Below are 72,089 nucleotides of genomic sequence, written 5' to 3'. Positions count from 1 at the left end.
TTTGAACATTCTGTCAGGCAAAAGAAATTGTCACTCTGTGCACTTACAAATGGTTTAAGTCCTTGATACTGGTCAAACAACTTAACATCATCAGTCTTTGTGTCTTTCTTTTATATGTTAAAATAAAATAATACAATTCGTCAAACGGAGGAAAGTGAAGAAGCATCCTAAACTGTATACATTGGAAACAAGAAAATTCTTCTAAAGGTGTTGTCTATTTCTCTAAATAATACAAACAGTTGACTATTAAAACTGACTCTTTCAAAAATGCCGGACATTTTTAAATGTCTGCAGGGCAGGAGCACAAGGCCAAAAAAAGGGATATATCCTCCAAACTGTCACCCTGCTACAGGCAGAAGAAAGAATAGTATGCCCAAGGATGGATGAGTTCAGACTAGAAAAATCAGTGTAACCGGAAGAGGCGCAATTGGCCTAAACTGTGCTGATAATGACGTTGATAAGGTTAAGGGTTAAGTGGGTTTCCGCAAGAAAGATGATCTCTACGAGAAATAGCGTAATAAGGCGACTGTTGCATCTTCTTTCCCTGTGGCTTGGGATCAATATCGAGAAGATACAACAAGCCCGGCTATCGCCTGCAGCGAGATTTCGAAACGGCAACTGGAAATGCTACGTAGCGAATGGGTTCCTTCCGTTGCATGTACACGGCAAGGGTGTCCACTCCAACGTAATAATTCACCTTTAACTGCGCAGAAGATCTTCCGTGTTTTACTTCATTAACTGTTATTTCTTTTTCCTCTCTAAGTAATGTAAAACGCTATATCAACTGCGAGATAAGCTAGCTTCAGTGTAGTTAGTGTCAGCGAAAAGATGTTTAGGTGAGATGACACTGAGAATATGTCTACGCAATGAGATTACTTGACATTCGTCTTAGAGTTGCAGAAAATCTTGGATTCGAATCCAGAACAAAGTTGGAGAAAATCTTGGATTCGAACCCAGGCCCAAGTGCAGCATCGGATCACGAGTCAAGCTCGTTACTTCTATGCTACATCTGTAGTCGGCTGTTACATCATCATCATCATCATCATCATCATCATCATTATCATTGTCATTGTCTTCAATGTTCACTAATAGACGATAGGTAGTATAACATGCTCGCTATTTGTTAACAGTTTTAGTAGAAGTGAGAGAGTTATAGTCTGTGCACACAGCGTAATATTGAAAGTGCAGTGAGTTACAGTGTGTGTACAGAGAGTAATATTGAAAGTGCAGAGAGTTATAGTGTGTGTATAGAGCGTAATATTGAAAGTGCAGTGAGTTATAGTGTGTGTACAGAGCGTAATATTGAAAGTGCAGAGAGTTATAGTGTGTGTATAGAGCGTAATATTGAAAGTGCAGTGAGTTATAGTGTGTGTACAGAGCGTAATATTGAAAGTGCAGTGAGTTATAGTGTGTGTACAGAGCGTAATATTGAAAGTGCAGTGAGTTATAGTGTGTGTACAGAGCGTAATATTGAAAGTGCAGTGAGTTACAGTGTGTGTACAGAGAGTAATATTGAAAGTGCAGAGAGTTATAGTGTGTGTATAGAGCGTAATATTGAAAGTGCAGTGAGTTATAGTGTGTGTACAGAGAGTAATATTGAAAGTGCAGAGAGTTATAGTGTGTGTATAGAGCGTAATATTGAAAGTGCAGTGAGTTATAGTGTGTGTACAGAGCGTAATATTGAAAGTGCAGAGAGTTATAGTGTGTGTATAGAGCGTAATATTGAAAGTGCAGTGAGTTATAGTGTGTGTACAGAGCGTAATATTGAAAGTGCAGTGAGTTATAGTGTGTGTACAGAGCGTAATATTGAAAGTGCAGTGAGTTATAGTGTGTGTATAGAGCGTAATATTGAAAGTGCAGTTAGTTATAGTGTGTGTACAGAGCGTAATATTGAAAGTGCAGAGAGTTATAGTGTGTGTATAGAGCGTAATATTGAAAGTGCAGTGAGTTATAGTGTGTGTACAGAGCGTAATATTGAAAGTGCAGTGAGTTACAGTGTGTGTATAGAGCGTAATATTGAAAGTGCAGTGAGTTATAGTGTGTGTACAGAGCGTAATATTGAAAGTGCAGTGAGTTATAGTGTGTGTATAGAGCGTAATATTGAAAGTGCAGTGAGTTATAGTGTGTGTACAGAGCGTAATATTGAAAGTGCAGTGAGTTATAGTGTGTGTATAGAGCGTAATATTGAAAGTGCAGTGAGTTATAGTGTGTGTATAGAGCGTAATATTGAAAGTGCAGTGAGTTATAGTGTGTGTATAGAGCGTAATATTGAAAGTGCAGTGAGTTATAGTGTGTGTACAGAGCGTAATATTGAAAGTGCAGTGAGTTATAATGTGTGTACAGAGCGTAATATTGAAAGTGTAGTTAGTTATAGCGTGTGTACAGAGCGTAATATTGAAAGTGCTGTGAGTTAGTGTGTGTACAGAGCGTAATATTGAAAGTGCAGTGAGTTATAGTGTGTGTATAGAGCGTAATATTGAAAGTGCAGTGAGTTATAGTGTGTGTATAGAGCGTAATATTGAAAGTGCTGTGAGTTACAGTGTCTGTACAGAGCGTAATATTGAAAGTGCAGTGAGTTATAGTGTGTGTATAGAGCGTAATACTGAAAGTGCAGTGAGTTATAGTGTGTGTATAGAGCGTAATACTGAAAGTGCAGTGAGTTATAGTGTGTGTACAGAGCGTAATATTGAAAGTGCAGTGAGTTATAATGTGTGTACAGAGCGTAATATTGAAAGTGTAGTTAGTTATAGCGTGTGTACAGAGCGTAATATTGAAAGTGCAGAGAGTTATAGTGTGTGTATAGAGCGTAATATTGAAAGTGCAGTGAGTTATAGTGTGTGTATAGAGCGTAATATTGAAAGTGCAGTGAGTTATAGTGTGTGTATAGAGCGTAATACTGAAAGTGCAGTGAGTTATAGTGTGTGTATAGAGCGTAATACTGAAAGTGCAGTGAGTTATAGTGTGTGTACAGAGCGTAATATTGAAAGTGCAGTGAGTTATAATGTGTGTACAGAGCGTAATATTGAAAGTGTAGTTAGTTATAGCGTGTGTACAGAGCGTAATATTGAAAGTGCAGAGAGTTATAGTGTGTGTACAGAGCGTAATATTGAAAGTGCAGTGAGTTATAATGTGTGTACAGAGCGTAATATTGAAAGTGTAGTTAGTTATAGCGTGTGTACAGAGCGTAATATTGAAAGTGCTGTGAGTTATAGTGTGTGTACAGAGCGTAATATTGAAAGTGCAGTGAGTTATAGTGTGTGTACAGAGCGTAATATTGAAAGTGCAGTGAGTTATAATGTGTGTACAGAGCGTAATATTGAAAGTGTAGTTAGTTATAGCGTGTGTACAGAGCGTAATATTGAAAGTGCTGTGAGTTATAGTGTGTGTACAGAGCGTAATATTGAAAGTGCAGTGAGTTATAGTGTGTGTACAGAGCGTAATATTGAAAGTGCAGTGAGTTATAATGTGTGTACAGAGCGTAATATTGAAAGTGTAGTTAGTTATAGCGTGTGTACAGAGCGTAATATTGAAAGTGCTGTGAGTTATAGTGTGTGTACAGAGCGTAATATTGAAAGTGCTGTGAGTTATAGTGTGTGTACAGAGCGTAATATTGAAAGTGCTGTGAGTTATAGTGTGTGTACAGAGCGTAATATTGAAAGTGCTGTGAGTTATAGTGTGTGTACAGAGCGTAATATTGAAAGTGCTGTGAGTTATAGTGTGTGTACAGAGCGTAATATTGAAAGCGCAGTGATTTATAGCGTGTGTACAGAGCGTAATATTGAAAGTGCTGTGAGTTACAGTGTGTGTACAGAGCGTAATATTGAAAGTGCTGTGAGTTATAGTGTGTGTACAGAGCGTAATATTGAAAGTGCTGTGAGTTATAGTGTGTGTACAGAGCGTAATATTGAAAGCGCAGTGATTTATAGCGTGTGTACAGAGCGTAATATTGAAAGTGCTGTGAGTTACAGTGTGTGTACAGAGCGTAATGTACAATGAATATTAACTACACAAAGAGCTCTTTAGACAATCGGAATATTCAAATGTATTCAAATGCTAACAATAGAACTTAGGCCTAATAGCTATTAATCTTTCTTTCTTTCTTTCTTTTTCTCTCTCTCTCTCTTTCTACTTTTGTTTAACCGATAGACTAATACATTAGAAGATCTCGAACGCAATGTGTACGTTCAAGAGGCTTTTAAAATTATAAGCCATTGGTGGCAAAATTCGGAATTAGGTACATTTTATTATTATATACAAGTTATTATTATTATTATTATTATTATTATTATTATTATTATTATTATTGTTATTATTGTTATTATTATTATGGACCGTATTTTGCCCCACGAGGCTGCAAGATTAAGTACTACGGGAGTTTTTAAGTGGACTACGCACGTGCATATACAAGCGAAGTACTGTACTAGACTGGCAGCTCACGCGACTCCCATTTCATCAAGTTGGATAGAGCAAAAAATGGACTGCTTTAACAATTACACTAATATTTACAATTTAAATTATTTAAACTATATACACAAGAATACGTTATTTTTATTATTTACACTATCATAAAGAATATAGGCTTACATTGATCACACATTATTTACACTTTTATGTACAATGTCGTGTATTGTAAAGCAAGGTTATTTTCTTTAATAATACTGAGCAATTCCATTTGTGATTGACTGACATTTACAATTTATTTTAGCAGCAAAATGTCTGTCTAAATTGTGCAATAGGTTGAAATTAGAATATGTCACCGCATGATCTGATACAGAAAATTGCACAATTAAAGATATACAGGGTGCCACAAAATTATCTTTACAACTTTGATGTTAATAATTTGGAAATGGAAAGCGACAGAAAGGTAGTAATAAAAATACGATCCCTGATACCCCTGCCGTGATTGAGTTGTGAGTGGTCAGATCTTCGATCTTTCCCATAAAAATTTCAAGGTCAGACGGGGATTCGATCCCGGACCGCCTGCCTGAAAGTGTTTATTAGAGTCTATTTTTAAGTGTTTATTAATAATAATTTGTGGGGAAAGCTGTAGGTATATTTACTGCGGACTTTCTGACATCCGTTCATCGCGGTTATCGGCTTGATTCGCACAAGACCCGTAAGCAGTGAAAGCGGGCGCACGGAGGATTGTTCACCCAGTAGTTCGCAGAGCAGTATATTAGGGTCTTACTGTGTATCTCCGCAGTATAATCGAGACAGCAAATCTCTCCTAGACCCCATCACCTTAGTTACTGCTCAAAGTTAAACTTATGCATTAGCCCTTCCTCTACATCAAGATTGTCTTGTGTTATAAACAAAGGAGATAGTAAACTGTATATTTTTCTTGCAGGCCTTTATAAGATTTAAAGAGAGAGCAATATAATAGCCTCTTTTCCTAAAATGTTGTATGTTAAATAATCGATAGGCTACATTGTTTGCAAAGTTAACATTTTATATCGAGCTCTGGTTCAATAAAAACAAGTTGAAAGAACAAAAGAAGAAACAATTCCCTTTGTTTCGAAGAAGTTCTATCAAGAGACTATGTAGTTAAAACCGGAATTTACCAGAGTAGAGAGTTAAATTGTCTGCAAGTTCCTGTGTGTAACCTACGCTGCGCTTTGCTAAAGGATTTCGAGCAGGTCTCGTAGTCTGTTGTCGTTCCGGCATGGCTTAGGAATTAAAAACAAAGAAAGAGCAACATCTCTCTCTCTGAAGTCTGAGTTTTATATCAGACCTATGTTACATTTTACAACACATATTTTACCAAACATTTAACTGAAAAAAAAAAAAAAAAATATATATATATATATATATATATATCCTAACTCGCAGCATATACAATTAAAAAAAAGTAGAGGAGTAAGTTCATAAAACATAAGTTTCATTACGTTGCGTAAAATAGTTTTCGAGTAAATGGGTCGTGAAGTTAGCAAATTTAACATTTGTGACATAGTTCATTCATACTCCCATTAATGATAACGAATCATCACAAGACTGAAAGCTAGTAATGGCATCTTAAACCAGTACATAGTAAATTAGTAATTACTTCTGATGAAATGAAGTAGTTAAAAATCATCATCCTGTCTCAATAACGGGCAAGGAAAACTAAAATCAATTGTTTCACCATTTGCAATTGAATGACATTTTTATTTTATTGGGTTATTTTACGACGCTGTATCAACATCTAGGTTATTTAGCGTCTGAATGAAATGAAGGTGATAATGCCGGTGAAATGAGTCCGGGGTCCAGCACCGAAAGTTACCCAGCATTTGCTCGTATTGGGTTGAGGGAAAACCCCGGAAAAAACCTCAACCAGGTAACTTGCCCCAACCGGGATTCGAACCCGGGCCACCTGGTTTCGCAGCCAGACGTGCTGACCGTTACTCCACAGGTGTGGACTTGAATGACATAAATCTAGTGCGATAGTTATATAGGGACATCATTTTATTTTTACCAACATTTTTAACATTAACCTGGCTATACTCGGAAACACTGTTGCCCCCTTCCATTACAGGAGTTTGATGTTACTAGTGCAATATGTAAACAAATCATTTTACTAGGTACAGGAGGAGAGAAAAGTAGTGAATCCATTTATGTTGTAGGGAAATACGACATTACGATTTTCAGTTTGATCATCACTTTTACGGAATTTATCAAAATATAGTAGAGTAGTAACATTTTTTTTTTCAAAAACTCAACTTTTCAGGCGGCTATGTTCGTTATGTAATGTCTACTTTATTTAGCATATTAATTATTGATGTTAACATACAATACAGAGAGTGCATTTAAATTGAGGGGGTCATAAGTAAAGGGCTGTAAGTGCACTTAAGTTACTTTTGAGAAAATGGGGTTTAAATATTTAAGCTTTCGTAAAATCGGTGAAATTTTTATTTAAATTTTAATGTGTGATGCGATTAAAATATCCCTTTGCCACTAAAATTTTAGATACTTTTGCTTACACTGGATGCACTTAACTCATGTTATTACAAATGTCACTAGCATTCCTTTGCTTCTAGCCACCTCAATTCAAAATAAGCTAATCTGAATTTTTAAACAAGTTGCTGAAAATAGTTGCCGTTCATTACAATGCAGGCTTCAATTCTTTACGCATATTATTAAAAACATTTTGAAGCATATTTTCTGAAATTGAATTTATCGTTTCTTGAATATAATTTTTTAGTACGATATTATTAATATAGGTTCTTTCTTCTATAGAAAACGCAACCATATTTATGAAACACACTATACACTGCAGTGTTTACTTCACTGCTTGAAGACTTCGAATACAACAGCGGCCGTAAGTTTGTGTGTCTGACGGGAGCAAGGAAGGGGTGGGAGTGAAGTACATTCAGAAATGCAGGTACAATAAAAATGCAAGTAAAAATAAAATGATGTCCCTGTACTTTATTTACTTTTAATTTACCAGCCAGACGCCATTATCCTAAAGTTTTCTTTTGTTTCGTGGTTCTGAAAAATTTTTTGATCACAAAAGATCACTCTACTTAAAATTAATTGTAAGGAGCTTGATTTCTTTAATCATTATCCTACTAAGAAATATAATTAAACTACAAGAAATCTTAATTGTGTTTTTCTAATGAGTTATGTTGCAAATTTAGTAGCAGTAGCAGTAGTAGTAGTAGTAGTAGTAGCAGTAGTAGTAGTAGTAGTAGTAGTAGTAGTAGTAGTAGTAGTAGTAGTAGTAGTAGTAGTAGTAATAGTAGTAGTACTGTTTATCTCAGTGATGTCAACGAGAGCGCAAGCGTGCCTCATCGCCCATATACGCTGTGGAGAGCATATACGGCACACAGGTACAAGTCACTGATGAACTAAAGGGTTGTACATTACACATTGAGGAAGAAGTCGTTCAGTAAATTTTAGGCTGACTGGACTCCTGACTTTTTATGAGTGAAAGAGGCGAAAATGTTCTTTGTCTGATATATGGAAAACATTTAGTTACGAAGAGAAGCAATGTGAAACGCCTGAAATTATTAATTGATGTACATAATGATGTATTGAAATTTCGTTGTTTTATTGACATTAAATAGTAATAAATATATGTTTAGATATACTGTAGAGGTTCTTCCTCGCTGCACTGCAATTAAGTTTACAGAATAAAGTACAAAAGTATGGATGCTAATAGCGTAGACTCGTTATGAATTCTGTCTAAAAAAAATTGTGAAGATATGTCGTCTATAGATTTTCAGTTTGACAATAGTCCTTACCATTGTAATGTCCTTTGGTTAAGCCAAGGAAAAGTTCTCTTCAAGTTCTCTGAAATGCGTGAACAGAGCCAAGTTGGAAGTTCGCTTTGCCTGGAAATAGGCCTATATCCAGGGTACGAATATTTGCGGCACAAATTATTTATAAATTCGGCAGTAAGCACGTATGTGAGCAATTTTCCTCACTTGTGAACCTCACAAAACCAAGAATAATACCAAGATTATCTAAGATAATATGCGTGCTATGCTACGTCATGCTGCAGGAAACATAATTTCGCCGGACATAAGAAGGTTGGTGTCGGGTAAAACAAGAAGAAACACTTCTGTATCATTCAAGACGTCAGGAATTAAATTTTTTTTCTGGAAATGTGCTGTTCTTATTCTCTGTTGCTGCCAGCATTGCAACTAGTGAGCGCTTGATAGCACGCAGAACTGTCCACGTGCTCTTGACCTTGGCATCGCTGGTTTATTTAGTCAACTGTCCGAAGACAGGATTGAATCTCGAAAGTGACAACTCATGAGGCAAGTAAGCTAGGAAATAATGAGGTAGGACGGCCAGTTTCTTCCCCCCCCTCCGTTGCATAAACCGCTGACTAGTAACATATAACACTAATCATTAGAGCAGTGCAAAGGGAGCAGTTTTTCGACACAACGGCAACAGGGCAAGGGTTGTAAATTCACCTTGTGTACCCGCAGAGGTCTGACTCTGCGGTACACAGGATAGCTGCAAGCAGTGGGTACAGCTTAGTAAAGCAAACGTCAATACTGAAGGAACATGAGAACAGTTCGGTTCTAGTATTACGATGCCTAAGGGGGAGAAAACTCGTTCGGCGAAGTTTAAGAGACTTATTTCCGAATATGGTGATATTTTTTGTTGCAGCGAAGATAAACTATTCTGCAAATTGTGTAAAATATCAGTTTCAGTAAATAGAGCATGTAATATTCTAAGACATGTAAATAGGGATGTACACAAACGTGCCCTCATGAAATTGAAAAAAAAAAAAAAAAAAAGGCGAAAAATGTGAGCAGGGTCATAGTTCTTCATCCGTGTTCCATGAAGAAATGTGTGATGCGTTTTGTTAAGCATTCAAGAAGATATGTCCTGGTGTATATCTTCCTCCTTCTCCTATACTTACTCGATGGGGTTCCTGATTGAAGGCCTGCATTTATTACAGTAAATATTTCTACCAGGTCCAGAATGTTATTCAATCATTTGATGTGAAAGATGCATTTGCAATACCACAAGCCCAACGTCTGTTGGCTGATTCAAGCATAAATCAGTTTTTCCTATTGCGAAATATCTGGAAGAAAGTGACTCAAGTAGACGATAAAATTGCTAAAATAATATCTGCGAAAATAACAAATATGTTGAAAAAAATGGTGGATATTATAAACTTTGCAAGATTAGTGAGAGATTTTCTGGAGATAAGGATTCCTTTGAAGAACTAACAGAAGTTGAAAAAAATGTTGTACAGGATTTTACGTATGCCCCAGTTGTTTCAACAGATGTAGAAAGAAGCTTCTCCACATATAAGGCCATGCTATCAGATAGATGATAATCGTTTTCTGTTAATAACTTTCAAATGTAATTTTCTGTGCATTGTAACAATATTTGGAAGAAAAGTGATAACGTATAACATGTGCATTAATAACTCACACTCATTGTAAGGAAAAGAAAAAGACAAAAAAACAATAGTTCAAGTGCTTTTGCGAATAGAATATCATGAACCCGTTACAAATAAACAGTGATTTTGTTTGCGTTCTGTATGAAATCATACATCTAAAGTATATATTATTTGTTTAGAATGAAATGGTTAATTAGTTTTGCAATTTTGATATCTTACTAAAGTATCTGTAGAAAATTAATTGCAGAAACGTTAGGGAACTGTGTCATTTCAATTGTGTCGTCTGTACGTCAACACATCGTGTACATGACCGTCGCTTGTACACAGGAAACACGCCGAGTAACGTCGGAACCCTTGCTATGATGCCATTCTGTCTGTCATGTGCTCCGTCTGCACCGCTCTACTAATCATACTTCAGATTACACTTTTGTTCTTCCTCTGACACATCCATATGAGCGAAGTTACTCCACAGATTCCTGGGACGGATCATAGTAGTTGATGTTGCGTCGTTAAATAAGGGCCTAAAATAGAATAAGTCCGTCTTTACTAAGAGTAGTGACTACCTTGGTTGACCTGTGGCTATTGAACTCTGATAAAATTCGCAACGAAAAGTATAACAAGAGTTTTTTCATGACAGGTTCCACCTGTATTCGCCTCAACTTTAATCTAGATCTTCGGCACGGAGAGACGCCTAGCTGTATTGTGTCGTGTTTGGACACTCCTCTAACAGATTCGTTAGGAATTCAATAATGTCTTCCGCGCGAACTTCCCTCCAACTGATTTCCGATAAGATCAGTTAATGCTACAAACACAGCTCTGTACAGAAGTTTTGGACGGAAAGTTTCTGTAGCCAAACCACACCAATCGACCAGCGGATACAAAGGATAGAACAGTTTAATACGTGCCTCATCGTTTGTGAGAGATTCGTGAAGTTGGAGTACGTTTGTCTCAGAGAAAATGTTCTCTCGTAATCATCTCTATGTCTGGCGAAAAATTACAGTAACCTACTATTTATTAAAAAGCTGGAGAATGTATTAAAGTATCCTTTTATATCATCCAATTTTCAATTAAATTTCTGAATAACAATATAAAATAAACATTATCATAAAATGCGACATTTATGTTCTCATATACGCCTCGAAATGTTTCGCTAAAACTTAAATTGTTAACGCGCAATTATGTATGTATATATGTATGTATGTATGTATGTATGTATGTATGTATGTATGTATGTATGTATGTATGTATGTATGTTTGTATGTATGTATTTATGTATGTATTTATTAACACTACAATTGGGTATACACCCGGTGGTAGTGATATATAATATACAATAATTACAATTACTTGAAATAAAATAAAATAAACGTAAATGAAATAAAATAAAATAAACGTAAATCTATTAATAGTAGATGCAATTAACCTAGGACTATAAATAAAAACTATTCCATAATAATGCCTACGATAAGCAAAAGTATATCTAACTTATAAGTACTTCTATTTCACCCAACTATTGCCAATTTAAGTAATTACATATCATCTTAATTAATTACATATCACCTTAATTTATTTACGTATCAACTAAATTACATATCATCTTAATTAATTACATATAAACTTAATTAATTATATATCAACTCAATTAATTACATGACACAACTTAAATAATTACACTGCACCTCCAATTACATTTTCAGTCCAATCTTCTCAACCTTTCCTTAAATGTATTGATTTTAAGAGGACCACCCTGAAAGATTGCCGCAGGTAAGCTGTTCCAGTCTACTATTGTGCGGTTAACAAAGGAAAATTTTTCCACGTCCGTTCTTTGTTTTCTACATTTAAACTTCCTAATATGATCAGTCCTTCCTAAGTATGATGGTGTTGCTAATCTAGCATTGATATCGGTCCATGCTTAATAACATTCTTCGTCATATTTCACTCTATTTACCCACCACTTACGTACAAGCGGGGAGATCAACTTCCCCTTCCTCAGTGCTTTCAATTCAATTTTTACGGTTTATGAATAGTACGCATTTAATTTCGCACAAATTGGTCAGAAATAACTGTTCAAAATATGCTTCGTACGAGAGATGCAATTGGACTGCTACGGGCAATCGACGAAATGAACTTACGTGTCGGTAGATTCGTATAATATTAACCATCATGAAACAAACCCTCTTTCTGATAGCTCATTCTTTCCCTTCTCGCACGCTCCTTAACAGGTCTCGCCTCCACATCTGTACGAATACACAGAGCACTCTGAATAGCAGCGTTCCGTCCCTTACACTACAGCATGGTTGCTAGACTTCCTAATGATGGAAATAAGATACATGTTTATCTTTTTAATTTGCAAGAAAATCGTTCATTTTATTAAAAGACTGTAAATGGATAAATTATTTCCTACCAGTTTCTAAAATTATAAGTTTAAAAGGCAAAGCCGTACGGATAGTACATATCGAGTAAAAGAGTGTTAACATTCATTAAAGTATTCATTTGTGACTTATATGGTATTAGATTATTTTGTTGTAGTCAATCAAAGGAAAAAACTGTTAAAATCTGCATAGTTATATTACATCCACCCTGTATACTACATGCAAGTATGCATGTTTGCATGTGTGCATGTGCGGTATGTATGTATGTATGTATGTATGTATGTATGTATGTATGTATGTATGTATGTATGTATGTATGTATGTATGTATTTTATTTTAGTATTTATTTTATGACGCTTTATCAACATCTTAAGTTATTTAGCGTCTGAATGAGAGGAAGGTGATAATGCCGGTGAAATGAGTCCGTGTTCCAGCACCGAAAGTTACCCAGCATTTGCTCATATTGGGTTGAGGGAGAACCCCGGAAAGAACCTCAACCAGATAACTTGCCCCGACCGGGAATCGAACCCGGGCCACCTGGTTTCGCGGCCAGACGCGCTAACCGTTACTATACAGGTGTGGACTGTATGTATGTATGTATGTATGTATTATGTATGTAAATTAAATTATGGTTTATTTAATGACGCTCGGAACTGCAGAGGTTATATCAGCGTCGCCGGTGTGCCGTTTTTGTCCCGCAGGAGTTCTTTTACATGCCAGTAAATCTACTGACATGAGCCTGTCGCATTTAAACACACTTAAATGCTATCGACCTCGGCCGGGATCGAACCCGCAACCTCGAGCATAGAAGGCCAGCGCTATACTAACTACGCTACCAAGGGCGACTATGTATGTATGTATGTATGTATGTATGTATGACTATCAAATTTCATTTTAATTGGAATGCCATACCGAACTACAGTAAACTACAAGCGAAAAGCTCAGCACTGTGTTCAACGGCGATTCATGTAGTTGAAATTCGAGTGTGGAAGTGGGAAAAATGATCTTTTTCTGATAAAATTGTTTATTTGGGACTATTACGGCAATGTAATTTTTTTTATTCTATTCTATCCAAGAAGTAAGCTGTTAAAATCTACACGGTTATATTAGTTCCACCCTATATATTCGAAAATAATTTATAGTAAACCTATTAATACTTCTAAGAATACGTTGCGAAACTCTTAATATCCTCATGGGCATGGGTGAGCAACTCGTGCTCTCAAAGTGTCAACACAATCTCAATGCAGGTAGAACGGACTCTGTACTTCTGTGTGCGGTTCTTTCAAGACACAAGTTCGATCGCGTCTGCAGTCAGTGGCGGCTCGTTTTAAGTGAAAAAATATATAATTCCCAGATCATTTCCCTTTAGTTACGAGTAAAAAGAGAATATTTTTTTTATTAAGGAAAGAGGTAAAGCTTGTATTGTATTACACTTTCTTACACATGACATTTTATGTTACAAATAAACAGTGAAGGTTTTAGTAAAGAAATACTGTCTGCATCTGCTTTAGAACAGCTAAAGATAAAAATGAGATATCAACAAGGTGAGACTGATATCAAATATCATTAGCACGTTGTGCGTGCGAGTTACAGAATTGCACGACATATAATCGACTAGCTAAGAACATTTATGGATAAATTTGAAATGTGGTAGTATCATGTAGAACATAGACAACTTCACTTTCTTTGACTATAAACTATTTTGAAGAGTGATAAGAAAATCTTATCAAATATAAGACCATACTTCAAGACCTACAGCAGAATTCACTGCTAAGTTTGGAGAAATAGTGACAATTGACAAGGAATCGAAATTTTTCTGAAATCTTTTTGGCTTACGCCAATAGAAAATAGTGAAAATTTATAGCTTGAAATAATAAATCTACAGAACAGCACGCCACTCAGATTCCAGCAAAATCAGGAATCGAACTGTTCGTAATGTTGCCTAAGTAGAATTTCCAAATATACTCTTTGCTTCCATATATACTGTATGTGCTTGAGGCAGAGTTTAATACAAGAAAGAAGTGTAAAGCTCTCAAAGTAAAGAAAGAGATCAGAAGTAAGCTTATTTCATCTACCGTGACATGTAAAAAATACTTCCTTGAATTTGTTATTGTTTGCGAATACAGACTATTACCTTTCTGAGAACAGAGAAATACTCTTTAATGTATAAAGACTTGTAAATTCTAGCGTTCTACGTTTCAAATAAGACATATAATAAGAAATATTAACAAATAGTGTAATAATAAATGTGTTAAGCTATATTTGTTGTATCTTGAAAAGGTTGTATTCAGTTTGTGTTTCCAGTGCTAAACTAATTTACAAAGCTAGAAAATAATATACTTTTGTTATGTGTTCAGGTACAGTCTGTCTAAAATTAGTATAATTACTGTACCATGCGTCATTCTGAAATTCAAATCATGGAATAGATATGACGATCACCTGCATGAACCGCCAGAGCGCACCTTGGCTTTTGCAGCGAAACAACAAACAACTTGTAACTGCTGAGGCTGGCTCCGTCTGCCTTTCTCTTTTTCAAGGGTTTTTTCAGCACTTTGGGAGCACGAGTTGCCCATCCATGCTCATGGGGGAGGAATTAGACCACGACGCTACGGTCACGAAGGTAACAGGAGAAAGCCACTCAATTTAGAAGAGCTCTTGTGTGATAACAGATAGGAGATTGTTTCTGTTTCTCAACGGGAACTTTTTTACTTAGTTATTTAACGACGCTGTATTAAGTACTAGGTTATTTAGCGTCGATGGGTTTTGTGATAGCGAGTTGGTATTTGACGAGATGAGGCCGAGGATTTACTGTATATTACGAGATTTATTTATTTATTTTTTTAGTTATATCTATTTAATTAAATTTATTTATTTATTTATTTATTTAGGTTAGTTAATTTATTAGGTTATTTAGGTTTATTTATTTATTTACTTATTTACTTATTTATTTATCTATTTATTTATTTATTGAACTAGCTAGCTAGTGAATACAAATTAAATTTATAAAACAAAAATGTTTCTAATCACTACCGTACGGTATGGTCTTAGCCAATAATATAACATAAAATTTACAAGGTCACTTTACTAAATACAGTAAATAACTTAATTCAAACCAATAAATAACACACGAGCAAAAAAAAGAAAGAGAAAAAAAGAGAAACATACACATTTAATATAAATTGACAATAAGACAGAAGCCAGTGATATTCAATAAAAACATGAATATAGTCGACAGAAATAAAAGGTAAAAAAATACATTTGTTAATATTATATATCATAAATAATTTTATAAATTTCTTTTTTTTAAAGCTTCAATTTTAAAATATTTCAAATTGGGAAAATGGCTTGTAATTTTATTACAAAGTCTTGGGCCGAAACTAGCACCATGTTTAAGAGCTGCACTTGTATGATATTTAGGCTCAATTAATGCCTTATGGTTGGGGAAAACTTCGGAAAAACTCAACCAGGTAATCAGCCTAAACGGGAATCGCACTTACGCCCTAGCGAAATTCTACATCGGCAGGCAAGCGTCTCAGCCGACTGAGCTACGCCGGTGGCTCAACGGGAACTTGAGGGACTGATAAAATAAACATATTTAGTAGGTGCCAAAATGTATAGAGAAGGACTGCGGAAAGTTTCAGCATGCTCTCGTATAAATTTGATGAGTAGTAATATATTCTTAGTAGCTCAATTCAGAGCGCAGCGTGGCCATTATGTGTACCGTAGCCAAACATATAGGCCTACGTAGGAAGAAAGACGCTGCGTGGGCGGCCCATATGAAACTGAGACACTCTGAATATAACCATTAGGAAACTATTTTTACGGGATCAGGGTTTCTGGGAACAAGCATTTCCGTAAAAATCTTAAGATATAGTTTTACGGATCATAATACTTTTTTATAGTTTATAAAATGAGAAAGTAAAAAGAACGTAAAGCAGATTCAAATCTTTCATCGCTTCAGGAATTTAAAAGCCAGACTATCTTGAGTTTAGATGACGGCAGTTAAATTTGAAAACACTGAGACCATTTTCTTCATCATCATCAATTCCACTCTGTTTAGTCAGAATTTGAATTTAGATATCCTGCTTGTAAAGAAAGAGCTCTAGCTCAACTTCTAAGCCTGTGTCACATGTTCTGCCACTGAACATACAATTCTGAAGTCAAATTTTAACCTTCCACCTTTTAGTAGCTATATGAACTATTATCTTCTCTCTTTCTAACACCTTCACGATATCTTTCGCATGATATCTTTACCTTTATTACGACGCCGATGAAAATTTCCGTTCAGAAGATTGGAGTAACAGTTCTGGATCGCACACAAAGCACCACATTTCGTCTCAAGAGATTTTATTCTTTAGGAAACTGTCTTTATCAGGCATTCAATATGATCGCCATCCCGCAACATTACTGTTGCAGATAGAGAGAAAGCACTCAAGGGGCGAAGTTTTAACAAACAGGCCGAATATTAAAATCGTTTTGGAGAACTTCCAACTGAAATACCAACTTCTAATGCAATTCTCTCTACACTTTTTTCATCTCACATTCCTCACAATATTTCGTATACAACTTTCTACTTGTGTTACTTGTTTATTGAAGTTAATGGACAAGCATTTACAGATCAACTGCTTAGAGACAGCACTAAAAATGAAGATTCGTCTATAAACCAGTCCTCTTTCGTTGTAATGTTACCATAGAAATTTAAAATGATAAAAAATATTGCTACAAATATTATAGCGTTTTATAGGCTACATTAATTTAACGGTAGGATAGCTCAGTTGGTAAAGAAACTAGCTGTGAACTGGAAGGTCCCAGGTTCAATCGCGGGTGTTGACGAAATTTTTCTCGTCACCAAAACTTTTAGAACTATCACGAGGTACACTTACCCTCCTATCAAATTAAGTACCGGGTCTTTCTAGGGGGTTAAAAGACGATCGGAACGTGTTGCTGACTACACCACCTCATTCTAGTGCCAAACTCAACCTCCACGCCTCTCAAGCGCCTTCACGACCTTACTAGGACACATAGGAATGATGTTCACGGTTACAACACCAGAAATCGTGACCTTTTTGATATACCTAAGTGTAGGCTAACCAAAACAATAAATAATTATTTTATGATGTCTTTAAAAATTGCAAATAAATTTCCGACACATGTTTTCAATCTGGAAAGGAAGTCTTACCCTAGGATGCATGAGCTACTTTTCCTACACATTTACATAACATGGGTCCATTGGACCCGTATGCTATTTAACGAGGAATTACACATAAAAATGGAATAATATTAATCTATTATTTTATTTAATTTGAATTTAGGAGTTTTAATTGTGGAAAATACTATAAAATTTTATAACTAAGTTACATGTGAATATACAAATATATAATTATATATATTTATTTGTACAAGTTAATAATTTAAGTTCCTAATATTTTTCTTTGGGCAAAGAAAATAATACAATTTTATAATTAAGTAGCGATTGAAAATAAATTCTTCTTATTAAAACACATAATAATAATAATAATAATAATAATAATAATAATGCGTGGCTCTGCAGCCCACGAAGGGCCAAGACCGACCAGCCGGCTGCTGGCCTCACGGCCACATGTCGAAGCAGAGATGGACGATCATCCAACCAGAATTGATGTATCGTGTGGTTAGCACGATGAGCCCCCCAGCCGTTATAGCTAGTTTGCGTAACCGGATTTCGCTACCTATCGTAGCTCCCCAAGTGTATCACGATGCTGGGTGGGCACCGGTCCCATACACTGGCCGAAATTTCATAAGAAAATGTCTTCCCCCATGAGGACTCGAATCAGCGCGCATTCCGTAACGCGAGTCCTAGGCGGGATGCCTTAGACCGCGACGCCACCACAACAAAAACACATATATTTATTTATAGGGGAAGGAAGGGTATTGACGCTCACCTAAGGAAAACCATTATTTGTTTTCAAAACAATGGTCAATCTTAATACCTCATTCACAAAAAGCAGACATAAACTAGGTTTCTTTACATCTGAAATAGTATTACTTAAGAAAGTATTATATTTAGGGAACTATTAGGAAAACAATGAAAATGAGTAATGAGCGGTATTGCCCGACACTGTAGGGCAATGGCGCTCAACATAGTAAATAACATTCACGCATATTTAGGTGCAGTGATCGCATTTATAATTAAGTGATGGATCAACCCCACTGCATTCCTTGTGTGTCTAGTTTGCACACACAATACACCGAAACCACACTTCACCATCCTCACCGAATTCTCCACACACAGCACAAATCTCTTCTACTTCCTGAGGAAGTGTGTTTGGATTAATGTCATCTAATTCATCATCGTCACACAAATCATCTTCATCCAGTTCATCTTCTGATGTACTTTCTAATAACTTTCTTTCTGGTTTTTTAATTTTCTTTGCCCTGATCTTTGATAAAGGAGCAATGGTTGATTTTGGTTTTTCAGACTTCTTAGTCTTACGTTTGTCAGATCTGCACTTCTCTAAGACTTCTAATTTTTCCTTCATCGGTGATGCTGTAAGTATCTCAGAATGCTGTTTGGTATTGCCGGATCTTCTTTTCCTGGTGGTTTTTGAGGGGCCAGGAATAGGTGATATTTGGGTGATTGGTATTGATTTTCTATTTTGATTTGTTTCTAATGCAGAAGGATGCGATGGAATTTCTCGAGAGGTCGTCGGCTGTATAGAAGATATTGAGGGTATATTCTTGTGACATATTGGCTTCACACTAGTTGCTGACTTGTTCCTTCAATTTGATTTTCGTCGTCAATCAATGAAAGAACTGAACCTTCACCTGGTGGGCTCAAATTCATTGCAGCCATAAAATCTTCACCTGAGTAAACATTTGGGTTCAAGGGCCAAATGCCATTTCTTTTGAATCCATTGGTCGCTTTTTCCACAGAAGGAACTCTACCATATGCTTGATTGAAAAGCTTCGCAATGTCGTATGGAGTGATTTTTTGAGCTGCATGAGTCTTCAAGAAAGTTTCGCATTCTTTGTTGGACGCTGATTTTAATGATCCACAGAAGGTGAGGTCATGGGACTGCAATCTGTGGGAGGTATTGAAATGATGTGGATGCCTTTCTCTTTCCGAAAGGAATATGAAGAAAGTGATGTGTGACTGCTGTGGATGTCCATTATAAGGAGAACAGTGTTATCGATGGAAGCGCTGGTTTCCTTTGCAAAATGTTGTAACCAGACTGAAAAGTTCAGACGTCATCCACCCATTTTTAGAGCACTTGTACAGTGCTCCTGCAGGTCCATCACACTGTAGCTGAGGTGACATTTGTTGGCGCGGGAAGATAAACATCGGGGGAATGTAGTGTCCCGCAGCACTAACTGCACAACAGACCGTAATATTCTTGCCCCTCTCCCAGCTGGTAATGGCGCCAACTTGTTTCGTCCCTTTAGATGCAATAATGCCCGAAGGAGTATGGACAGTTGAGATCTCCGTCTCGTCTACATTGTAGATCCTCGTGGCTGGAAAGTTGAATTTTGAAAACAGTGACTCAAGTTTGCTATAGACTCGTTGAATTTCATCCTTGTTAAACGCCAGAATACGGTTAACGCTTTTTGCTTCAGGTTTCCTTAAGCTCAATTTTGGATGCCGTCTTAGGAAACCGTAAAACCAATCTTTTACAGCTTCCCTTTTGTCTCTGGAAAAGTTGTTTTTATTTTCATGTTTTTCTGCATATTCAAAAACTATCTTTTTGAGTTCGGAAGCTGTAATACCAAAGTATAATCTAGAAATCGTGAAAACATGCTCTTCAGTTTCATTTTCTTGTTCCTAACAGAAAACACATTTTGCACCTAAAGAAGGGGCATAAGGCTTTCCCACTTTACTCTGTCCTTAAGTGTGCTGAAAGGGATATTGAATTACCGAGGTGCTTGTCAAATTGATGTTCCTGAAGAAACTGTTCTAAAAGCTGTTTTCGTGGTCTCCATTGTCCACGCTGCCTTATTTGTACACCTTTGCCTTTTTTTCGGCATCTGTTAATAGTCGAATTACGAAGTTAATTAATAATAGAATAAATAGAGACATCGCACGTCGTTAAAATAGAAAGCATAATAATATTTAACATATTGAATGCTTTAAATAACATTTTATTGCAGCAGTATAAGAATATAGACTTAAATGGACTGTTTTCTGCAAGGAAATAACCTCAGCTGGAGGGTAATACCGCTCACTTGAGCGCCACAACCCTCCGTAGCAATATTGAAATTCTTAACATGTACCGACGAAAGAAGCTTATTACAGATGTTTATAAATATATCAATGTGAAGCTGATTTTATCCTCTACATAAACATATTAATTGTTAATAATGTAAAAGGATATTTGTTCACATACCTTCAGTTTGAAATATGCGTGTTCTTATAACAAAATACTAACAAAAATATTCTCGCTCACGACAACTAAATGTGCCTTCCCACGGTAACCGTTCAACTACTATGCACCTAGTACAGTGTCCGCAAAATAGCATCACCTCCTGAGCTCTTCAAAATTTAAACCAAGCAGATACATAAGCATGAGCGCGATTGCCCTCTGAGCGCTACAACCCTCCGTTCCCCTATATGATAATAATGTAATGTATCCACGAGGTAGAAGAACAAGAAGAAAAACAGTAAGGAATAACCACACAAGTACAGGTATATCTTATCAGTCTTTACACTTATTGCACACTACTGTACTATGCTCCTGGTAAACATTATTTGTACACTTGTAGCAGATAGATTTGGTATTTCTATCTGTCGCTGTAGGACATAGGACACATCTCCTCCTCTTGTTTCGATGGTTACCACTACTGTTGTCATTACTTTGCACACTACTGCCTAGGTTAGAGATGAACTTATCCATGCCCACATAAATCGACTTATGCAGATGGAGATTGAACGATCTTCTAACCATGTATGGTTGGACCATTTTCATTGACATCTCTTTGATGAATAGTCTCCACTTTTGTAAAAGTCCTTTATGGTACCTGGAGTGCTGGATACAATACAGAATGAATGCATTTAGAGCAGTAACGACCAAAATGTTACAACAAAGCTCCATGGGACAACGTTTGGTTTCCATTTTACAAGTATAATTGTTCACTTTCAGATCCATTACATCAACACTACCCTTAGTGCGACTGAAGAATTTTACAATCTCAGGTTTCTTTTAGGGTGATGTTCGTGAACAGCATTATCATAGTACTTAGCAGAATAGTGCATTCGTTTTTCTTTGGGAAAAAACTAACTATTGTCATATCCTTGTGAAATATAAATACACTTTTGTTCACTGGTCGATTTTAAATTGGATTTCATTTCTTTTCGAATGTTTCTCTTGTTTTTGCCTAATTGATCCCACAATTGTCACTTTCTTCTCCAACATATATTGCGCCAAAGGTACATTTATAAAATAATTGTCCATGGTGATATTTCGGGCTGTACCAAGGACACAGCGATTTAGAAACTTCACAATATTGAGAGCCAAATCCTTCTGTGGCGGTTCTCCGATTTTTTTCCCCTGAATAGGCTATACAATCCCATGAACGGCATAACCAGTTTCTGCTTCACACATCTACATAATTTTGATCTCGTATTTCGCTGGCTTCTTTGGCATATACTGTACAAAACTACAACGGCCTCTAAACGAAACCAGCTATTCATATATTGTGACATTTGGTTGTAGGACCATTACTTTTCTGCACTGTTCCGTAGATATTTGCCACACATAAGAAATGAGAACAAGTTTGTCTGTTTGTAATCTAACCTTCCGTGTTCTCTTATCATCGAACCTAAAAAATCTTCTCATAGCTTCAAAATGATTCACAGACATTGTAACTCTATAAAATGGATTGGAAAATTTACCAAGAAGAAATTCTCTTATTGGAACATCCCAAGATTTGTCTGCTCTCATATGCAACAAAACTCCAAGAAAACCATTTCATCTATTGATACTTCTTGGCATTTTATTTTCTTTAGTAGGTAAAACCTTTTTGTTCTCTCACAATTTCATCCAAAATATTCTGTAGGATAAATAAATCCCAGGCACCTCTGAGAGTAGCAGTTCCTATACCCTTTGAAGGACCTGCTACAAATCTTACAATGTTGTGGACAAGAGGCTTACTCTGAGCAAGGTTTTCTGTCCTCCATATCATCCCACTAGCAGCAATATATTCTCCTCTATGTGTTTTGATTGTCGACTGGTGTGAAATAGGCATCCAGATTTTATCTTCATTCTCACAGCATCATTATCCAGTTCTACAGAAGAAACTTCATCTTCATCCAGAGTATTGTCATCAATTGCTGGAGATAATCCTCATCGTCGTCCGAAATTTCACTTTCCAGCTGTCGAAATCTTGCCAACTCATGAAAATATGTTTTAGTAGTTCATAGGATTCTGTTTAGATGGCAGACTACAATAATACTTACGATAATGAAACATTTTAAGCAATGGGTCTATTGGACCCATGTTATGTAAAAGTGTAGTATATATGAACACGAATAAAAAACATACATAAAATAAAAGAATAAAATACCAAATGTGCTATAGGTGTATAAAGGAAGTAATAAGAGTAGCATACCTAGTGGGTAGACACACACTGCGAATTAGTTATATAGATAATAATTATTAAATATTCCGCCGGGTCCAATGGACCCATGTTATGCATCCTAGGGCAGACTTGTCTCTGGTTGGTTAATCAACAAACCCTTATGTTATTAATGAGTTTTTTAATATTAATGTTGTTGAGTGTTTTGACACAATTTTATTATTTTTTTATGTCTCTGTTGTTTATTCTTGTATGTATTACTTGACTTTGTCAACTGCACAAATCTGTGTTCACCGACTGTACGATACTCAATATACGAGTAAATTGATTACCTCCAGAATTACGTTGAGCGCACGTTGCAAGCCAGAAAGTAGCGAGTTGCATTTCCGATTGAGATCAATTGATCTCATGTTTCTTGTAGCGCTATGACCCTGGCGTTCACTCAACCTCTAACATAAATGAGTACTATGGATATCTCCTTAGGAGTAAAGATTTAAAGCATGTGAAACTGATAACCCTACTGCTACTAATGCCTAATGTTGGTAAGATGAGAGCCTTAACCTCCCACTATCTTGTAGGCATCCACAGCCTGTAACAGGGATAAATTTACCCTGCAGAAATAGTACCGTCATTCCCCATAACTATGGTCCTGGAACACAACTATTAACCATTCAAATTTTGTACTCCTCGTTTATCTGTTTTTGCTATAGTGTAGTTTGAAGATAAGTCACCGCAGCTATCTACGAACGGCCCATGTTACTTCTACAATGTTCTTTAAATAGCTGTATCGTGGACCATAGTTATGTTCCAGAACCATAGTTATGGGAAATGACGGAATCTAATGAAATAAACTTATGTATAAAATTAACGTCATCTTATGCATTTACGTGTATGTGCTACAGTGCCACCATTCCATGGAAAACATTAATAACTACGGACCATACTAAGTTCCATGTGGTTATAAGATTAAGTATTACCAGAGCTTTTAAGTGGATCACGCGCTTGCATATGCAAGCGAAGTACTAGACTGGCTGCTCACGTGACTTCTATTTGGTCAAGTTGGGCAGAGCAAAACTTGGACCGCGTTAACAATTCGTCGCTTCAGTTCTTAATGGTTCTATCGCCACTACTTGGACAACTGAGAAAATGTGAATTGAAGTTTGATGAGTTAATTATTGAATACTGTAATAGGTTTTATGCTCGACCATGCCGAAATGTAGTAATTATACACCTGGTAGCAGTCCTTTAATGCATGTCATTAAAGTACACTTATTCATTAAAGTTCAGGTTTTCGATTATTCTCGGATATGCAATCGAAAGACAACGAGGGAAACGTCACGGAGGCTGGAAATCCAATACTGTCGCAGAAGGTTATGTTCTGTTACTATAATAATTAGCGTTAATTGTAAATAATATCCAAATAAATTCAATTTATCATCTTGTTTTTCAATTCTAAATCAATTTCCAGGTAATATCAAAATTAATTCATGTTATTCTCTAGATTACATCAAGGTCAATGACATTATTGTTCCTCGGAAAAAATCAATACTTTCGCGTCTGCGCACATCTCACGATTTACGAGCTATGCACAAGGTCACTTCCGATCTTCAATCAGGTACGAATAAAATGAATACTTCTGAATAATTTCAAGTTAGAAATATGGTCGAGCATAAAAAGTCGTATGAAACTTACCTATAATGGTAATTAAGACGCTCGTATGAAAATTATGAAACTCGCTTGCGCTCGTTTCATAACAAACATACTCGCGTCTTAATTACTATCATTATAGGGTCGTTGCATAATGTACTAATTTATTTAACTAGCTACCTAGTAAACTGATGGGGATATTTTAAAATTGAAGTTTTTATAAAAAGAAATTTATAAAATTATTCATGATATATAATATTTAAAAATGTGTGTATTTTTTATACATTTTATTTCTGTCGACTATATTCATGTTTTTATTGAATATCACTGGCTTCTGTCTGATTGTCAATTTATATGAAATGTGTTTTTTTTCTCTTTCTTCTTTTTTTTTTTTTTTTTTTGCTCTTGTGTGTTATTTATTGGTTTGAATTAAGTTACTTACTGTATTTAGTAAACTGCCCTTGTAAATTTTATGTTATTATTGGCTAAGACCACACCGTACACGAGCCTGGCTCTTACGATAGTAGCTAGAAACATTTTTCTTTTACAATTTAACTCTGTCAAACGCCTTTTCTATGTCCACAAATATCACTTACACTTCTTTACATAACATGATAAAGAACTTTTGTGCGAGATCGTGCGTATTTGCTTGCTTTCCGCACAAAATCAATACGCGGTAAGTGTGAAATACCACATTCAGTATTCCCAACGTAACACACATAACAATTTCCATCTTCTTACCGCTTAAGCGCCATATTCATTTTACTGCTTTAGACTTTTAACATATTATTTTTAGAGACGTTTAACATAGTAATAATTATAAATTGGAAACTTACCACTGCAATTTCTCCTAAATTGCACTGTTAATTATTGTTTTTAAATATTTGCAAAAATTAAGTAAACTCTACAACACCACAAAAGTTACTGCATTTGTAATGCAAATAACATTAAGGAAGCTGTGAAAAAATCAACAAGATTCCAGATGCGGATGTTATTACTGCAATATGTTATATAAATAATAATGTTAAAATATTAAAATGGAAAATAAATCATTACATAACTTTACCGTTTGTTTTAAGTTCGCATTTATAGACTGGGGGAAAAAAAAGACAGACGTATATCACGGCTGCTGGAGTATAGTAAACACAGAAAACATTTTATAGCAACAATGTTGAAGATAGATAATTTAGTTTTTAAAAGCTGCCGTCATTGAACAGAAACCAAGATGGAGATTTAATTGCAACTAATTAGAAATTCCTCTTTCAGGTATGTAATAAACCATCTTCGCACAAAATAATGTACGATACACGAGCGGTATGGTTGTTTTCATGTTCTCGGATATTAAAAATGCTCAACTACGTTTCTCTTTTTCAATCTTTTCCTCGAACATGAAAACATCAACATACCGCTCTTGTAACGCATATCACTATTATTGTTTCCAAACGTGTAAAACTTATGTGAAAGTATGTGCTAATTTCACGACAGGGATTACTTACTTTAGTACATCGTCGGAGTGTAAATTAATATTTAAACTAACAACCTGCGTTTTTAACTTTAAAACACATATTCAAAGTAAAAACCCAAGTTGTAGGAATAACATCTGCTCCTTGCAGCACGCTACAGGTATTCCTAACTCCTCCGATGTCTCTTACGCCTTCGTAAATATTCCATTTTAATGCAGAAATGAAAAGATTCAAAGTATTATTTACATTTCATTATAAAAAATTAATGCAAGGGGAGATAAGCAATATGAGCTATTTAGTTATTTTTAGACGAGGTTCCGTGTTACTCAGATTGTGTCTGCTCGCTCTTCTCATGCAGACACTTTAAAGTAGATAGAACCTTCACAGCGGAATTACAGTCCAGGCCGCTGCATCTGAGATGGCCTTCGCTCCCATCATTATTATTGTCTTACCTCATCCTACAAAGATATCATATACGTACGTATGTATGCAAGTGAATTTGACCTTCTACAACACAATTACCATATCTTGCGCGTTATGCACGTATGAGCCCAAACAATTTCAAATTTCAAATCTATTCATAATTTGCATTTTAAATGAATACATATGAATAGATACCCGAAATGAGCATATGCTCGTGCTCGGGTACAGTCCAGTAGTCTACATAAATTTTACAGATATCAATAATAATGTTGATGATAGAAATAATAATAATAATAATAATAATAATAATAATAATAATAATAATAATAAAATAACCGTGACTAAGATGATACAAAGATAGTAATACAAATTAATAATAATAATAATAATAATAATAATAAAACAAAAATATTTACAATAATAAAATAAATACTAATACCCGTGTGCACCATTCTCGATTAAAATTTGACCATGGTTAAGTCGACACTTGACCATCTTCAACGCCAATTTGCGGAGTATCAACCTCGATCAAAGTTAAACAAGCGAGTTGATGATGATCAAATTTGATCACGGGTGTGGGACCGATTATCTTGAATTGAACGTGGTCAAGTCGAGAAAACCAAAATGGCGGCACGATTTGACGTACTTCATGGAATTTAAGATGAAATGATGTATCTTGAACACGCAAATTACTGCGGAAATAACAGAATTGGTGTTATTGTAGAAAGAGTAAGTTTGTAGATGAATAATAAAAATGTTCTTTTTTCTCAAAATAGACTAATGTTTTATATATGTTTCTCCTTTGGAAGATCGGGACTTTACTTGAGGACAAAATATTATTTAGGCCTAATTGTCCAATTTTGTTAACATAGTATTAAAGCAGTTATTCTATATGCTGGTAATAATAATATAGCAAAACTAAATGACCATTTTGTAGAATGCGAGATTATCACTTATTAGCTATAGATTTGCTGTTTGAAACTATTAGGACCTACATTACGTTTTGGACAATTAGGCTATTTACGATTGAATTAAGAGAAATTACACGGATACCTTCCTTTCCCTCTTACTCCAAAATTCCAACCTTGTGAACACAAAATAAATGGATAAATTTCGGAACAAGGATACTTTCCTTTCCCTCTTACTCCAAAATTCCAACCTTGTGCACACAAAATGAAATGGCACTAAAAACTTCCTTTTGGTATGCATGATGATGCGTATTCGACATACACAGACGAATTGCTTTTTTTTTTTTTTTTTTAATAATTGTTAGCGAGGTATCCGTATACTGAAATTATCCCAAATAAATTATTGGCATTGAAATGTGTCTTTTCGTAAGCAAGATGATGAGCATTCACAAACACATACAAATCTGCTCTTTTTAGTAGCCTATTTCCAGATAATTGTCAGTGAGGTATCCGTATACTGAAATTTTCCCAAATAAATTATTGGCACTGATATGTGTCTTTTAGTAAGTAAGATGATGACCATTCGACAAACACATACAAATCTGCTCTTTTTAGTAGCCTATTTCAAAATAATTGTCAGTGAGGTATCCGCATACTGAAATTTTCCCAAATAAATTATTGGCACTGAAATGTGTCTTTTCGTAAGCAAGATGATAAGCATTCGACAAACACAAATCTCCTCTTTTTAGTAGCCTATTTCAAGATAATTGTCAGTGAGGTATCCGTATACTGAATTTTTTTCCAATTATTATCAATAATATGAAATAACCAGTATAAATTACGTTACAAATTATGTGGAATTATGTAAACATGTATAACTCATGTGAATTGTGAGGTTAAATCCAACCAGGTAGCCTGCTTTTCTCTTAGAGAACTTCCGTCAGTACTTTTATTCTGTAATATGGATGCATAATTGCTGACGAATTCTAAAGGAATTCCCACTTCGAACTGTGAGAAGTTCGGTGCTCTTTTCTTTTTTTTCTTCCATGATTATTGAAACTTGTTATTTGAAAACTGCGAGGATGTTTGAAAGCAGTCCGACGAACAAAAACGAAGCGATAATTGACAGAGTGCGTTCGTTCGCTGTTTTATACGCGGTAACCTAGCGCTCAGATGATTCTTCTCAAGCGAGCGTACCGTCAGCTGACGGTACTGAGTTGATCGAGGGAAAATGTCGGTGCACCGCATCTGTAACTTGATCATTGTCAAGAATTAACCATGTTTCCGTGATTGCTGATAAACGGGCTAGATGATCGAGAATGGTGCACACGGCCATAAGACAGATAAAATATAAAATCACTTAGCGAGAGTTAACACAACTTAAATAAGCACATAATAACCAGGAAAAAAATGATGAACTCGAAAATCAACATAAAAGTTCGTTATATCGCAGACGACAGCAACCGCCGTATTGACATTGAGTTATGCATTATTGGTAGTAAGGGGGAGCCGAAGGTCTACGTAACTGCCGTTCTCTTCGAATCTTATATAATCATGGGAAGTTAATGCTGAAAAACCAAATGTCTACGAGTCAAACTGTTCATTATTGCCAGGATAAATACAAATAATACTGAAATATATAATCAAGTTTTAGTTATACATCTCCCCTTTAAATTCATTTCTCTGTTCTGACAAGATTCTTCAAATAACATTGTTGCTCATGTAACGTTTGAGATTCTTGAAGTAGTTGGGGTAGAAACAAATTTATCGAGTTTCATGGGAAAAATTGTTATGGGGCCGAGTATCGAATCCCGAGAACTTCGGCTGAGCGCGCCAACGCTCTACCGACTGAGCTACTCAGGAACTCTACCAGACCCCGGCTCAATTTTTCCCTTGAAATTATTCAAGTTAGCTTTACAAGGAGCTATTCCTGAAAAGTCACTGTCACTGTTCGTTAACAGAAAACCACAATTTAAGTCACACAGAAAAAATGTGCACTCAATGCTGGGTCTTTGACGTATTGTCAACTGACTTGAGGGATGTGGATATGAAAGGGAATAATTGAGTCCGCGTCCGGTAGAGTTCCTGCGCAGCTCACTTGGTAGAGCGTTGGTGCATTCAGCCAAAGGTTTCGGATTCGATACCCGGCCCCGGTACAACTTTTCTCTTGAAATTATTCAAGTCAGCTTTACAGGGAGCTATTCCTGAAAAGTCATGTTTGTATAAATTTAAGTGTTTACAATTCTTCTGCGAGATGTAAAACATCCAACGTTTCGGAACTGAAGGTGAACCAATACCCTATCCGAACAATTAAGAGTGTCGGTCTTTAACGAAAAAGACCATACATCTAATCTTGGCTGATACAAATTTAATTTATAGATAAAGATAATGTTGGAGCAGGATTTTTTCCGGATACTCTTGTATTCCCTACCCACATATCACAATTCTCTCTGCGAAGAAGTGAAAAGGAAGATAGCAATAGCAAAGAAAGCTTTTGACAGGAAAAGGAGCATTTTCTACGGATCTTTGAATAAAGAACTAAGCAAAAGACTACTTAAGTGCTTTGTGTGGAGTGTAGGAGTGAATGAGAATGAAACATGGACATTACAATTAAGTGAAGAGAAACGAATGGAAGTATTTGAAATGTAGATAAGGAGAAGAATGGTTCGTGAGAAAAGGACAAACCAAATAAGAAATGAAGCTTGGCTAGAAAGAGTAGGTGAAGAAAGAATAATGCTGAAATTAATCAGGAAAAGAAAAAGAAATTGGCTGCGTCACGAGCTGAGAAGAAATTGACTACTGAAGGTTGCACTGGAATGAATGGTGAACGAGATAAAAGTTTAGGGCAGAAGAAATCAGATGATAGACAACATTAAGATATCTTATGGAATGCATGCGGAGACGAGATCCGCGCCGTGGCGTCGTGGTCTAAGCCATCCTGCCTAGGACTCGCGTTACGGAATGCACGCTGCTTCGAGTCCTCATGGGGAAGAAATTTTCTCATGAAATTTCGGCCAGTGTATGGGACCGGAGCCCACCCAGCATCGTGATGAACTTGGGGAGCTACGATAGGTAGCGAAATCCGGTTTCGCAAACCAGCTATAACGGCTGGGGAGATCATCGTGCTAACCACACGATACCTCCATTCTTTTTTTTACTTGGTTATTTAATGACGCTGTATCAACTACGAGGTTATTTAGCGTCGATCAAATTGGTGATAGCGAAATAATATTTGGCGAGATGAGGCCGAGGATTCGCCATAGATTACATGACATGAGCCTTACGGTTGGAGAAAACCTCGGAAAAAAATTCAACCAGGTAATCAGCCCAAGCGGGAATCGAACCCGCGCCCAAGCGTAACTCTGGATCGGCAGGCAAGCACCTTAGCCAACCGATCTATGCCGGTGGTTCCTCCATTCTGGTTGGATGATGTCCACCTCTGCTTCGGCATGTGGACGTGAGGCCAGCCGGCTGGTCGGTCTTGGCCCTTCATTGACTGTAGCGTCATGGAATAATAATAATAATAATAATAATAATAATAATAATAATAATAATAATAATAATAATAATAATAATGCGGAGATGAAGAGAAGGCGGAAGAGGAAAGATTGGAAATTGCTGGCTTTGCAGTGGAGAACCTGCTCTTGAGGAAGAAGTAAGAATGAATAAATGTAACCACTGTTCTATCATCACTATGACCCTCGTCGACTGGTGTAAATTGGATCCATCTCTAACAGTGCCACGCGGACAACGACCGAGACTGAATAGTGATATACAATAGGCTTGTTATTCCTAAAGGATGAACATCAAAGTACTCGCCATTAGATAAATAAATCTCTTAAGTACTGAAATTTGTATTATGTATGTTGGCAACTCTGATTCGCGGCACCAGACCGAGCAAATCAGAGGACAGACGGAAGGACAATTCCATTCTTAGAGTCGTCTTCACTGTCCAGTTTATACCCTCGAAATTAACGGATCACGTGACAGATAAATCAACTCACTTATTCACACTGTAAAGGAGGATTTGCTTGGAATATGGCCCAGTTTATCTACCGTTGACCATTTACCACATTCAGAGGAGCCCAGACGGACCAGTGAGTCGCTAGCAGGGGATTATTTTCTTTCTATACCGGATGCTTTCTAATGAGAGCTCTAGTGCTGCAGATGCTCTTGTTAGAGCTTACGTAGCTGAACTGCATGATGTGCGTTGTAGCGGTAAAGCAGGCTATACTTGAATGGGTCGCAAGAGAGAGTTCACTCTCGTCAGCTCTAGATATCAGTTTCTAGTGCAACGTATATAACCAAATCTTCCTCTTTGTCTTTCTGTATACAGTATGTCTTCCAAGCAATCATACAACTGAAATATTCACGGAGTTTCAAATATTAACTACATTGTTTCATTTATTTACTTGTTTCTTACTGTAGTTCATTCTGGTTATGTAACATATGTACTGAAAATTATTTGTTATTGGTTTGGTCAATGTTTTTCTTTTGTTTATTTTCTCATTACTTATTTACTTAATGGCTTTTAAGGAACCCGGAGGTTCATTGCCGCCTTCATATAAGCCCGCCATTGGTCCCTATCCTGAGCAAGATTAATCCAGTCTCTACCATCATATCCGACCTCCCTCAAATCTATTTTAATATTACCTGCCCATCTACGTCTCGGCCTCCCCGAAAGTTTTTTACACTCCGGCCTCCCAACTAACACTCTATATTCATTTTTGGATTCGCCCATACGTGCTACATGCCCTGCCCATCTCAAACGTCTGGATTTAATGTTTCTAATTATGTCAGGTGAAGAATACAGTGCGTGCAGCTTTGCGTTGTATAACTTTCTCCATTCTCCTGTAACTTCATCCCTCTTAGCCACAAATATTGTCCTAAGCACCTTATTCTCAAACACCCTTAATCTCTGTTCCTCTCTCAAAGTGAGAGTCCAAGTTTCACACCATACAGAACAACCGGTAATATAACTGTTTTATAAATTCTAACTTCCAGATTTTTTGACAGCAGACTAGATGACAAAAGCTTCTCAACCGAATAATAACACGCATTTCTCATATTTAATCTGCGTTTAATTTCCTCCCGAGTGTCATTTATATTTGTTACTGTTGCTTTTTTTTTATTTCAGTAGGTTATTTTACGACGCTTTATCAACAGCTATGGTTATTTAGCGTCTGAATGAGATGAAGGTGATAATGCCGGTGAAATGAGTCCGGGGTCCAGCACCGAAAGTTATCCAGCATTTGCTCATATTGGGTTGTGGGAAAACCCCAGAAAAAACCTCAACCAGGTAACTTGCCCCGACCGGGAATCGAACCCGGGCCACCTGGTTTCGCGGCCAGACGTGCTAACCGTTACTCCACAGGTGTGAATATTACTGTTGCTCCAAGACATTTGAATTTTTCCACCTCTTCGAAGGATAAATCTCTAATTTTTATACTTCCATTTCGTACAATATTCTGGTCACGAGACATAATCATATACTTAGTTTGGGAGACATAACTTCATAGAAAAATTAATAAAACTTCCAGGTTCTAAAAATTGAAACAAATATGAAAATTCTAAATACACTCTAAAAACTAAGAAAAGTTTGATGCAAGAAGTTCTAAAATTGGAAGAAACTCTCAGAATAGCTAAGCAAAAGAAAAATTTTCTACCTATTAATAACCCGATTGTTTATGTAGTGTACAATATAACTTAAACTTAAATAAAATCTTTAACAAGAAAGATATTTCTCCTCAAGAAGCAAAAATTCTAACATTAGAAACTCTGTATACAATATATCCATTAAGTGATTGGACATATATCAAGAATCCGCCCCTGAGCACGAGTTCTACTTTTTCAGAGATGAGCTAAAATTCCATCTGTGTATACTATATTTTATTTTACAAGTATTAGCAAAATAAAAAATAAATAAAAAGAAATATGCGTAGTAGCATCAAAACAAGAAAATAATGTTTAATAAACATGGGTTCTACAACACATACTTTGCGAGATCTGAACACTTCTTCATAGGAGGTGCTCAATGTGACGTCCATTCATGGCAATGCTTTCCTCTGCCCTACAATACAGCAGACTACCAGATAATCATACCGTAGTTGACACCTCTGCATTAAATAATGATACGTTGCAAGGAATACTGAAAACAAAAGGTTGGTTGCGGATATGAGCGGGGTTCATCAGAGATGGTGTTGTGAATTTTTGTGATCAGTATGTGTGGGCTGATGAAAATCCCCACAGAGTTGAAGAAACAAGGCATCAGCACCGATTCTCAATCAACTTTGGGCAGGCGTTCTTGGTGATAGATTAATAGGGCCATGCGTGCTACCACAGAGATTAACTGGGGCTCTTTATCAGGACTTTCTTATTAACGTATTAAAACAAATTTAAAAGAGGGCGTGATTCCTTACGCCGAAGGGCAGAGGAATGCATTTCCATGAATGAACGTCACATTAAGCACCTTCTATGAACAAGTGTTCAGATCTCAGAAAGTATGTGTTGTAGGACCCATGTTTATTAGACATTATTTTCTTGTTTTGATGCATACTAGCACCTCCTAAAATATTAGATACTTTTTTTTTAACACACTCTTTATATATATACACACACACACCCTGAGGAAGGAGCTAGAGTAGGTAGTACTTGTGAATCCTTTTCGTTCTATAAGATTGTGGAGAAAAATACCACAAATGTTGATGGAAAAGTTGAAACTATTTGTAGATCCCTTCAAAATTTGTTTCTCTGGAGTCATCATTGCAAGAATTGCAATATTAAGTGACTCTAGAGCAGGCGTGGGCGCTATTAAGTCAATTGAGTCATGAAGATTTTCCCTTAACTCCCCATTCCAACTCCCCCGGTTGAGACGAGTAGACCAGCAGTTAAGCACTGCCCTAGATCATATATGTAATAGATAGGTCGGCCTTATAGGCTTTGACGTTAACAACTTTTGTCAGGTTTACTACGCTGCCATCTAGTTATTACATAAGGAGTCACGTCATAATTCCCATTTGAATTGCATTAGCGACTGTACTGCCATCTCATGTTCGTTTACGGCGGACGGGTGACGATCCTGGCGGTTGTTCTCTTCAAAGTGCTGCCGATTTTAACATAGCGATGAGTTATCTGTTACATATATGATCTAGGGCACTCCTCAGTAACAGGTTGCTTCATAGCTTTTATGAACTTTCGCCTGAAATCCATCATTGAAACAGTGCCCACTAAGGCAGTAAAGCGGAACGGACATGGGAGGGAGTTTCAGAATTTAGTTCCATTTCCCCGTTGTGCCCAGGGGCTGCTCTACAGCCACAATATAATCAATAGTATCAGCAAAGCAACAAAAATGGAGGAAATGAAAGAAATCCATTGAATGATTAAACGAATCCAAACTTTAAATAAAACCATAGTTCTTCAGTGGAGTCACGCACATTGCGGTATAAGCGGAAATGAGAAAGCCGATATTCTAGCAAAGAAAGGCACTAAAATTGAACAAAAACAAAGTTATAATTGTTCATATCATTCAATAAAACGAGTAATTAAAAAAATAAAAAATAAAAATGTCCTAATATTAAATAGTACAGAAAATACTCACTGAAAAAAATGTACTAAAAAGACTTTATTTAAATGACAAGCATGAAGTTTAGTTTTCAATGATTTACTGAATTTAAGCACTCTACCTTCTGTCACTCGACAATAACTGTTTCTCAGTAAAATGTCTTTCTCCTACAATAATAAACACGTATAGCACAAAATTGTAACAGTAAGATTTGAAAATATGAATGCAAACAATATTGAAAATGTTACATGACAACTTCTATGAGAACGGGCTTAATATTTAAAATTATAAAGCTGATTGTTGGTATCGTGAAGACATTACTTATATTTTTGTAACTGTGGATTGTCGATAATTATTCATTTATTACGATTATTAGCAGATTAAACACCGAAATTAATTACTTTTATTTATTATTATTAGTAAAGTGTATCATTGTTTCATAGGCCTATATTTAAATTTCATACTCATTACATTTCAATTGATTAGAAAATTGCAAATAAACATAGGAGTCATTCCACGCCAAATCGCACAAAATTATACAAATTTTGACCTTCATATTTCTGATTGCGTTAATTTTTTTTTTACCAACTCTATGGGTCTAATAAACCAACAAGTGTATTCTTATTTCCTCCTAAGTCCACACGTTTTTAAAATATTACAAGTTAAAATTCGTTAAAAATGTCGCACAATGCAACATTTTTTAAAGCGTCATATTTCTGACGATATTGATGTTAAATTTTTTTGAAAAATGCATTTCAAAGCTTAAAGTACTGCCTTTCATTAAATATTTACTAACTAATTTTAATATAATTATTAAAAATATTTGCTTAATAATTCCAGAAAAAATCAGAATGGGATCTCCAATAGTTTAATGGAAATTTAATTACTTACGACACAATGTGTAGCGGTCGGCGCAGCAGTAGTGGACGGGATGCGTTAAAGCGCGCTGGGAGGTTTATCGGCGCTGGAAGATTGACTGAACGTTGCAACATTACACCCAGTACGGATCAAGTCACTCGAGGAAACGCTGCTAATTTACTTATTACGATATCTTCAAATAATTGTACATTATGTTTTTTAAATGTTTCTTTTCATTCGCCTACCTTCATTCTTCAAAGAAAATTGTTTTACTAAATCTTACAACGGAATGAAAGAATGTAATTTTAATGTACCAGTTATTGGTTTTAGATTATGGTATCTGGCCTGCAAATTTTCATTGTGGATTTTGTGCTTATTGAATGGACAAAATATAAATGACACGTTAGAAATGATTTTTGTGACCAATCAAACTTTTTTTTTTTTTGGTGTTGTTATAGGATCTTGTATAGTCTAACTCTCGTGGCAAGTCTTTTAACAGCATCTCCAATGCCATCACATGGACCTTTACCATGCGACGTTGCAAAGAAGTGTCATTCAGCCCTAATTCCATAATCGTCTTCATGTCTAAGCAATTATTTTTAAAATTCGTTTTTTTTTTTTTTTTGTATTGTGAACTTGATCCATCGGAAAAGTAGATGATTTTTTTCATATCGTTGAATTCTTGCTTTAAGAAATTGATTGCTTCGGATTGAAAAAAGTGAAAGGGATCGGTGTCATGTTTCATGGTTTCTGAAATGACAATACTTTTGTAACGAATTTCTGTATCTCCTTTGAAATATACTACGAAAGGATTTATTTATTTATTTATTTAAATATACAGAAAAAATATAATTACAAACAAGAGAAATAGAAATAAAATAATACAATCAATATAAAAAAGGAGATACAGTAATATTAACAAAATTTGAGACCGAATGAGCAGCGCTCGTGTTCGGTCGCAGTTTAGATATAATATTAATAGGCCCATAAGAGAATATAAAATAAAATAAAGTAGGAAGTAAAATTGAAATTGTATTGTATTGTGGCTTGGCATATGTTCCAATGCACACCTTGTATTGAATCTTGTTTTACAAATGAATAATTTTCAGAAAAGTCTGCAATAACTACGTAATTTTCAGGCTGTACATTTCTTTGCATTCCGTCAAAAATAAAATATGGCTGATTTTTGAAGGGATGACGATGCATCTTCTACATGAAAAACTTTACATGCTAGGGAGCCTTTTACTTTTTGAAACTTTTCACAGGGGTATCGTTTTTGTTATAGCTTTCTTTTCTTGATAGGGGATTCTATTGACATCAAACTCTTGTTTAATTGCTCAATATTAGTGATTTCTAGCGCTGTATCCATAGAACTGCTAGAAGAAGAACTGGGATAATCACTTTCTCTGTCCGCACTTTCATTTGATTCATGTTTATTAATATCACAAGAACTACCGGCTTCACATAATTTCAGCTGACCTATCCGGAAATTGATTGATTTTTACGGAACGAATCACATATTTGCACATTCAAAGACTCCTTTAAATTGAGCTTTATCAATAAGTCGCGACTTACGCGTCTTAGTGTACTTTTCTTTTTAAAAGCGTGATTAGGAAGATAAATGGATTTAAAGACTTGTTATATATTATGCGATCTTTACCATCACTCATGTTGTATAGAAGTCACGTCACTGCGTGAAATTCAAACCCAAACTGATTATTTTTCTCTTCTATATTTTGTCTCCTGCCATCTGTTTACTGCCATAAAGTTCACTGCCTTACCCAGCCTTGCTATCATCAAACACTTGGCTATATTACAGTATAAACATATAGCACTGTGAAGGGCTTCCTCTCTTAGCTGAGCTGACAATAATAAAATAATTTTAGATAAGATATTTACTGTTACTTAAGGTATTAATAATTTGATGATTAGTATGGTGACATCGGATGCAACGGGGAATTTCGTAAAACTTTCCACGGGCAGCCTTCTAGCCTATGGCAGCAAGCAGTTCATTAGCTGGGCATCGCGAGTGCGTGCATGCCTCCGGAAAATAAATTGTTACAAATGTATGGGTGCCGATCCCATATTTATAAATGCAGTAGTTTACAGATAATACATCAGCGAACAAGTCTTTTTATTTTTTTCTTTTCAGATTTTTAACTTGGCTATTTAATATAGCTAGTAATTTTGCTTTGAAAAAGAAATGATTAAAAAAATAGGACACATTTTAAATTTATTTGTGATAAGCCTAAAGTAATAAAAAGTGTTCTATTTAGTCTTTCAAATGCGCCAAACCGCAAGTCTCAATTATATGTAGACACAGAGTTCCAAGTAAGTTTATGTAACAGTGCGCGCGTAATTTGCGTAACTTCAAATATTCATAACTACACAAATAATTAACAATTGTGAAAATAAAACAATACGGGTCTCCTTATTTGATGTATGGAATTCATGAAAAAAAAATTCGACCATTTCCGAGAAGGTCGTGTTTTATTGCTGTGCGATTTGACGTGGAATGACTCATATATGGGTTTAAAATGACAAAAAAAGGCATTTATTACTGAATTAACAATGATCACGTCAAAAAAGGCAAAATAGGCAAAATAAAACTTAGCCCTATCATTTTGATTTACCCAAAATCACATTTATGTCTATGAAAATAATGGCTTACTTACACTCAGTAAAAAAGGCATTTTTCCAAACATCCGGGCTCTAGTCATGACTGTACTGAAAATGTGTACTCCGTAAAAATACAGCAAATGTTTACATCATGAGAATACTTCATCTTTAAACTTCGTGCATTAAGAACATACAAACCAATAAACATCTGTGTCGAAATTCAACAGACGTGGCATACGGATCAACTGTATGTTCTACCACTCACAATATCATATACGGGAATTACGCCAAGAACACTAGAGAGTACAGAATTTATGTCTGTGCAGTCAAGTCACTCTAATCTGGCGAGCCACAGCAAAGTGGAAGTGACGTTTACTGCCATAGCCAATAAACGTCACTCCTTTACTGTGACATAACATAGAATCCACCTTCTCCACATGTGAATTCAAAACTCTCTCGATTAATTAACCATAATACAGGGACATCATTTTATTTTTACTAACATTTTTAACATTAACCTGTCTATACCTTTAGAGAACCGGAAACACCGCTTGCTCCCCCCTCCAAGAATGGAGTTCGATGATACTGGCGAAAAACACAAATCACTCTATTAGGTATAGGAAGAAAGAAAAGTAGTTCTTCCATTTACGTAAACTAGGAAATATCACGATTTTGAGTTTGATAATTTTCATTAGGTTTTTCTTTAATCAAAGTACAGTACAGTATTAAGAATAAGTGTTTTTACTCACGAAGTGAGTTATGCATGCGAACGTATTCATTATGCAGTGTATATTATACTGTCTACAGCACATTAGCGTACAGTATAGAGAAAGAAGTTAAATTGAAAAATAATCATAATATGAATATTTAAACACAATTTTGAAAATGGTGGCCGTTCATTTCGATACAGGCTTCAGTTCTTTTGTGCATATTATCGCACTATAGACTATTGCATCTAATTCCAATTGACAGTTTCGTCCTTCGTACTAGTAACTCATGTTGAAATAATTCTGTACCTACTCTACGTACTGTAAATTCAATCTTCACTTCTGCCCGACCCGAAAATATAAAATTACACAGACATGCTATCTACTGTCCGTCCAAGTGGTTATGCCGCAGAATTGTAGAAAGGGAGGAAATCACGTGACAGTTAATTACTTAACGAGGCCCTTTTATTTAAGTTAAATTAAAAAGCTGTATAATATTACGTAAACTTCCAATTCCTAAGAGAAATTAATGTTTTCAGAAAAGAGCTAAGACAGCCCAGCTATTACAGAGGGGCGAGCAGAAGCAGATGGGGGAAATCGGGATGCGACGTAGGCAAACGGACAGTACCTGTGCGAAAATATGATTCAATATTGAAAGCTCTTTCGTCACTGGAAAACGCGAACATATTTCTGGAACGTACTATACTCAGTAACTCAGTACTGCTTACTATCTGCGGTCTTGGTTCTGTGTGGAGTTGGAACTTCCTTAGTAGAAGGGGTGGGAGTGAAGTACATTCAAAAACTCAGGTACAATAAAAATTGAAGTAAAAATAAAATGATGTCCCTGTATAATTTAACGGCTCTATCAGTGTAGGAGACATTAATGTTTAGGAGAATTGAGCATTACAAAGCCCCATTTTCCATATTCTAAAGAAAAGAATTCGAATGCATCCCACTTTATCACAAATGGACACAGTTAAGAAAAATTTTCGGCTGTAGGTCTATTTCTTAGGTATTTCGTCATCTGTAATCCCTAAATCATATTTATGCCAGATGCGAAAAGAGTTGTAGCTTTGGTCGAATTGAATTGAAATAGAGGGGAAATGGAAGGAGAAATTTAAAAGGTAGGCCTACGCAATGGGAGTTCGGAGAGAAACTCAATATGTGAGCTCCAAGCCTATTGGCCACTTGTCTCACTACGAGTTATACTGCTCCACTGAAGGAGCTCTTGAAAATTTTGAAGGGGGAAAAGCTGAAAATGGACGTAACATCTTTTTTTTATTTTAGTAGGTTATTTTACGACGCTTTATCAACAGATTAGGTTATTTAGCGTCTGAATGAGATTAAGGTGATAATGCCGGTGAAATGAGTCCAGGGTCGAGCACCGAAAGTTACCCAGCATTTGCTCATATTGGGTTGAGGGAAAACCCCGGAAAAAACCTCAACCAGGTAACTTGCCCCGACCGGGAGTCGAACCCGGGCCACCTGGTTTCGCAGCCAGACGCGCTGACCGTTACTCCACAGGTGTGGACCGTAACCTCTTAGGTACCACATACGGGGAGGGGCAGGGAGATGCGCTCGAAAAGCTGACTGCAGGATGGAGAAATAAATGGCGGAAGGTGTAAACAGTCTAGCATATATAGTCACGAAGCTCGATATGTAATAAATATGCATCCATAGATAGTTGCTAACTACTAGGATCGCTACTGATGCCTCATTACAGACTATACGAAACAGTACCTGCACAGTCTATTGTTCCTAGCAAGCTCAACAACTCAAGCTTCGTGAATGTATATACTAACTAGACTGTGGTGTAAGCTTGCACAGTGCAAGTGGAGTCGAGTAAACTCGTTCGTGTAGCAAGTTTGATGTTCGATGGCTATGGCAAGACAAGGCCGCCGGGAGAAACGCCGCGAATTCTAAATCTGCAAACTGAAACCTTCTCTGTCCTTCCGCAATGCGAGTAAAGACGAGTAATCCCGCTCCTATAACATGGTAATCTATGGAGAGCCAGAGCATAGATTTGAATTTTCAACTTTAGTAATATTTATACTCATCAAAATTATACATTAACTTCAAACTCTACACCATTTATATTTCATATTTTTAAATACGAAAATTTGTTTACCGCCGTGGCTCTGAGATAAAATAAGCGCTGTCCGTGGTTCGACTCCCGGCGTAGACAATGAAAGAAATTTATCTTCCGGCTAGGGAACTGGATGGTTGTTCGTTGTATTTGATTGTCCTGTGATGTCTCGTGTTGAAATCTAGTGTTGAATCAGATGCTACACCTTCCCTCTCCTACACCACAGTGGTCTGCAAGTCAGTGCTGCAGGGAAAATAAAACGGACAAAGAAAGAGAGCAAAAAAAAAAGATAACAGATGATAAAAAAAGGAGGAAAGTTCGGCTGGCGCCGTGAATCTGGTTCCGGTATAGCTCAGATGGAAAGAGCGCTCAGCGCGCAAGTTGAGGGGTCCTGGGTTCGATTCCCGGTGCCAGAACGAATATTTCTCCAATAATAGGTAACTTTTATGAATAATTGTCAATGGCAATATTTTAATTGTCAGTAATTTTATGCTTTCACTGCATACTCTATAGAGTAGACCAAGATAATTGTAGACACTTTTCACTGATTTCAAATATATTACAACATTACACAACCCTCAGTAACGTTAAGCATGACAAAGATATATTATGTTATTTACAGATCTTTCTTTTCCCTGAAAATGGGTTTAAAATAAATAAGGTTGGTTTTTTTCATCTTTTAATTGCTAGTTTACATTTATCCCACCTGTTTGCATTTAACCCTTTGAGAGGGGGTAATTGTAAACACCAATTTTTGCCCGGGCTATAAGACACTGAACATTTTTTTGTTCTGTTTCAGAAGAAAGAGCTGTAATCCTTCCAACTCCAATTTTTGTCACTGGTACATTTCGTCCATTAATCTATGACATATGACGGATATAGGCACTCCGAACCTCTCCTGAGCTTCACGATAATTATACTTACCCCTCTCAACCCTCTCTAAATCCTCTACAGTGTAGTTGGGTAGGGGTCTCTTTGATTACTGAAAAGTACGAAATTTAACCATAGTAAAACACGTTTACAATTACTCCAAGCAATTAAAACTATAGGGAAAATGTAAACACGTCATAATTTAATGAACTGAGGTTAGGGGAGATCTCAAAACCATTGTAATAAATGTTATCTACTATACATTACTCATAAAAACAACGTATTCTTAAAAAATAGCACTGCACGTTTACTTACAATGCCAAAAATCAACGAGAAGCAAAATTCTTTCTCAACTTTTTTTGTAGACTCTTACAAAACATTCGTTCACAACTAAGCAGTTACTCCTATTTGGCGCCAAACTGCTTTGTAGGTTAGCCAACATGTTCATTTAAATATTCTCCGAATTAAAATTTTTATATTGACAGTTTTGTATTTCTCACAGCATTTGTTTACAATTACCCTGGTCTACCTTATGCGCATTACGCATCATTCGCGCCTCTTCCCATAAATTAATATTCGTGACATTTACGTGATCCCACTCGAGTAGCAATGTCATTGCACAAGGTAACTCCCACATCCGTATTCCGTCATTACATAGGTAGGTAAAGATCTTTCCTCTAGACGCCAAGAAAGTGCATGAAAGCATAGAGATAGAGCTCTATGCGTTACTTATCTCGACAATTGAATAAGGTAGCGTGATCAGCTGTCGGAACTTTTCATTCCTGGAAAATAGGCGGTATTCATTTTTAAAAGAGATGAGTGGATCGCGGGGCCGTTCTGGAAATTTCTGAATGACAAAAATACCGGTGCCACCTTGGATTGAACCCGGGGTCTACCATTCTGTCATTACAAATTAAATGATAGGAAAATTTAAACACAATGATGTGAATGGTTTGTTTCCAAAATCTGATATTTCACTCTCAGTTATTTTTACAGGAAGGAGAAAAATTGTTTATTCTTGTATTACAGATATTTTATACCTTTTTATGTACTAAATTTATTAGAATAGTTCATAGTTTACCAACAATTCCTAAATTAAAATGTAGGATAATAGATTTTGGTCTGAAAAAATAGAAGGTTTTGGAAAATAAATCATACTTTTAAACAGGAATGCTAAACATGTGCTTTCCTAGATCGCAAACATTACCACCCCTACTTCCTCCACCTCCTGTCCGCGACTCTATTTTCATTCTGTTTAGTCAGTCGTTAGCTGCAGAACGTAAACATTCAGTGGCGAGCAGTCTACAGAATGTTTTAAAATGGTGCTGTCTAAAGTACCAAGATACAGCTTTATTGAGAATAAGAGTATTGGTTATTTTGTTGTTGAAGGAGATAATAAAGTTAACTATCTACTATGTTCCGTTCCATATACAGGATGTATCTATAATGTGTCCATAAATGTGGGGCATATTCCTGACATCAAAACATAACAAAAAGTTCATATGGACATGGGTCTGCGAACCCTTCGTTAGGGAGTTATGAAAGGAATTTCGTGTAGTGATCCCTGATTATGTAATTCACCTCAAACTTGCATTTTTTCCCACTTTCTTCATTACAGTTGGTCATGAAATTTGTTTTGTTTTGTTTTGTCTGACTGAATTTTGTTCTGTTTTTTGTTATTGACAGTAAAATTCATCACATCACAAGATATATTCAGTGAGAGAAATGATGGATATGCACTACATTTATGGCCTAGCAGATGGGAATACGGTAGCAAATTTGATCAAATCCGTAACACCCCAGGACATTTGCACAGCATGGAACGCAGGCTCAGGGCATGCATCGAAGCAGGAGGAGGTCACTTCGAGCAATTTTTGTAAATGTGTGTTGTTAAATGTATCACATGTACCATTACCAATAAACCCATAACTCCCTAACGAAGGGTTTGCGGACCCATGTTCATATGAACTTTTTGTTATGGTTTGGTGTCAGGAATACTCCCCCATATTTATAGACACATATAGATACACCCTGTATAAGACTTTAGTGCAATGCTACCCATGGTAAAGATTAGGGGGAAAAACAAATTTACAAGTACATAATTACGCGAAATTGTTGTTGTGTTACTTATTTTATGGAATTTTATTTGGGATTTTTTAATTTCATAAATGACAAAATGGTTAAACAATTTGTTTCCAACAGTTTCATTAAAAACATTAGGGAAATGTGGTCGAGATTTACATACTAGCTATTGGCAATAAAAATGTATTTTAACATGAAAAATATTACAGGTCGTATAATTACAATGTTTGGATCGACATATTGTTGTGAACAGTTTTTTTAAATCAATCAATGTATATTTTCTCTTATGCCCGTTATTTTCAAAATGTTAGAAAAATGGGAACAACTGGATAATACGCACGATAGAGCAATGTCGATAGTCGACGTTACTCGCTGGCCACAAGTAACCGGGCCGTACCGAGCCGTGTCAAACAAAAGACAATCGAAATGGTGGTAGTAAAATTCGCGACAATATTCTTAAATAAATCACTCCATTAGTCAAATTCAAGGTTTATGCAGTACAACGACGATGTTTCGAATGCACCAAAAGAAAATGCATATGTAGTGAGATGTTAAAGTAAGTTATGACAACGAAATAAAGGGGGGGAAAAGGTGTGTTTCACGGAATATAATTTAAATAACGGAATGTAAATTTCCGGTGAATGTTCGCCAAAGCGTTAAGTACGGAATTATGACCGCGTTGCAATTTTATTTGTGGCCTAGAGAAAATACCTAGCCTTTCATGAAAAAAAGTTTTAGGGGTCATGAAATTATTCACCGCTTTAATTCTATTATTGTTTATCAAAATTACGAAACAAAAACTGTCATAAAGGCCATGACCAACTAGAAACACCGATACCGAAGAGGTAAACCCATTCGGCCGTGATGAAACTAAATAAAATGTGAGAGAGATTTTAGTTCGAGATAAAATGGACCACAATTTTGATGACCATACTATTAGTAATTGGAGATCGCTTGTAAGATCTGTCTTAATCTTCCATGTAGAAATGTCCAAACAAATTGGTGGTCCAGGGAAAAATCATTGAAATAGGTGAGAGTAACAGTGGTGCTATCTCTCAGTAATGTTCAGAACGGAGGAGTTAGAGAGAAAAAGAAACAAATTTCTCCTTCTAACGACATCACAGACCAAAGTTATGTTCTTATGTCGGCAACATTGTGTATTTAGTTAAATTTGGTCGTAACCGTAACAGCACGGTTCAAAACTACCGTGCTAATTCTACAGTTTAGCGGAAAAATGTATCAAGAAAGGATTAATAATAAATTATTTAGAAAAATATGAACTAATATCATCAAAAGTTTGGTTTTCCATAATATCTGACAGGAGAAGTAAACATTGCCGACAGAGCACAGAGAAGTAGTATAATAATGCTATTCAACCAATGGCAGAGGTATCATTCCACGCTTGACTTGAAGTTGGGCGTTTGTCTGAAGCGTTCTACCTCCTCCCAACTCAGGAGCGGCCCGTCCATAAGAGCTGCGGAGCTGCAGCACTCCCTGCTTTGGCAGGAAAATAAAAATAATATTTATTTTAATTTGTAGAATAATTGTTACAGCTTTTATGGTAAATTGCTTTATATTTCATCTGGCCGGGAATATTGACTATTATCTTATGCATAATCTTTTTGCGCGTCGACTATATTGGAATTGACACTGCATTCAAAGTCGTCCTGGGATCTGCAGGGTGGGACAGCTCGTAGAGAGTGTGTCTTGATGGTCAGGGGGTAGAGAGGTGAAGGGAAGCAGAGGGAAACTGCCGCTGTTTAAAACCCATATTTCGCTGCAGTGGCTTGCAGAGCCAGGCGACAAGGGAAGATATTTCCTCCCCTCCCACACCGCTATTGTAATGCTACGTCAAATGGATTCTCTGTTACCTTGCAACTTAACGACAAACTTCTTATTTTGTCTTCACATACTTACTGTTGTAGAATCTTATCGAGTTAATATAACGAAATTAATATTCTCTTTTGCCTTATTATTACGTATACATATATCCAGCCTCCAGCAGAACCTAATATTTGCCTTAACTCAAAATGATTGCACGAGTAGAATCCTTTTAATATAGCACGTAAAATACGAAAGAGACTTCTTTTCCCCTTTTAGAACATTGCTTTGGTGTCACGTCTTTAGTACCGTAACTTAACCAGTGCAAATGTGCAAGCATGAGTGTGTGTGAATTACAGAATATTAATTTTATTTTTCTCGACTTTCCCTTGCGGAGAAGATTGATGTAATGAAGTGAAATTACAGGGTCGTTCGTTACCCGACTTAAATCTTACTCAAGCTTCATCCAGCCGAAATAGTGCATATATGTAAGGAAGTATAACAATGGAATTTACACTAAGCGTTTGTGGTTACGTGGATGTGAACAAAAAAAAATTCTATATTTTGTTTTCTTTGCCACCTTTTCGGTGGTGATACTGCATAGACCAGGAGTGGTGTGACATATTTAGGACATTTGCCCCTAAAAATCAGAAAGCACGAATCTTCGCAGTCTCTCCTGAAAAATGATGTTTCATTGGCTATGTTAGGCAAAACTAACATTGCTGCGCAACTAAGTGAAGCGAACAGAACAAACATTCTCAAACATAATCAAGAAATGAGAAAAAATCGTGAAATTATTTTAAAAAATATTGATATTGTGGCCAATATAAATTTCCCTTAGGGGACATGATGAAAAAACGATTCGAAGAACCCTGGTGTATTTCGTGGGTTGCTACAGTTCGTGAGTAATCTAAACGAGCCCCTCAAAAATCATTTGGAACATGCCACTGTTTAAAGGTAGTTCTAAAACAATTCAGAATGAACTGGTAGATTGCATGTTGAGTGTCTGCCGATCTGAAATTCAGATTGAAATCGATGGTATTAGTTTTTTTTAGCGATTATGGCAAATGATGCCACAGACATCTCCCAACTAAGTCAGGAAGTTTTTATTTTTCGATATGTAGTGCATTTATTTTTGTACTATACTTATTAGTAATGATATCAAGAAGTGAAATTTGTATGTACCAAAATCTACTGCAGCTCCCCCAATCCACAAGTTCACGAGCCGCCACTGTCCCAACTTCAAGACAAGCGTGGAATGAGACCTCTGCCATTAGTTGAGTATCTCTGTCGGCAATTTTTACTTCTCCTGTCAGATATGGAACGAAATTTACCTACCCACTATGTACATACTAATTCATTCATCTCTCTAACCATCTAACTATCCATCCATCTATCTTTTTATCCATATCTTTCGATATTTGTAACTTCAAGTTTCTAACAAACATGGAGGGAGAAGAGAATAATATTTAAGGGCTTCTTTAGAATAGTACCTGAACTTTGAACCTTAAATTCAGAATGAAAAGTATCTTGTTGCATTTGATGCAATAGATAAATGGAAGTGCGATGAGGATTCTCGCAGCTTTTATCTGTTACGGGATGAAATAACGCGGTTATCTGTCCGTTCTTTTAATTTATTGCAATGTTATCAATCCATGACACTTCCCTTCAATATCCACCCAGCTGCCGTGCATATCGTGCCGTTTGATTAACTGACACATTTCAGTTTGTCACCAGCGCTGACGTATGAAATTTAGAGCTGCATTTTCAACGATATTGACGGAATCAGTGCATTAATGGAAACGACGATATCAATGGCTGGAAAACCTGACAACCAAAATCTGTTACGCAGACATGTTTAATTCAGTGCAGATGACAATGCAGCAAATTGGCATCTGCTAAAAATTGTTTTCATTAACGAGATTAAATCAAAAATTCATTACAGAATTAATTATGGTGCTTCGCGCGAGTCGAGAGGTTCGGTTATGTGGCCGGTAACAGACCACCAATCCCGAAAAGTTTTCTTTTCTATGTTATTTCAGGATCGTTTGTAGATAAACAAGTACAGTAGGTAAATATGTACACCATGAGATACAAGGTCTTTGTATTAAAATCGATAAATATGAGATTTAAAAAGCGAAAAAATTCTTGAGAAGGTTACTTTAGAAAAAGAGTAAAATCGAAGGTTCCGTGTCATATATTATAATACAAAAAACAACAAAAACAATTCCGTAATTAGAAACATCGAGACAAAATCTATACATGAATGCCTCTGCAAATTGCAGGTAGCATATTATAATGCGAATCGATAAGACATTAAAGAAGAAAAATGAAATGTAAAGGGTTTTGAAGCAGCCTTAAGACTGCTTCACAATAAACCAAACGACAAAAACGAGAACGGAAAAATTGTTAAAATAAATGTAGGTGTTCACACCTGTGGAGTAACGGTTAGCGCGTCTAGCCGCGAAACCAAGTGGCCCGGGTTCGATTTCCGGTGGGAGCAAGTTACCTGGTAGAGGTTTTTTTCCGGGGTTTTCCCTCAACCCAACATGAGCAAATGCTGGGTAACTTTCGGTGTTGGACCTCAGACTCATTTCATCGGCATTATCACCTTCATCTCATTCTGATGCTAACTAACCTAAGGTGTTGATAAAGCGTCGTAAAGTAACCTAATAAAAAATAAATAAATGTATTTAAATGTGAGAATTTACAATTAACGAGAAGCTTGCCGGAGCCGGGAACGGGAACGGAGAGTTGATCAAGTTTTAACTTTGCCGTTCTCGTTTCCGATCACAGCCTACTAGATTCACTGGTTATTAGAGGAGAAAAATTAATCTTTACTTACAAGATTCGTTTTCTCGTTATCAAAAAGCTATTTGGTCGTCGTACCTATATTTTGTAGCAAGGAGGTTGTGTCATAATTTTTTGTCCGTTCCTTGCTTGTAACTAATGCAGGAATCCAGTAGAATCACTTTGCATATATATGCTGTGTGTATATGTGACCAGATTACCATATGAATTGAATTGTTCATTATTCCGTCTTAAATTTCGAAGTTGGTTAACCTGTATTTATGTTGACTAGCTTGTACTCATAAGAAATTTCCATTGGTCAAGTATACACAAATGACATCAGAATGTATAATGAAGAATGCCCCAAAGCCAACTCCTGGATCTCCTCTAAAAAGTGTCTTTCCTCCTTGGAATACATCAATGTCATCAAGATGTCTTGCAACGTCACCGCAGTGAGATCTGTCCCTGGCAGAACCTTCAGTACTACCCGTTGTCGCCATCCCGGCTGCAGCGAGACTGAAACACTTGGCCATGTACTGGGGTTCTGTAAGAAGGGAGAACTACTGCGTAACAACAGACACATTCGTGCCCGAACAGCAATTGCCAACCTGCTAAGAAACAGAGGATGGGAAGTACATGAGGAGATTCATTGTGTGTCTGAAGATGATTCTCATAGAAGAGTCGATGTAATTGCCATCAATAGAAGAACCCAGAAAGCGATGGTCTTAGACCCTACGATTTGCTTTGAACGAGACACGAATCAAGGACTGCAGATAAATGATGACAAGCGAGCTAAATATGTACCTTGTCTTCCATACCTCAGTGAAAAATATGGCATTTCGCTTTACAACTGGGATGTTACAGGTTTACTATTTGGAGCGAGGGGTTGTTTACCAAAATTTGCATGTAATATCCTTAAATCCTTTCAAATTCCCTTTTATGAGGTTCAGAAGATTGTAATGGAAATTCTGAAGGCCTCTCTTCAAATTCTACACTATCATCTATATATTAACACGTAAATTTTTGTTTTAATGTACAAATTGAATCATTATTTTGCTCGTTTCATTTTATCTTTTATGTTTGTTAATTCCGGATCCCAGTGGTCAACCTCACTTGAGGATGGATGATTTGAAAAATCTTAGTAGTATCGACTTTATATATCGTTACTGACATGCTTATCGATATCCACAGCCGTTTCCCTTCCCGGTTTATTGTGAACAAAAAATCTTCAAATTCTTCGCTTCCCGTTCTCGTTCCGATTCTCGTTTCCTGGTTATTGTGAACAAGCTTTAATAGGTCAATATTCTGAATCTCGCACTCGCAACAGTTCACCATGTTCAATTGGAATATCAACTGAGCATTTATTAAAAAACTGGTCACATTAACACATGCGTCATTTAGGGAAGGCAGGGGAAAATTTCTTCTCCCTGAGTTTATTATTAAAAAAAATACTAGTAAAGAAGAAAATATGGGAACTACTTTTAACATTAACATGTAAACACTTAGGAAATAAAAGACAAGCTAGTTAATGGCTTTGTTCATATGAAACTAAGGCGGTACCCTTTGCTATATTAGTGGTTGTTAACTATCGTAGTAATCTCTTAGTATAGCTACTTATTGCTTCTAAAATAATGTGTTTAATAGCTATTTTATTTTTATTTATATATATATATATATTTCTTCTTATAACCATTAAACGTTGCCATTAACAAAGCGTACCATAATACAATAAATATAGAGAAATGCCTTGAGGCTTTATGAAACATATTTTTGTTGTTACAGTGAGAAATAACAAATTGAAATAGATTGAAACACAAAATAATATACGAAGTAACGTCAAGAAGATGTGAATTAGAGTTATGGTCCATGTATATAATGCCTGAAAATAGCTATTGATCCTTTGCGTGTTTGTTTTTAAAATAATGTGTTTAATCTGTAACTACAGTCAGTGTATTGTTATTAGTATCTCTTTGTTGTTACCTATTGCTTTAAAAAGAATGTGTTTAACTTGTAATTTTAAGTCAAGTTTTCTACGAGTACTATTCCTTTACTGTTTACATTTGTTTTTAAATCTTTTGTATTACCCCTACTATTATATATTGCCCTTCAAGAATTTCGTTATCCGTTAGTTGTAACTATTATATATTGCCCTTCAAGAATTTCGTTATTCGTTAGTTGTAAGTCATTACTAGTCTTATTACTTTAATTATTGTACTTGTTCCTGAATCACGTATGTAACTTGTAACCGTAAATCATTGCTTGTAATATCCCTTTATTACTCTAAACTGTTCCATAGTTCATGAATTAAGTCAAACCTTGTTATATTAATCTGCTATTGATTATATTTTTAAGGTCGTTATTTACTCTGAAACGGTTAGACATTCTTGTATATCTTTTGCATTGATTATTCCTCAAACATCTCATTAATCTTCAACAGGATCCATTCTTTCATTAAGGTGCATTCTTCTACATAATTCATATGAAATGTAACTGTGACCACTATTTTATATTATAACTTTAATATTGCTTATTGGTTATAAAATATGTATTTTGATACCAACTATAACCCTAATATACCTCAGGGTAAAATAGGGTTTATTAAATTGGATAATAAAAAAAAGTGTATAACAATTTCTGATGATATGGCATTGCTAGCAGAAGCGGAATCGATACTAAGGGACATATTATTGTAACTAAATTACAGCTATGAGCAGTATGGGATGAAGATAAATGCAAAGAAGACAAAAACCATGGTCATCGGAAGAAAACTAAAAAAGGTGAACTTGCGAATTCGAAATTATTAATAGTAATATGCGTTACAAGAGCGGTATGTTGAAGTTTTCATGTTCGAGGAAAAGTTTGAAAAAGCGAAACGTAGTTGAGCTTTTTTAATTTCCGAGAATTGAAAGAAAACATACCGCTCGTGTATCGTTTATTACATACCTGAAAGAAGAATTTCTAATTAGTTGCAATGAAATCTCCATCTTGGTTTCTGTTCAATGACGGCAAATTTGCAAAACAAAAATATATATCTTCAACATTGTTGCTTTAAAATGTTTTCTGTGTTTACTACACTCCAGCAGGCCGTGATATACGTCTGTCTCTTTTTCCCCCAGTCTATAAATGTGAATTTAAAACAAACGGTAAGGTTATGTAATGATTTATTTGTCATTTTAATATTTTAACAATATTATTTATATAACATATTGCAGTAATAACATCGGCATCTGGAATCTTGTTGATTTTTTCACGGCTTCCTTAATGTTACTTGCATCACGAATGCAGTAACTTTAGTGGAGTTGTAGAGTATACCTAATTTTTGCAAATATTTAAAAACAATAATTAACAGTGCAATTTAGGTGAAATTGTAGTGGTAAGTTTCCAATTTATAATTGTTACTATATTGAACGTCTCTAAAAATAATATGATAAAAGCCTAAAGCAGTAAAATCAATATGTCACTTAAGCGGTAATAAGAGGGAAATTGTTATGTGTGTTAGGTTGGGAATACTGAACGTGGAATTTTAGACTTACCGCCGATTGGTTTTGTGCGGAAACCAAGCAAATACGCACGATCTCGCACAAAATATTATATTGTATTCATTCGTATAGATAGCTGTTATTAGTCATTCGAATGGAGTTAAATATGTAAATATATTCAAAACAATTTACTAACTGGTGAAACGCTTTGCATTTCCACTACTGTGAATTTGAATTCTGCCCCCGGTATGCACATTAGTCTATTCTCGATGTGGTGTCCTGTTTTAGTTGGAGGTCTCACATCGTACTGACCTCTAACCGCGAAGAATATTACCATGTGAAGTAAAGGCGAAGTGCAGAAATACATCTCACTGAAGTGTACAGGAGATAGGGAGATAGAGTTCTCATGTTTTCTTTATCTCGAAACTAGGACGAGATGACATGATCAATATCACGCCATGACCGTCTCTCACTTCCAAGAAAAGAATGTACTCTATTTTATAGTATAGTGAGCCAGGATAGGGCCGTTCTGTAAGTTATGGCGAGAAAAAAATTCCTCATCTACCCTCTGCCAGCAAGTAGCAAATCTCTCTATTGACAGAACTAACTCGGTCTTCTTTCCGTCTAAAAATGGACCAAGTGTCGAGAATCTCTAGATATGAATTTAGGCCGACACATCATAGATGATAAGCAACAAAGAAAATAAAGGAAAAAGATATTAAAAGAAACAAAGAAAGAGAGGTAAAAAGGAAAAAAAATCATAGTTTCAAAGTATGAAAGAAGAAAAGATATAAAAATAGAGGTAGAAAGAAATGGAAAGGAAAAATAGGGTAATGAAGGCCCACTGCTGTGGAATAACTGTTAGCTTGTCTGACCGTGAGTGAGATGACTCGGGTTCAAATCCTAGTAGATACAAATTACGTAGTTGGACTTTTTCCCTAGATTTTCACCCTCAACCACTTGAAGTAGAATTGCTGGGTAACCTTCCACCACATTTCGGCTTCATTCATTTCAACTTCACAATATCATCTTTAATAGTCACAGATCGATCAGGAGATCCGGCAGAAGTGGTGTCGTGATTCGCCTACAGATGTCATCTGTTCTGGAGAGCTGTATAGATCCCAGGAAGGCGTAGAGGCTTTCACAGCGGAATACGGAAGAACAGGGAGCCATCATTCTGTATAGTTCCCTCGGACAGATGACACCATAGTGAATAACGATATTTACCATGCTGCAATTTGAGGGAACTACAGCATGTAGCAGGACGTAGTACGCGATTTGCTAACAGATGCCACGGATCTGAAGAGGCTGCGGTATATCAACAGGGAGACTCCTTCAGACCTGGATGCCGTGGATGAATCGATAAGATGGAACAAGCCGTGAATCACGTACTCACAGGAATGCGGTCCTAAGGACTTCAACAATCATCCCACAAAAAGTTGTCGGAACAATAAGCCTCAGGTTGTGGTGCAAGCCTCCGGGCCCTCCTCAGCGAGGAGAAAAAGATAAGAAAGAAAATAAAGAAGAAAGGTAAAGAGCAAAAGGAAGCAGAGAGTAAGAAAAGAGGATTGCGAGTAATTGGGGGAGTGTAGCTCCTTCGAATAGATGGCGCATTCAGGCAGATGGATTGCGTACAGATTCCATCGATCTGAGGAGGCTGCAGATTAACATCACAGGCAGATGGAGGAAAGGTCTCCAGTCAGTATGGATGTGGCAGAATCGATACGATGGCACCATACAATGAATCACAGCGCTTGAAGAGCGATTCTTGAACTTCAACAGTCAAGCCTAAAGCTACGGTTCTTGCCTGCGGGCCCTCTTCAAGAAAAAGTTTTCTATGTTGGACAAGTGGAAGAGGTAAATGAACAATGTCAAGTTTATGTAGAGGTTTCGAAAACGTGGAACTTTACATATCCTAAAACTGAACACTGCAATAAGACAGAGAAAAGTCATATTGTTATGAAATTCACAAAACTAGAAATGCAGGAGAAAGTGCTCATAACAATTTGATGTGGATTTCAGTGGTTTTAAAGAAAAAATAATGTAACCATAGTAGTGCTCTTTACATGACATTTTTGAGCGTTAATTAGTTCTTTAACGGATGATTTGGACAGTGTTCAAAAGGTACCCCATACATGAGGCAGTTTTCAACATTCGACAAGAGTTTGTTCTGATATAATTTACATTTAAGTTATTATGTGTATTTTCTGTAAATATAAAATTCTGATTATTAAGCAATGTCATAATTCTGTGTCATTTAAAGTTAAAAAAATTTATAATGGATGTGAATAAAAATAAACATAGAAAAACTGTTCAAATGAATGTAGGAAGAGAAAAGGAAGGAATAAAACAAAGAAGGGAGGATAAAAAGGAGAATAAAGAAAAAACAGGTAAGAAAGAATGGAAAAATAAAGCGAGAAAGGAACGAAGAAAAGAGAAAAAGGATGTAAGAAGAAACGGAAATAAAGAAAGATTTTGAAGTAAATAGCCTAAACCAGTGATGTCAACTGATGCCCATAGGAGCAAGCACGCGCTTTAGAGCCCAGGAGAGCCTGAGTGCTTTACAGCGGAAAGGAAAGAGACAGACGAACGAGGTAGTATACGCCGCTTGGTCGAGCTATATACAGGGATGGCCAGCACTGATTCAATAGATAAAGGGAAGAGAACTTATTAAAACTGTATCCACGACAATTTTTAGATTTGTCTGAGAAGTATAAGTGCATTATAAGAATGTAAGTTTTAATTTTAATGTTCATTTTTCACAAGTTTGATTTTTTATTCAAAAGAAATATTTTCTCAAATTTTTTCCAGAAAAGTGAAATTTTCAGATGTTTGTTTAGTAGCCTTACAGCTACTGAAACAATGTTTCGTAAATCTAATATATCGTATTACTGAAGATAGTGTATTAAAATGTTTGAAAATATTCGCATGGAAAATGTTTGTAAGGAAATGAATTAACAAAGCAAATACTGTTACATCACAAACAAAATATATGTGCCTATGTGTTGGTAAAACGTCAGCTCTATAGCTTCAGCAGATTTCGAGATAATGTAATATTCTGATAACAGAAAGTTGCGCACCAATATCACCTAAAAGCATAATGCGATAAGAGTTTTATTATGTAATATTAGTTACAGTTAAAACATATATCTAGACAACTTTGATTTGTACTATAATATTGTTTTCATTACTTTATAAGACTAAAGATGCCATCAATGTCAATTTCAATTTATCATATCTTACTCAGTCTCTTTCTTTGGGGTAACACTCTTTATGGATGTGTTTAATTCACTTAGTACAGTATAGTTGTAGTTATTGCGGAATTTGTGTGAATATTCCTTCTTTACTCTTTATTATGTTATTAACGTTTAAAACACAACTGCAATAATAGGCTAAGAAATAGGTGTTAGTACTTTTGTTTTACAGACAACATAGTAAATAACAAACAGAAAGAAACCATGTAAAAATAACGACATAAAATTTCACGTTCCGTTTGAAGTTTGTGCACCACTGTTTTCTTAATCCAACAGGCTGCTTATTCCCTCCAGCATACCTAGCCCTTAATGCCCGCACACGACGTCAAGGTCAGAAACATGCGCTTGCTTTGACATCACTGGCCTAAACTCTGAAAGAAGTCCTCAGTTGCAGTACTGCCTTGTAGCATGTAAAATCTGCAAAGCCCTTATGCCAACTGTTGCATGTCGAAAGAAAATGAGAAAAGGGTTTCACTATAAAACCATTTGGTTGATCAAAGCCCACAACTCATTAACAGACGGGATGAGAAAAGTAATTACGGTAATGAAATTACTCTATCAATACAAGCGATCGTCAGATTAATACTGTACTTCATTTCCCATACTAACACTAAATAATTGAAAAAACTGTATCAGTGCCAGAATCCATCAAGTTAAGTTAGAAAATAATGTAAAAAGATTTTTATTAAAATTTAATACGGGCGATATCAAATGAATACTGAAATTGCATTATTAACAGGCAAAATTAACTAAACCAATACCAAATTGATTACTGGAATTTTTAAATCATTTTCGCCGCAACACAACCCAACTCAATATAATGAAAACCTTCTAGATCGTCGTAATCGTCATCATAATCATCAACATCACCACCACCACCACCACCACCACCACCACCTTTTCCCAAATATAAGTTTCATACTGCTATAATTCTATCTAATTTATCTGTAGTAATGTCACGAGGGGTCTGAGATTTATCTGGGAAATCTCAGACCTCGAGTGACATTTATTCGGACTATTTCGTGAATAAAATAAAAATGTAAATAATATATTCCTAAAATTCGATGACAAAATGTTAATAATTGTATATTTACGAATACTTAACCTATTCAGACATTGTGAAGTTGCAATAGATAAATATCGATTATTGCAATGAAGTAATTCGTTGTTATTATTCAGTAATGCCAATTGTTTTATTTCATTCACAAAATACAAATTTTATAGGCTACAAGTTACCTGTGGGAGCAGGAACAATGTCAGCTGTGGCTTATTTCGACTATTACTCAGTGCCACAGGAAAGCATTTTTCATAGCTCGACAAACGCATTCTCGCTGTAGTGTGTATCGGAACTAAAGCTTCATCTACACAGTTCAATATTCCAATCGCGTATGCGTGCAATCTGGGAAGAATATTGAAAGAATCAAGATTAAAAGGTACGTTCAATTAAGATCATGAAGATTTTGTCTCTACATGGTGCGCCGTTTTGAACGTCGTCTTCACTGCGTAAATATATTAATTAATATTAAATATCAATCTTGCATTCATTGCTCTAAAGTTGAAAGAAAAGTTTAAACCGTGTAGTTGCATCTTAATGCAGTCATGATCATCAATTTACGGGGAAACAGTTGTGCGACAACGACTAAACAAAAGAACGCCTATGTGATAAATTGATAGCGATAAATCTAGCTGCAAAAATTATAGCAAAGTGTGACTGATTGGTTGGAATTCAAAATTTCATTACACTTCATTGGTCGAAAATGGAATGACGTCATATAAACGAAATAGTCCAATATAAACTTCCGGCCTTTCCATATTATTAGATTGCTAGGGGTACGTGACGGCAACATGCCATATGAATACACTCAATTTTAAAACATTGCACTTACTGCATTTTCTACAGCCAGTTCAGTACGTTGAAAATTGTCAGCACAATGCAAGACTTGTGAAAAATTGCTGGCTTTAAAATATACAAGGGCATTTTGAAAAATAAGTTTTCATTCTTAACTTACATATATTTTATACCATTCCATGTATTTAACGTACTAGAATACTTTATAATTTGCCAACAATTTCTAAATTAAAATATGAGGTAATAGGTTTTGGCCTGAAAAACACAAAATACAAAGTTTTGAAAAAGAAATCATACTTTTAAGTATCAATTTCAGTGACAAGTAGCAGCAATTGGCAAATAATAACTTTACCGTTGGGTTCAGAGCGTAGGAAATATATGTTTTCGGAATATGTATTATATGACTTTCTTGTGTTAAATTCTATCGTACCTGGTTTACATGTTTCGACCTTTTATGGGTCATCCTCAGAACTGGTCGTTGTTGGTCTTGGCGCCTCTTGTTTTGTTTCCTGTGAGGGCGTGTTCGTGTGGTGTAATGTAGAGTCAAAGAGTTTGTGTGTTCTGAAATTGAGTTGTGTGTTGAGAATTTCATTGGGGTGTGTTTTTGTGTATCTGTATATTTCATATTGTTCTAGTGTGTTTAGTTTCTGGCTTTTTGGTTGGATGTGTAGTATTTCCATGTCTGTGTTGATGTCTCTGTAGCTATAGTTAGCATTTGTGATGTGTTCTGCATATGTGGAGGTGTTCTGTAATTTTGTTATGGCTATGATGTGTTCTTTGTAACGTGTTTGAAATGATCTGTCTGTCTGCCCTATGTACGTAGAAGTTGTTGCAGGTGTAACATTTGAGTTTGTATATGCCTGTGTGGTTGTATTTGTTTGTTTGTGTTGTTTGTGTGTTGAGATGTTTTTGTAGAGTGTTATTTGTTCTGTACGCGATGTTGTAATTTAATTTCTTGAATGAGGTTGCAATTTTGTGTGTGTTATATGTATGTTATATGTATATGTATTATGTTATTGGCTAAAAATCGGTTTTTGAGCAAAATAGCAGGTTTTGGAAACAAATCATTTATTATGTTCAATATATCGCAAACTCCATGTATATTGTGGGTCCCTATCACCATGGCATGGCGCGTCCTCTGGTTGCGGATAGAGGAGACGGCCTCCAGATATGGAGGGTAGCTGCGAATATATTGAATAAGCAGTCGTGGACAGCTGATAAGGGGTGGTCCTCCAGCTTGGGGGTTGGACGAAGAGCTAACAACCCATCACCGTAAAAAACAGCTTGTTACGAAACCTAACAGTAAGCCTCGGAATGGGACTGATTCTCCGGCACGACCACAGCAAAGGAAAAAGGCTATAAGATTTGGTACATGGAACGTAACTAGTCTTTATAGAACAGGTGGAGTAGCATTAGTAGCAAAAGAACTAGCTAGATATAGAATAGACATCGTGGGAGTACAAGAGGTTAGGTTAGATGGGAATGGCATATCACAAATAGGCGATTACTTACATGTATGGTTGTGAAACTTGGACTCTCACTTTGAGAGAGGAACAAAGATTAAGGGTGTTTGAGAATAAGGTTCTTAGGAAAATATTTTGGGCTAAGAGGGATGAAGTTACAGGAGAATGGAGAAAGTTACACAACGCAGAGCTGCACGCATTGTATTCTTCACCTGACATAATTAGGAACATAAAATCCAGACGTTTGAGATGGGCAGGACATGTAGCACGTATGGGCGAATCCAGAAATGCATATAGAGTGTTAGTTGGGAGGCCGGAGGGAAAAATACCTTTGGGGAGGCCGAGACGAAGGTGGGAAGATAATATTAAAATGGATTTGAGGGAGGTGGGATATGATGGTAGAGACTGGATTAATCTTGCTCAGGATAGGGATCAATGGCGGGCTTATGTGAGGGCGGCAATGAACCTCCGGGTTCCTTAAAAGCCAGTAAGTAAGTAGTATATCGCAAACTAGAGGAGAGACCAATAAGGTAGTAAACAAGATTAAGAAGAATTTTAAATTCTTGTATTGATATTATCCATCACCCATTAAAATATTTTCACTTATTTTCCTACATCCGATATACAGAAATTATGGAAAAACGACTTTCATCAGCTTTCTGTGAGAGCAGAGATCTGAAATGATGAAAAGTGTAACCTCAATCTGATTTGATGCAACGTGTGGTATTTTACTGATAGCAATGCCTCGCTGCAGTTTACAATATAAGTATGGATTATAGCAATTAACAGTGCCGTATTAAATATTGATTCACTGCGATTCACCAACAGATTAACACAAATAGCCACAGATTATAAACTTTGCATAAATAATTGGCATCCTCTACTAACAGTGAAGCCACTATCAAACCAACAAACCCCATTTACCTGTGTTTCGTGCCGATATAACCACAGTACGAGTAAAACACTGAACCAATTTGCAAGCATACAAACATCATACCATCTTTAAAGTTTTTCTATTATTATCATTTCATTATGTGGTAGGCTTATACTATACCATTATTATTAATATAGACATTAGTGTAGTATTTCTATTAACAGAGATCGTATATGAGAAGGAAATTGTTTACAAATATGAAACAATTTAATATCTGCATCGCTACAATCCTGCGCTAGTTTGTGCAATCGAAGGAGGAATGTTGATTATATATTTTTTTCTCAAGTCAACAGAATAGAGATCTCGTATTATACAGTGTGTTCGCTTCCCCCTGCGGCCGGGCGATGAACAGCAAGCACGCGGAGCAGCAATAATATAGCCTACCAACGTGCCGCCACCCGTCCTTAAGAATCACTCAACAGCTGTCCATCATTTTGAAGTCAGCTGACCTAATTGCGTTCTGTTTCAACAGTCAGTTTGCTTTACGGAAGCGCTTTAAAAAAACGCCTCAAGGCCACGCGTGGTGGTTTCCGTGAGCAGTCAGTTTATGCTTGAAGAAGAACTTTAGCGTGTGAATGGAAATTTTATCAGATGTCAAGAATGCATCAATGCAGATGAACACCGCTTTCAGCATCTTTTGTATTGTCGGACCATCGGATATGTGCCCCCGTAAGATATGTGAACTGAACCCTAATTCCTTCTCAGCCTCGGTAATTCATTTCTCTCCCTGCATTCCTATCTCTCTCTTTTCTAGCTCTCTCCCTTTCTCTCTCCCACTACTCACAGTTTTGAGCCTTCTTGCGGGACAGTTTATTTGCACTTGCAGTCCAGTGTTGCCAACTCAACATGAACACTGTAGCACGGAGTGGCGAAAGAAATATTATTCAGCAAGTAATAGCATTTTGCGATGAAGAGAAACAAACAGGTCAATATCTGTTTCCTATAAATCGGGCAACGATAAGAGCAGGTGCGATCATAGGTGGGGCTTATTTTATTTCAATTGATTCCGTATTAAAATTACTTACTTAACTAATACTAATAATACAACATTTTATGTAATTTATATATGCAGGTCAGAGCACCTAACAAAGAAAATCAGGAGAGAGGGAGGCTGTGCAGGAGATGAAAAGCTAGAATCACCAGGGAAGAACAGACCAAGGGAACCTTTAATTCTTGTAGATTATATGAACCGATGTATTTGAAGAAGAAAGATACAAGAATTTTATGCCGTGTAGAATGAAGTTCCGACATTGAAGATTGCGAGAGACAATATTTTCCAAGCTTGGAGAGAAACGCTGCGGAAAGTGATTCGAGACATGGGATTTAGGTTTAAAAAATGTAGAAATACAAGATGTATTTTGATTGAAAGAAATGATATTGTAGCATGGAGGACCAGTTATTTATTATACTGTTTGATGGAAGTTTGGCAACATCCCCATTCTGCAAGGTTCGTGGCTTGCTGTTTAACGTGGTGGGAGGAAAGCGGGTGGAATGGAGTGAGTACAGGCGTTAACTTTTTCAAGAACGACGACAGCGCTGAAGGGGCACAGATCCGATGGTCCGATAATAACAAGGTTAGTACTCAAGTGATAACAATAAATGAGTAGGATAAGCTTGAGGATTGATACACGTCGCTAACTAATGCTCCGCGCTTGCTGGCCGGCCGCAGGGGGAAGTGAACGCACTGTATTTCTGCCTCTGTGCAACGTCATAGCTTGAGGTGGTGGGAAGAGAGACTGCAAAAAGTTGTACTAATCTGTATGAAAAAAGTATGACTGAACTGTCAATTTATACTTAAGCAAGCAGTATTCAAATTCATATGAATATTTCTTGCCGTTTCTTAGTATAGTAAGTGATTGAACAAGAGATTCTTTTGCGACTATCTTGCAACCGCATGCCGCAAGACGGTAGCGTAGCTGCGAACAGTATACGTACCACTTAAGGCTGGTCCACAATAAACCGGCAACGAGAACCAGAACGAGAACAAGGAGCTAAGAACATAAACGTGAAAATTTTTGATTCACAATAAACCGAGAACGGAAACGGCTATGCATATCGATATGTTGCCTATATGTCAATAACGATATTACGCATTGTGATGTTATCTGTGTATACTTGACCAATGGTATTCTCTTATGACTACAAGCCAGCCAACATAAATACAGGTTAACCAACTTCAAAATTAATGACACAGAATATTTAAGAATTCAATTCACGTGGTAATATGGTCACATATACACAAATCTATATATATATATATATATATATATATATATATATATATATATATATATATAATTTGAACTGGTAATGGAAATTACGGGAAAACGCCTGAACGGATTTTAATAAACGACCCCTCATTTTGAAGCTTAGAACCCAACGTTTTTCAGAAAAATAGTAGATTTCAGTGAAATGTCAATTTTCCTACATCATTTTCCTATTTTCCAAAATCCTTCTTTCGTCAGTTTTGAGAACTAATTAAATGCATTTCAGAATAAAACAAAACACACACTACAGTAAACGATATTACACGAAGGCCATGATCTGCAGCAAGAATTCTGACATATTTAGAGCTCAAATTAAATTGGTTATTAAGAACTTAACTTACTAAAAATAATTTACAGATTCGATTTTGTGGTGTGTAATTTTCTGGGTACAGCTGTGTATTGGATATTAAAAACTACAAGACTTGAGGTGGTTTGATGACGTTATTACCATTAGAAATGAAATATTATTGTATTTAATGCCATGTTGTGACTATTTTTCATTAATTATACATATTAATGCTATATTGGTGATATGAAAGTGAAACGTTTTGGGGTTATATAAATAGATATAGAGAATAACTTAAATTAGATTTTGATTTCTATATTTTATTGAGTGGTGGCTATATAGTATATATAGTTTATGTTACTGAAACCTATAAAACTTACGTAAGAAAATAATATTATTAAACATAAAATATTTTATAGTTATTAATCAAGTGGGGTTGGTGATGTGGTGTAGATATTTATATGCGTGGTTCTCTTCAGTATTGCTCGAGAGAGAGAGAGAGAGAGAGAGAGAGAGAGAGTATCTTTCATTATTATGGAATCAAATAACTCTCAGAATGTCTGGTATTCTTCATTGAAAATAAATCTGAAAAATGTTTATTTGAACGTCTAATGAACTTAGTTTGCAGCATTTGCTGCACAAGCCACTAGTAATATATTGAAAGTGATTCTACTGAATTTCTGAGTTAGTTAGACCCAATACACGGAGAAATTACAGTATATCACGCCCTCCTTGTTACAAAATATACGACGACCGAGTAGCTTCGTGATGACAACACAAAGAATCTAGTAGGCTATGATCGGAAACGAGGAAATGTAGTGTGAAATACATTATTATACAGTTTTCAATAAATTTATATTGTTATTTTTATTCCATATTCAAAATGATTTATATCATTCACAAATTAAATTCAAAATATCATACCCGACTCAAAAAAAGTTATTCGCAAGTAATTAATTTTCGTATCAGTGTGTCACATGTTTAATGGTAATGTATGAGTACAAACATATGTTTAGTTCACAATAAGAAAATACCATAAATTGCATATTATCCCTCCAAAAAAGACGGTATTTCTTGCTTTGACATCTCTCTTCGAGGACTTTTTCTCTTTGTGTCATACACTTCTACAAGTCCTTGAAGGTACATAGGTACACATCTTGTTCATTTCTGCTTTCAAATGACGTAGTTTTATTAAAAATATCTATTCTATCTGGTACAGGTACAGTGGAACTCCACAAATAGACACAGCAGTGGTCCGTGTGCGAGACGAGGTACGAACGCTGTCTTTCTACGGAGTACTGTGGACATTGGTAAACATAAGGGCTGTATAACGTTTTTTTATGCCGTACGGACCGAAACATAAACAATTAATGTACATAATATTAAATAATATATTGTAGTATATGCAAAATATATAACAAAACAACTTTGTGATTAGGTGTAATATACTTGACACATTTGAAACATAAAACAAACTTCTGGAGGAAAAACTCTCTAAATGTATCTACATAAAGGATTTTCGTTTCAAAACATCCCACTCTAAATAACTAGTTATTTCAATTGAATTCAATTTGAACAAAAAAAAAAAACACGTAAATTTAGATATTGAGGAGGAAGTCTTAAACCAGGCTTAATTTCATTTTAGATTTTACCTCCCACCCCAGCCACCCCCACTTTGAAATTTCAAATGGCACCCCTATAGTTTTATACTTAAATATGAAGGAGCATTCAAGTGTTTATACACCACATTCATTTGTTTTCGCATCTTTTCTATCGTCGCCTGGCAACCTGGATTATTGTTATTGTTGGTTAGAGCTGAAAAGAATAAAGCTACAAAAACTTATTGAGCATTACTTGTGTTTGTGTATTAAATTATTTTAAAATGGTGTATACCCTTCAAGAGAGAACATAAATCATCCCTATTGATTAAATTGAGGAAATTACACAAAACAAGCTGTGTTTTCGTCCTACAATTAACTGATAATAACAAAGCTTCTTATAATCACTACAGAATGCCTCGTATTTAGATGAATTTTGTTTTAGCCCATGCACTGTTCTGATCGAAATGTCAAATTCTTGAGCGATGACTCTGATTGATTTTAAACCGTTCCAATATTTGTAACTTCTGCTTCAACATAAGTACACATTTTTTGTTCCCTGCCTTGTACGAGTATCTGCACACTACTGCACTGGTTCAACTGGTTAGCCCTGTGCAGCACGGGACAGGATGCTTTGACTTACCTTGTATCGTGAAGTTTACGAGAGTGAGCGTCTATTTGTGGAGTTGCACTGTACTTTCATAGAACACTGTTGATTATTTTTTGTTCTACAGAACTCCTTGGAACTACACTCACTGTCCAACATCTTGACAAAGAAGTGCATGATAGTAAATTCGTCACGGCTGCACATGCGTTAAAGGAACATGAGTCCGGGACTGATGTGGTTTTGAAAGAACTTAATATTTTAAGATTTTATAGAATGCTTAGTAATGATCGGACTCATGTTGTTTTGACTGGAAATGATGCGTCTATTTATAGTGCTTCCTATAGTACCGGTAACTCATTTTCGTAAAAATGTAGACTCATGTGGTTTTACAAATGACCTATAGTGCTTCCTACAGTACCGGTAACTCATTTTCGTAAAATGTGGACTCATGTGGTTTTACAAATGACCTATAGTGCTTCCTATAGTACCGGTAACTCATTTTCGTAAAAATGTGGACTCATGTGGTTTTACAAATTACCGATTCATATATACTCGACCATAAAATCTTACTCTCAATAATGAGGAATAAAGTGTATGTATTTACATGGGACTGTTTTTCTTTTATTACATTTCTAACCACGATTACGATGTCATATTCGTGAACTATCTTGTAAAGGAATTTCAAAGGGAATAGCAAGTCTAGATCGTTGCATGGCGTCATGGACGTGGTGTGTGAGCAAGCAGTGAGACTTCCTCTTATCTACAAATCTCGACCCGAATCCTCCTAAACAGAAGACTGCTCTTTGTGATATTATACTGCAGAGTCCTACAAGAGAAAGGTTTCAGAGACTGGCACTCATTTGAATGGTGGGAGATTATTCAGGAAGTAAAGTCGGGTATTCAAATGAAGAAAAGAACAACTTGATACGTGCGGGTCTGAAGTTCTCCGTATTTCAATGCGACACTAGAAAACGAGTCTCTGGCTGTTTCTAACTCCACAATATATCGCTAATGGAGCCAAATAAGGAGGTGAAATGTGTGTCCAATCCGAGTTACAAGTATAGACACTGCTCGTTCTGCTGTCAATATTGTATTTCGTATATACTGTACCCAGGTGATAAAATATTCTGTAGAAAGGAAAAGGAGTTCGATCCCTGATTGATAATGTTAAGAAGCTAACAAAGTCTCGCTATTAGCAGATGACTACAATTTATTCCGAATTTATTCATAAGTAGGCTTCGTATTCCAGCTATCTAAAGACTGAAGTTAAAGACACATTGGGTATATAGTACGCCGAACTCAGGTAATGCAACGGATAAGGATATAAACAAACAGGTCGTCGCTGCGTGTTCGTGGAGTTCAGTCAACTCCCGACATTCTGAAGCTATACTAATCCCCATTTCAGTTTGGTTGATAGGGCTTTCCCCTCTACTCACATTCTCTACCATCCGTGAAGGGGAAGATGCCACTATCCATCTCACTAACGTTCGACTAATTGGATTTCAACACAGTGACAAATTTTATTATTGAAAGTCTTTTCCGGTAATCTGTATTTCGAAATCTGTACTAAGCGTTTATATATCATTTTATTGCTGTTTGTATTAACTGGCACATTAAAAAGCGACTGACAGCAGAAGATAAATGTTTTCTTCACCGCTAGTTGTTACTCTACAGCATACACAATGGGACGATCTGCACTGTTCACTCCCCTCTGACTTCATAATACAAACTAACATTCCTTATATTAGTAAAATTTGTAAGAACGACACTAAAATATACTCAAACATGTAACTGTAAAATAACTTGTCACTGCTGTATTTTATATTCACTAATGCACTTTATTTAATATTATATTTTCTTGTGTGTACAGTTTAGGGGGTGTAGATATAAGAAGTAAAAGTTACCGTCTGTCACTGACGGACTCAGGGCAATAGAAGGGGAAAGAGATGCCTTCGCATCCTCTCAACTTGTATGAAATGTCGTTTATTAAACACATGCTTGAGCCATGATGTTCATTTTCGTCGTGATCTTTGCAGTAAATACTAACGTGCATTCGTAAGTTAAAGAAGTTGAAATGATTTCATATTACAAGAAATTCTTTCAATAGCATATGATGTTATTGGTGCATGATGTAGTACAAGATATTCTCATTGTCTAACATTTTTTTCGTGTTTCATTAGGATATTGCATGTCGCTCATTACTGAAAACCCACTAATTTTCTATGTACTTTTCTAGAAATTCCCTAAAATGTAGGTTATTTAATTTATTAATTGGGATGTTGGCACTGAACATCATGGTAGGCTACATAAATCCACGCTAAACGTCTCTCGGATTAATATCTTCATAATTGTCAGATTTTGATGGTAGGCTACCGTACTGTTTCTTTTGGATTACGTTCAAAACACTTTGTGTGCCTTTTGATATTCCAGTGCCTTTCAGTGCATTGTTTTTGTCACTTTTACGTTTATTTTACACAATTTATATGTAATGTTGTCTATATTGACAGTGAAAATATTAGTTCAAATATCCTCAACTATGCCCTGCAATATTACACTCTTGAGCGTCTTACTTAAGACATTTTACCTCTGCAATGAACTTTCAATCAGCCACAAAGATGTAGTTACATATTTAAACAAGAGCAGTGATCGATAAGACTACTCACTATAACTGTGTCCGGGTTTTGACTTTCTAGAGGAAGAGGGCAGAGGATGAGTAACTATTTTGTATATGAACGCATCTGTACCTACACTGTGACGCCACATATACTTCGAATCAGGCAACTTCATTCCAGTTTATTGGTAGCTGGAATACGGAGCCTATTCATAAGTGAAGAAGTTACTGGCCAGATTGAAGAAAAGATCATTCAAAATTATAGGAAAGTGAACCCTAAAAGATATGAAAACATTCTACAACCTTATAACTAAATAAATAAAAAGTAAATCCGAGGTGCTAGAGTCCATGAAGGACCAAGACCGACCAGCCGGCTGCTGGCCTCACGTCCACAGGCCGAAGCAGAGGTGGACGATCATCCAACCAGAAGGAAGGTATCGTGTGGTTAGCACGATGATCCCCCCAGCCGTTATAGCTAGTTTGTGAAACCAAATTTTCGCTACCTATCGTAGCTCCCCAAGTGCATCACGATACTGAGTGGGCACCGGTCCCATACTCTGGGCGAAATTTCATGAGAAAATTTCTTTCCCCATGAGGAATCGAACCAGCGCGCATTCCGTAACGCGGGTCCTAGGCAGGATGACTTAGGACCGATTGTATAAACCATTTAATCTTAGATCAGAGCTTAAATTGATCCTCGTTCTAGCTGAACTTGGAATTTTGTGTTGTATAAAGTCTAATCTGAGATTAATAAGTTTTAAACTAAAGTCAACTTTGACTGAAGAAATTTCTCCGATTAAGTTAGATGATCCAAGTTCAGTTATTTCTTTTCTGTTTGAAATATACGAGTGGCTGACTCTGCAAAAAGAATAACCATTGTTATTAATATTAATAGATATGGTAGGAACATTTATAGTATATATATTATTTTTTTCAATTTCTTGTCTTAATACACAAACATTCTTATATTTTATAAGGCTTTATCGTGTTCAGCAGTATCAAATAACATAACCTATAATTATATTATGTTTATAACAACCATTATTATTAATGGATGTACATTTATAAATTTTCAATTAGCCGTATTACTAAACGAAAATTGTCGTTTTATAAAGCTTTATTATGTTTAGCAGTATCAAAAACCGTAACATGATAACAATTTGGAGAACGGTCAACCTTCTTCTTATTGTCCGCCATTATTTACAATCAGAAAACAAACCAGTGTTTCCAACAGAGTGTACGGAAAGTCGCCAAAAAGTAGTTGGAAAGTCGCCAAAAAGTAGTTGGAAAGTCGCTACATTTGTCATTATCAACAAAGAAAGATTAAATTGTGTCACTATGGGGTGCTAGAAAGGTCGCTAAATCCCCATTTAAGCAATATAAAAGTTGAAAGAAATTGTCGTTGAAAAAAAGTTAAAGTCGTTAAATTGGCAACACTGAACAAACCTGTACAACATGGCCCGCCCATCACATACTTCACCTTTTTACGCGATGTTGCCAAATCCTTTTCACGTGAACTTAGATTGCATTTGAACCAAGGTAATTTGATCGCAGAAAAGTTTTATACAATAGAAGAAGTGTCTGAACTCGGTTCACTTTCCGATCTTCGATCAAAGTTGATCTTTAGTCAGGGAGTTTTATACAATTGGGCCTTAGACCACTACGCCACGGCGCGGGACAACTAAATAAATATGGATATTTATTATAGAAGTGTTGTTGGTAATAGTAGTAGTAGTAATAATGACTATGTGATGGTAAAACGAAAATGGAAAGTCAAGGAAGAAATTGTGCTTTAATAACACTGTGTTCAAAGCACGTTTCCGTGACACACAGCTATGCAACTCTGTGAGAAGGAATGCAGATGCAAATAAGGTGGAAGGCGAGAGAAATTGATTTTTAGGAGTGCACAGCCCAAGGCAATCTGTGTGACAGGCGCTGTGTTGAGAAGGAGAAGTTCCCATTCCGAGTTGTTTGCAAAACAGGTGCTTCTTTCCCCTGGGATGCGGGGCACGTGTCGTTCAATTATGTTTAACTAGTTTCACCAGAGGATTTACACGCAAAAGCATTCACGAGTCTCATTTTATAACGCATATTATGTCTCCTCTTGGTCGCCTCAACCATCCTTCAACCATTTTGATGGGGAATCTCACCAGAGGACAGATTGAAAGATTCAGTCTCCTTGTTGAAGGTTTTGGAAAAGAGAATTTGTGGAGAAATTTTAGTGAAACATTCCAAAAAGTAGTGATATAATTTATATATTTAGGGTAAAGTTTCCTAATTCCGTGATATTTTTATAACATTGAATGTCAGTCAAAGCTTTGCCGTTCGACTATAGCGTCAGATATCTTTCTCAAAAGAGTGCATTTTTACCTACTTTTGAGACATCGGTGAACTTCCTAGCAAGATACCCAATCCCGTGACAGTGAAAAAAACGTATCATGGAATTAGGGATGTCACGGAATTAGGCAATTTTACCCTATATCATATTTGTTCCTATTATTTATGATTCTTTGTTACACACACGTCTATCTTCTCCATTCGATGTAGGACGTACGGGGTGAAAGGGAACCTAATACATTAATTCACAGAGGTAATAGATCAAGTCAATGTGAATAAGTTTTATCAAATAAGATTTTTGATATGTCCAATAGTTTTGAGAATGCGAAATGAAATGTGTTTCAACGCTGTAAAGAGTAACATTGCTCCTTGAGGTCATTGCTCTTAGTGAGGGTAAGTGTATCGCCGATCATCCACTTCGCAAGATTTGCGAGAGAAGGATGTACCCAACGTCTCATCAGATACGTTTCGATTAAATAGCTGTACATATGTAACATTTGACACAATCCTTAACATTACTGTAAACAGGCTTAAGACCTGAGACAACTTAAGAATGATGTGAAGTTACAGTGCAACGGAGTACAGGTGGAATGAGGTGGCTCGTTGAGTTTTGTTTACCTGTTCGTTAGTGTACAATCCGGTCCGTGATCAGAGGTACACTATTCTTCCGTATCTTCCTACGAAACGAATTCAGGCCATTCCAGTGCATTTTCAATTCATAGTGAACAGTTGTTTCGTACTAGTTGCAAGTATGTACTACATGGTTGTTCATTGTAACGCTAACGCCTTCAACATCGCCGACGGACATGAAAAACTTGTGAGGTATGTATCCTACTTCATTTTCCACAGTCACTATTAGCAGTAGAATATAACGTAGAAATTGGCGTCGTTCTTTACATTCACAGTATGTCTACTATGTTCAAGGAACTCTATAGTGAAGTTGTGCGGACATTGGTTGTTAAAGTGTCCCGGATCCTAAGTCTGCTGATAAACAATAAACATAATAAATACAATATCTGAAACTACATTAGAACGACAACAAGGCTTCAGGAAGGGGCGTTCATGCATCGATTGTGTATTTGCAATCTCACAAATGATGGAAAAGAGGAGAGAACATAATCTTCCTCTATACATTGCTTTTATAGAGTATATAAAAGCGTTTGATAATGTACGAATAAACTTATGATGGTATATTCTGAAGGACAAAGGATTTCCACTACATCTCGTTAGAGCCATTCAAAACTTTACACAGAAACTAAAATACTAATAGAAAGCTGTGAAAAAAGAAGCAAGGAAATAAATATCTTAATTAAATTAGGTGTACGACAAGGGTGTCCATTATCACCCATATTGTTTAATTTATACATTGACCAAGTCATTATTGAATGGCTAGATTCCATTAGAAAAGTTTATAAAACTGATTTAACAACTTTCTTATTCGCCAACGATAAAATAGTATTAGCTGCAGCAGAAATTAGCATATGAACTACAAAATATACCCTCAAGTTATAATCTAACTATATCTCCAACAAAAACAAAAGTTTCAGCTTTCCAGGGTAAAGTCAACTACGATGTAAAATGTTAATCATTAATAGTACAATAGAACAAGTTACAATTTTCAAATATTTAGATTGTGAAATCGGCACCACAAGAGAACTAGATCTACAAAATAAATTACATGGTTTTAATCATACAGGGAGGCCACAAAGTCTCTTTACCCCTTATAATAACCAACATAAACCCCTAAACTAAGAAATAAAATGAACAACAGTTCTCTAGAGGAGTTTTCTTGAGATATGAACCATTACATGTCCAAAGGATCAGTCTGTGTACCGTCATTCTCATGGCAAAGGATAATACGCCGCCAGGTTCTGTGCGACATTTTTCGGAGCATTGCTGGTGTATCTTGAGTGAAAGCTTATCTCACAGCATCTTTCAGTTCGTCAGTGGTATTGTAACGGTTTTGTGAAACGATGCCCTTTAAGATGCTGTGAGACAAGCTTTCACTCAAGTTACACCCGCAATGCTCCAAAAAATATCACACAGAACCTGGCGGCGAATTATCCTTTGCCATGAGAATGACGGTAAACAGACTGATCCTTTGGACAAGTAATGATTCATATCTCAAGAAAACTCTTCTAAAGAACTGTTGTTCATATTATTTATTTTTTTTTTCTTTAGGGGTTTATGTTGATTATTATAGGGGGTACTGGGACTTTGTGGTCTCCCTGCATATGCGGAACAATTAGGACACTTTTAAACAAAACACGAAAAGATACGATTTAAAGGTTTTTTAAAGTCTTAGCGGTTCCAAATGTTCTTTATGGCTCGGAATGCTGGGCTCTTATAAAAAGTCAAAAACATAAAATAGAAATATCATAAATGAGTTTCTTGAGGGCAGTTGCTGGATATAGAAGGGCAGATAAACAATACTGCGTGTTCAGGTCAAAGTGTGTCATGGCTCGCTGTATGCCGTCATGTGGCTAGCCGATGAGCCTAGAGCAGCCGCGGCGAAAATGCGACTCACGAGCATATTGTGGCTCGCAGTGCTTTTCTCTCGCTTCCTACCTACAACCCCCACCCTCTCACTCACTGGAGTCAAACTCCGTCCTATTTGTATTTGTCTCGGACCTGCGAGTAGCGTATCGTCGCAATATCTCTCTCGAAACCATGTACCTCTATAAAAAAAAACGAAAGTTTCAAGTAGGATGGGAGGATGCATTATTTTGCTTACAATATGATGAAAATATTAACTGTATGATGTGTTCACAAGTATTACTAGGAAAACGGTTGTATAACATAAAACGG

Source organism: Periplaneta americana, chromosome 4 (assembly GCF_040183065.1).
Source record: "Periplaneta americana isolate PAMFEO1 chromosome 4, P.americana_PAMFEO1_priV1, whole genome shotgun sequence".
NCBI classification, from domain to species: Eukaryota; Metazoa; Arthropoda; class Insecta; order Blattodea; family Blattidae; genus Periplaneta; species Periplaneta americana.
Note: the sequence above shows the minus strand (reverse complement) of the source record.